Below are 64,949 nucleotides of genomic sequence, written 5' to 3'. Positions count from 1 at the left end.
AATTCTCACCTTATTTAGTCGTGCTCTCACTTTATTTTATCATAATTGTCTTTGAATAAATTTCTCTATCTTCTCGGCCTTTCATTATCCTTCTTGAGGTCCCGGGCTTGCTCCTAGTAGCCCACGAGATCCCTCACCTTGTGCTCAAGCTAGCTCCGTTTTACCCGAAGACTGATGCCTTCATCAATCCACCTATGCCTATCATCCTTGGCTTAAGAGACGTCGGGTTGTGCATTCGTAGTGGCCATAACCTTCCTTTGTACACTTTTCATAGAAAGTCACAATCGATGTTAAACCTCAACCTCAAGCATTACTTTAATTGAAACAGTGAAGCTAAGAAGTACCTACCTCAACCAAATGTTTTCAGCAACATCCAGGCCTTCCGATGTGCTCTTTATGAACTCCCATTCATCACGTGGGAGGATGTTAGCATAGATCAAACGCACTCCCACACCCAGCTCTGTCACCAAGTCCATGCTAAGTACCATCGGGCACACTTGAATCTCGTGCCCTTTCAACTACCAATGCAGGAGAGGAATCTTTCCTTCGTGAATAAGGCCTAAGGCTAGAAACAAAGGCGGGCGGGCGCTAAACTCTTTCTCTATCTCCTTTCGAGGCAAACATTACATTCGTTGAGGAAGCGACAATCAACAAACAGCCTAGCGCTAGCTGTGGTATCTATCCAGCTGAGCCTACTCGAGTCGAGTCCTTGCCTCCTCAGCTTCCACTTCTGCTTCTGTCGTCGCCTTAGCCTTTGCTACCTCTAGAGTCACTTACATGCCTAGACTGAGAGGGAAGGGTAGTTCGGGCAAGTCTCCTTGATCGTAGACTCCGCCGAAAGCCTGCGGATATGATGGCATCGATGGCAAGATGATGGGCAGGCAGGTCGAGCGAACCGACCACTATTGGCTTCATCAAGACCCCTACATCACTTACACGCTCTCCTTCCACCCTATCTCTCTTACTCCTCCAAATCAAGGGTGTCTCTCCTTCTTCAGTCTCCTTGGAGTGAGGCATGTGTTGGTTGTTGTTGTTTCTCCATTTCTTGTCGCCTCTCCTCTTGCTCTCGGGCCTTTCGGGCCCGCTTTACAGCCTTGGCCATCTCAATTTGCTAAAATTGCTCCATCTCTACAAACATAACAAAACATTAATGTATTCCAAAAACAAGGAGGTAAAGCAATTAAGTGAAAAAAAAAAGATAAGACAGCATAAGCACCCTCAGAGTCCATCTCCCCCTCACACCCTTCTTTTTCTTCCTCTCTCGCCTCATCATCGTTTAACTACTACATCTACTTCTTCATCTTCCTCTTCCTTCCTCCTCCTCTTCTTCTTATTCTGTACGAGGTCCTTAGGGAGCAACCCTCTTAGGTCTTTTATACTCCAAAGGCCCAGCATCTTGGGCTAAGAGTTTCAACAGGCCAACACCCTCATCTCCCTCTATCTCCACCATCATCCATCCTGCCACAATCAGGCATTCATCGACAAGTAAATTAGCCAAAACTACTGGTCCTCCTTGGGCAAGTTTATTAATGTCTACTTGGTGCTCCCACACCATTGTCCTCACGTCTAACCACTTGTGCACAGTTTTCCTCATAGTTGCAATGCACCAGAATCACGACGCGTTCCTGTTGGTGTTAGTACCCTAATTCTAGATTTAGATGACATCTAGTATGAGTATTGAACCTAATGATATAATCTTTCTTGTTATTTAAATGGTTATATCTCCATTCATAGCTCTCCATTTATATATAAATGAGTCCCTAGATATCTTGATGATCTTTATTCTTAAGTTGTTAAGAATATGTGACAAATATCTATAACACAGGATTTCTTAAAGGTATTCTTAGTCCTAAGATTTCTCTAAAAGAGACTAAGATTAATCGATTATGGACTAGGACATGGACTACTACCTTTGATTAGTATGAGAAACTAATGATAAAGAATGGTGAGTCACATTCCATATTGAATGAGATGCAAATAGTAGACATATGGGTGGTATTAGTTGAACATCTATTGAATGTGACGCATGTAACAGATCACATGGCTAAGAGGATTAATGATCTATTACTGGTTTTGATTGTGTATCTGGTCCTTTGATTGGAAGCGACAGATTTGTCTTATACACTGGTGTTGAGGATTTATCGTTAAGCGAAACCATCTGAAATGAGGTAGGGATGCTCTATGTGTGGTCTCTTACAGTGGTGTATGGAGGTAGATACTCCCTGATAAGATCCATTGTCCTCCATCAAATGGGGGTGAACATCCTATGCGATCTCGGTCAGTCAGTGATTGTAGGATTCCTTGGCCAAGACACACATGATTGGAAAGAGTTTTCAATGTCGGAAGGAGTTATGATGTGTCATCTCAATCATCCCAGATTGGATCTTACATAGTTACCTAGTTTTGTGAGTTTAGTTGGTCCATGGCTCTCACTCAGTCGGAATTTTAGTCAGTGGAGGGACTATGTGCATGGTAATCCAGAGCCCAAATAGGTTTACAGGAAGCTCTAACTTCATTGCCATTATGATCGTCTTGAGTCTTAGTGAGAGGATACTCAGGATCTTTCAAGATGCTTTGAGGAAATGGAGAGATCATCTTAGTAGATCGAAGTGTTCGATTGGCATCAAGAGTTGATGTGTCCTAATTGCTACATGATTGCAAACCTAAAAGGTCACACCGTAAGTAAGTAATGTGCTAGATTAGTGAATCTAAGCTGGTAGACTGTTATTCCACCATTAAGAGTTAATGGTTGATAAAAACATCATTAAGAGTTAATGAGGTTTTTAGCGAGATATTTATTATTAGAGATGTTCTCAGTGTGTAATTAATTCTTATATAATATTTATGTGTATAATTGTTATACATGTATTATAAAGAATGAATTGAAATTGGTAGGGGCAATGGGCTGCTGCACGTGCATGATTGCACCTACAAGAAGAAATTGAAAAGGGGGGAGAAAAGTCCCCCCCCCCTGATTTTCAAGGGCTTTCCCTTCTATCTTCTTCATTCTTCTTCCCTCAATTCATTCAGCTACACCGTTCTCCATCTCTTGGCCGATTGTAATTTAATATATATATGATATATATTTATTTGTAAAGGGCATAAGCAGTGCAGCGTTGGGCAACAAGCATCATTTGATTTTTTGTTCATGGTGAAAAAATATATGTATATGAGATATATATATATATATATATTAGTAACAGAGACAAAGCAGATTGGAGAAGAAGACAGATTGCAAGAAGTTGCAGTCATCGACTGCTCAAGGGACGGACAGAAGCTTGTGGCCGAAAAATGGAGGCCCAAAGAACGGATAGTGCTGCGACTCTCACCCTGCAATTAGAAATTTAATTAATTATTAATGTGGGTGAGGCGTTTATACTCTCCAATGTACAAGTGAATGTGTAGTGCAAATTTAATTACTGGATGAGTCCAAGTCGATTCACTAGGAGATTATCTGTGGAAGAAAATAAATGCACCAAAACATTTTGGTTAAACAAAATATGGTGGAGTAAGTTGAATGCGAGAATCATACTAAATTGATACTGAATATAAAAATAAACTTAACTGGTGCTAAATAAAGGTAATCTTGGGCAAAAACAATTTCTGCACCAGCCCACTGATTTCCCAAAGAGCTATAATAACATCATTCTAATTAAAATTGAGGGTATGTTATTAACTATATTCCAAGATAATGATAGTTCTAGGTAAAGCACTTTCCATACATGGCATGAGAGAGTATAATTCAAGCAACTACCATAACTTGAAATGCAATTAACACACATTTGAGATTCTGCAAGTGACCGCAATTCCAAGATGATGATAGTTCTAGGTTAAGCACTATCCATACATGGCATAAGAGAGTCTAAATTAAGTAATTACCATAACTTGGACTGTAATTGCCAAACAAAAATTGAAGATTCAAATTAATCATTTGAGCTTGGGTATGAAAACATTTCAAATTCTAGTAACCTCCATACATGGCATGGAGACTCTAAGTTAGGCTTATGCTCCAATTCAAACCCAAAGATTCAATTTACACATACTGCTCAAATGAAATCAAAATACTGTTAATTCATTAGGAGTTCAGCTCTCTTGGGCAAATAGCAGCATTGAACACAGTCCTTGCCTTGGCCCAAGTTCAAACTTAGCCACACTTCTCCAACAACTAATCAAATAGAAATGAACTTACATAAGCAATAAATGACTTAACCAAATGAAACAAAGTAAACAAAAACTGTAAATGACTAACTATTGAATAAATTAAACAGAGAACGGAGAGTAAAGTGAATGTTGAAGCAATAAAGTGGTTGCATTAAAGGAATAGTAAAGAAAATACATAAATTTAAATGCTAACTTAGTTTAATAGAACAGCAGGATATGGAACGCGAACAGAACAGAGCTACGTATTGAAAATTTAACTCTAAGCTAATACAGAAGCTAAAGAAAGCAAGAATAGAATGGAAATGAAATACATAAAGTAAAAAAAAAAAACCTAATTAGAATTTTGTTATGAATTCTTCGTGATTCCCCCCCCCCCCCCCCCCCCGATGATTGATGCGCATGGGAATTTATAGAATCTTCCTCCAGAATTGGCCCATGGTTGGATGAGAATTTACAGCTCATGCCACCGCGTTCATTTGCACAAGAATCTCTGAAATGGTCTTGACACATCTGGATGTGTTGCCTAATATTCAGATGTGTTATGAGAGTCTTGTCTCTAATATTTGAATACATCATGTGACATCCGATGGCTTGGGTGAATCTTTGTGTCTTGTATCCAAATGTTACAGTGATGCATTCGAATGGGTGCCTTGGCTTCTCTTCTTGATTCTGCAGTTATCTCCCTTTGGCTTTCGAATATGCCTAATAGCATTCGAATGAGAGCTTGCACATCTAAATGAGTGCTACCACATTTGAATGCTTGACTTGGGTTCTTCCTTATATTCGGATGCTACAGTCCTATTATCTGAATGCAAATTGGATGCCTTTTTCTTGTTATGCTCTTATCACCGAATGTAATCCTTAGCATCCGAATGGGCTTCTTGAATCTCTCTTGTATTCGAATATGTAGCCTTCCATCTGAATACATCTTCATTTCATCTCTTGAATCCAAATGTGCTTTCCCATGTATCCGAATAAACTGCATGTTGCTTCATATCCGAATATCCTTAAGATGTATCCAAATATGGCTCGAGGTATCCAAATGCTTGATCCTCATATTCGAATACCTTCCTTAGAATTCTCCAAAAAAGCTCCAAATATAGCCCAAGTTGTTGTTTACTTATCTTTTGCTCGTATAAGCCTGTAAGTAACATAAAAGTATATAAAAATATTCAATTTAGGCCCTAAAATACAATCACAATTGGGGTAGATAGATATTAGAATTTAACAAAATCAACCACTAATCGAACAACAATAGTTTTCTAGTGAAGTTGTTTGTCGTCTCCGTTGCAATGGTGACCAACGTGGCAGCCAGTGGCCGACAGTGTATTATAGTAGGAAGCCCATGGCGGTCGTGGTTCATTCTTCGGTAATTCCACCAACTATGATGGCAAGAGTTGCTAGTGGTGATAGCGATTGTGGTTTTCGAAGAGCTTCCAGTAGCTGTCTAGCAAGAGTTGTCAATGGTGGATTTACAGCCGCAACCCCTTTTATTATATCCCGTTACAAGTCCATGACATGAATAACCCATTAGAAGAACGATCCCAGCTCCTTTCACCTTCGTTTTAAATGGTCCTAGCATAGGTCTAGTGAAAGGTTCTAGGGAAGCCTATGGTTGGATTGACCTGGTCCCCTACGCTTGTGGGGGTGGCTTTGTCAGCCAAGAACAAGTACCAAAGTTGATTCGGAAGCTAGTTCATGAGTTGGTACGTGATGAGATCGCGGGAGCTCAATCGAGAGACCGAAGTGTTCAGGTTCGATGTGCAATAAAAGAAACCGACATGCTCTTTGAGCCTGAAGTAAAAGTTATCGTTTTTTGCATTTCCATAATATATGGTTTTGTTATATCATATGGCTGTTATCATTGTGTCTTGCAAGAAACGATCCATTTTCGCTACTTATTTATTTGGTTTTTCAAAAAGTTTTAAAAATCGATTTTGTATTCTTGCATCTACAACTAAGCGTTAGTGCGTGCAATCATTATGTCCTTTCACTTCCAACTCAAAGGTGTCCAGACCATTAACCATTTAGTTTCAAAGTTGTCCAACTTTTGTGGTGCAACTCTGAATAATTTCACCTTATTAACTGTATTTTGTAGCACCGTGAACTCATTTTCCCTCCTCATGGTTCGAACACAGTAAAAGCATATAAATAGAGTGGTCGTAAGCTCTACCCTGCACTTTTTAACTAATGAGTAAGGAAAATCCCACTAACACAGCCCAGCCATTTGGGTGCAGTTGGGTTGGTGTTAGTATCTCTTCTTTCAAAAATTGCATCCCAAATAGGTGCAGCAAAAGTCTGAGTCCTGCCCTCAAACTATCAATATGGATCGCCACCTCAACGCATTTGACAATGGTCGTGAATTCATTCTTATGAAGTTTTCTTGGCAACCATGAGATCGAGATACTAAATGCTTGCTCAAATCCTCGAACATCCTTACTCATCAGCACTGACAATTGCAATCTCGGAGATATAATTATTATGGTTGCATCCAATGTACCCTCTCGTGACCTAGGAATTGGTTGAAAGGATGCCATGTGTATTACCTTGTAAATTGAAAATTCTTTGAGAGGAAAGTCTTCGAAAAAGTCAATAGTCTTCATAAGGGTCCATGTGTTTGCAGTAGTCTTCGGGTGAGTTAGAAGAGTTTTTGGGTGCTCCGAATGACAGCAAAGTCTTTAGGTAACTTAAGGCGAAAGGTGTGACCCGCATAGGACGACCACTATTTATAGTCATGTCTTCAAAAGACGAATCGTCAGTCATCATTACGCGCGTGTGAGCCTAGTTATCTGAAGATGTCTTTCGATGACTCAAGTTAATGCAAATGTTCTTTAAAACTAGCCAATCTACATCTTGTCTTCAGGAAACTTAGCACCCAGGGACATTATACTCTTCCCTTTTCCTTGTAGCGAAAGGCAAGAGTGGGGAGCCATTGTTGTGGGATAACCTAGCAAAACCTAACCAAAACCCAACAAAGTATCAAAGAAGGCTAAAGACCTGAAAGACCTCGAAGAGTCTTTTGGGCATAAGTCACCCGATAACTCCAAAAAGTCTTTAGGGAAAAGTCCCTTGAAATGCCCTTAAGCCAAAAGACTCATCCAAAAAAGTATTTGGGGTCAACCCCTGAATCTCGAAGACCTGAAGAGTCTTCAAGGGAGTCTCATTCGAGGGATACTCTTCAGGCATCCTTTCCCTGAAGGTACCTTCAGGCCCTTCGGCCTCATCCGTAGACTTTTCACCCGAAGATTCGATCCACCTGAGCATGCCACGTGTCCTACCTTTCCATGTGACCCAGCCATCAAAGCATATAAATACCCCCTGGATTTGTGCCTTGGGGACACAAATCTACATACCTATCTTCGAGAAACTTTGCACCAAGAGACACTGTACTCTTTCCTTTGCCTTCCAGCCAAAGGTAATAGTAGGGAGCCATTGTTGTGGGATAACTTAGCAAAACCTAACCAAAACCCAACAAAGTATCAAAGAAGGCTAAAAACCTGAAAGACCCTAAAGAGTCTTTCGAGCATAAGTCACCCGATAACTCTGAAAAGTCTTCGAGGTAAAGTCCTTTGAAATGCCCTTAAGCCCTTAATCTCGAAGAGTCTTTAAGGTCATCCCCTGAATCTTGAATACCCGAAGAGTCTTCGGGAGAGTCTAATCTGAGGGATACTATTCGGGCATCCTTTTCTCGAAGGTGCCTTCAGGCCCTCCGACCTTATCCGTAGACTTTTCACATAAAGAGTTGATCCACCCGAGCATGCCACGTGTCCTACCTTACCATGTGGCCCAGCCATCGAAGCCTATAAATACCCCATGGATTTGTGCCTTAGGGATCCAAATCTAGCACCTGAAAACCCAAACCTAACTGTTCAGATCCAAACCCATCCAAAGACACACATCCAAAGATTCACACACATAACCCACACTCATTCTATCTTTTGCATCATGACATTGTCTGACTTTGGCATCGGAGGGCCCACACAAGAGAGTTCCTCACATACCTTCTAACTAATCTTGTGTCGTAGACACCCTGAAGACTTATCCGAGACAACAAGGCATAGCACCTCCCAAAGATTCCTCAATTCTCTCGGAGCCTATCTATCTAAAGACCGAGCCAGTCAAAGAGTCATAGCCTTCGAGGACCCACTTTCCCTAAGACTCTTCGAACCCTCAACCATCTGAAGACCCAGGACATTCATCCCACTCTCCCAAACAACAAATCAAGTCTAGTCCTGTATACTCTGCTATCCCAGACAGCGAATTGAGCAATTCTCTAGCAAGACGCTTGCTAGCTCCACTTACTGGGACAAACCGTACTCTTGACTTTCTTGTCAAACTCTGCTGAGTTGTTTCCTAAGACAAACAAATTTAATTATTGTATTCATGCAACAATAAAATGAATGCTCAGCTTTTTATAGCTAAACTGAGGAGTTAGTTACGGAAGTTTTCATATTTTGTGGGATTGAGATTAATCTTCAGTTACATGGCCATATGAGGGAATCGCTCAAGATGATTTTCTAGAGCCCATTGCGCAAGGCCTCCTTTCCTTCTGGGTTTCATATTCTCTTGTTGGTGGCCCAGCCTTCTGGGCTTTATTGCTAATGGGCCTGAATATATCAAATACCATAAAATTTTATTATAAAAAGTATAATGTGGGCAAATAAAATGATATTGCTACATAGCATTAATATAGAGAAAAACTATTAAAATGGTGCATTAATAATATTTTTATATTGTCAAATACATATATAGATATGCTAAAATTCATTGTAATCATTAATCAATCACCCAAGGAGATGGATAATATTCTCATAATTCTTCCGCATCCATCAGACAACAAAGTTTTGGGTAAATTGACTGTCCAACCTCTAAATGTTAATCAATTAGTTGGTGTATTTTTTAAAAAATTTAAATTTTATTTCATGCATCTCTAAATTTTTCAACATTAATTACAATGCTCTCTTTGTTATTAATAACATTAAATAAATTAATTTTACACTTTTAAACATTTAAAATGAAGTTAAATGGTAAAACCTTTGTGAAAAATGAAGTTAAATAAACTATTTTAAATTAAATTATTCTATTAAATTAAGTTAAATTTAATACAAAACAAATTAAAACAAACTATCAGCCATTGATGGAATAAGCTCCAGTGAACCTAAGGAGAAAATGGAGGAGCAAGGAGACCAATCATCAGTTATAGATTTCATCTAACCATAATTGATATTTTTAAATTTTATTTTTTATTTTACATTAAATTTAACTGAATTAAACATATATTAAGAAATTTATCTTAATTTAGTTTATTAATATCATTACTTTCGTAGAGGATGTCCTTACTATTTCAACTTGAGAGATTGATTAGACAAGTAAAAATTTATGAGACTAATCAAGTCAAAAACACAAAATTCAATAAATGCACGACGTTAATATCAAGTGTCATGAATAAAATTTAAAAATTAAATGAATAAATTTTAAAATTAAAAATGTGTAAAAAACGAATTACTATATACTGTCAATGTAGCCCAGAGTTTATAAACACTAGTTGGAGTAACTTAAATATGTCAAATCGTTTTGAGTCCCTCTGCTTTATCAATTGCAGTTAAAAAGTGGAGAGAGAGAGAGAGAGAGAGATTCACAATATATATATATATATATATATTAAATTAAGCAAACAATCATAATTACTACAAACAAACCTGAATATACCAGAGAAGCTGCATTATTAGTTTTATTTTCCCGCAATAGCAATTATGCTACAACTGGAAAAATGCAACGCATATTCCACCACCCTTTAATGTACTAAAGCTGCTACTGAGACAAATTACAGCATGCCTTTTTGTTTATTTCCCACATTTATTCCTTCTTTCAAATCAACCCATGACACCAAGCAACTAACTCCCAAATATCCTCTTCCTTTCATCAAACTAAAATGACAACAGAAAAATAAAATTAAATTACTTAAAAAAAAAAAAAAAAACAAGAAAACAAAAAACCAAAGCTAACACAATATGCAATAATGCATGCAAATGGCGATGTCTCTGTCTGTCTGGATCAAAAGGGCCTTTTATTCTTGCAACTTTTATCACACCAAAGCCCCTCCAAACCCCCACCAGTGTTCGCGCATTATTATCACCTTTGAGGATGCTCCACTGTCCTAACATTTGCGCTCCCCATTCCTTCAATTCGATCTTTGGTGATGTCTACGAAGTGACCCACCATTTCGTGGAACTGTTTCAGCCCCGACAGCGGCAGAATTATGGACGACCGGTCAGACCCTGCCACCTGCATGCACTTCCAGAGACACCCGCGGTTAATGATAACTAACCGAGAAACAGCTTTTATAAGGAGAATTCATCTCATCTCTATCTCTATCTCTATCCCTATCTCTATCTCAGAAAGCACCGTAAGTCGAACCTCGGAAATTCTGAGGAAATGGCCCCTGTTATTGCTCCCAAGATCAAAGAAGAACCTCTTTTGATCAGCCCTGATCACCTTCGAAACTGCCAAGTTACCAATTTCATCCAACGCCGGCAAATCAACTGACCTCTCCACATTCAGTTCAGCTGCTGGGACAGGTTGGGAGCTGTGCCCGGATATGAATCCAGCCCCCACATCATCTGATAGTCCAACAAGCCGCTCTGAGGTTTCGGAATTTTGCTGTTAAAGAGTAAACAGATAGCCAAAAAAGGAATGATTAACGAGGTGAAACTTCGAATAAGATTTAAGGCATGAGGCTTGAATCGGTGCTTGTGATGAAAAGCACCTGATTAGGCAGGAGAAAAACCCTCGATGCTTCATTTATCTCGGCCAAGATGTTCCTGAATGCTGCCCACCCTTCTTCCCGGGCACTTCCTGCAGGAACAATGATAGTGCTGCGGTTTCTGCTAACAGAAGCTTCAGATACCTGCCCGAATCACTCTTATCAGAATAATGGCATTCAGGGTATGGTTGACCGTTTGGAAATTGTCAGAGATAAATACCAGGTCCCTCTGGATCAAAGCAGAAATTGACAATGATATAGCACAGAAAATAATTTGCCCTATTGCTATCCTCCTCATATGCTGTACGTGATTCTAGAGCATGTGATGAATACTGATCTCTCCAAATATAGATTTTATATAAAGGATATGAATTTCAGCACATGCACAGACCCGCACGCACACACAAACACACGCCAGCTGAGTGCAATGTGTTAGAACTAATGTTGTGCATATATATTATATATGTTAGATAGTGTTGTACATATATATTAGGAAGATTTGTTGTCCTATGGTTGTACCTTGTAAAATTGGTACACACACACGCACACCTTCTTGTTAATAAAATATTAGATAACTTTCTCCTCTCAAAATACAACATGGTGTCAGATCCACTAGAAAAAAATCCTAACCCAACCCCAGTTCTAGCCGCCGCCATCGTCCTACCAGCATCATCCTTTCATCTTCTCATCGGCGACCAGCAAGCCATACAGGCCTCATCTGCGAGCTTTTCGACTGGAAACCACAACATCTCCCGTGGACCGGCAACATCTTGTCATTTCTTCCCCGATTTGTCAATTCTCAATCTGGGACTCTCAGATCTCATGCCTATTTCTCCTTCCAGCGCAGTTCTCAGATCTCGCGCTGGGCTCTATAGTTTCAGATCTGGTCGCAGTAGCTTCAGATCTTTTTTTTTTTTTTTTTTTTTTTTGGGGGGGGGGGGGGGGGTTGTACTATTGCTGATTGGGCTTGGGTTTTGCACTATGGCCTCTTTAGATCTAGAGTGGTGAGTTCCTCTTCAACAATGATTGTACCTATGACCGTTCATGTACCTATATCGTCTTTTTCTGGTATTATAGTAATTACCACTAAAAAATTGAATGGTAAGAATTATGTCATAGTCAGTGTCAATTCAAATGTGGTTTCGCAAGCATAGTGTTAGTGACCATTTGACTACGAAGCTTTTTGACATCACTAAAGCATATAGGATTGTATGGGATCGCCTTATTTCGTGTTTATGAGAATTGTTTCGATATTTGGTCTCATGCTCAACAGCTATATACTAATGATATTGTACGTTTATACACACTATCATTAGTAATTTGTTTTGTATTCATAAGGAGGCTCAAATGTGCCTACTTACTTGGGTCATATTCAGTCTATTGTGACAGATTTTAACACTATGCTCCCAGTTACAGTCAATCTCAATGAAAAGAAGAAATAAAGAGACAAGTTGTTTATGGTGCTTACCCTTGCAGGCCTTGGGCTCGATATGGAGGGTATTCGCACTCAAATCCTAAGTAGTCCCACCATACCACCATGAAAAAGGTGTTTGCCCAAATCCTTCTTTTTTTAGGCTTCAATTGGAAAGCGATCTATACTTGCCTCTCAGACTCCTAAATCTTCCTCTAAGATTGGACCTGGAGGTGGTCATGGTAGAGATGTTGGGCGTGGTCGCAGTGGTAAGCACTCTTAGGGTACGTTTGATTGCAAGCATGGAAAAAAAATATTTTCTAAACAATTGAATTATCTAGAATTAAATTCCAGAGAAAATATCAATTGAAGGTGTTTAATTGGCTTAATTTTTTACCTAGAAATTGTTATATTTTTTCAACTTTTGGCATTTGATTGTTATTATTTTCCATGAAAATAATTACATACACACATGCAAATAATCAATAAATACACAAATCAATAATCAATACATAAAATAAATCAAATATACATACACACCCAGCAAAGAGGATGAAGGAGCCGTCACTGCTGTGACTGGCCGCCGCTGCCATCGTTAGGAGCTGCAGCCACAGCCGGTGTCACTGGCCATCGCTGCCGCCATCATCGTTCACCTCTCGGCCGCCCACCATCGCTCTGGCTCACTCACTTGCCCTCTCTCTCGCTCATTCCGTCGCTAGTTGTCGTTCATTGGCCCTCTCTCTCAGCCATTTCTATCAAATATCGATGGTTTCCCTTGAGCTTTCATCGCTACCTCTCCCCCTTTCTCACTGCAGATCAATGGTTTCCCTTGCCTAGAACCCCCCCCCAAATGAGAATTTCCTTTCCAACAAAAGTAGGAAAAGAGGGTCACATGATCACAAGTGGAAAAATTTGGCCAATCAAACACCCCAAAAGTTGAAATTTGGGTGAAAAATGGTCATTTTCTATGAAAAATACGGCCAGAGGGTCACGTGACCACAAGTGAAAAAATTTGGCAAATCAAACACCCCAAAAGTTGGAATTTGGGTGAAAAATGGTAATTTTCCATGAAAAATATGGCCAATCAAACAGACCCTTATTATAATTATTGTCATCGCCCTAGTTATTATAAGGATACATGTTATGCACTCCAAGGTCGACCTCCCAAGGCCAATGTTGCAATTCCTAAGGGTGCAGACACACAGTTCGTGGTACCCGATGCCTCTCATACTGAGTGACTAGTTTCTAGATATACGATCTCTACTGAGGAGTTGGCTAAGTATCGTTAATTTCAAACAGCATGGCAAGCCTCATCCCCCATAGCCTTTATTGCCCAGGGATCTCTCTCTTTTGCTCGGTCACCCACTAGCACTCCTCATATACATCTTACTCATGCTCAGCTTTGTCCTTAGATTTTTTATTATGCTACTTCTGAGCATATTTTTGGTAATAAATCTTTATTCTCTTGTTTTGATTCCTTTACATCCCTTCCTCCTACCATTGTGGCTGATGGGTCTAAAACCCTTTCCACTAGTGTCGGTAGAGCTGATCCTCTTCCATATATTTCTCTTACCTCTGTTTTACATGTTCCTAGTTGCCCATATAGTCTCATTTCTATTAGTCGTCTCACTCATACTTTGAATTGTCATGTTATCTTTGATTCTGATTCTATTCTTGTGCAAGATTGGGGTACGAAACGAATAATTGGCACCGGACATGAGTTTGAGGGACTTTACCATTTAGATCCTTCGCAGTGATAATGCCAAGAAATATTGTTCTCGTGCATTTCAAGCTTTTCTCTCATCTCTAGGTATTATTCATTAGTTCTCTTGTCCTTATACTCGGCAACAAAATGGGGTGGCAGAACTTAAAAACCGTCATCTCATTAAGACTATTCGGATGCTTCTCCTTCACATGCATGTTCTAGTTATTTTTTGGGATGTCGGTCTTCTCACTTCTAGTTATCTAATCAACCGGATGCCATCCACTGTTTTAAATGGGGCCATTCCACACACTTTACTTTTTTCTCGTGATCCCATCTAACCTATCCCACCTTGTGTCTTTGGATCACAACCTGTTTTGTCCATCTTCTTTCCCTTGGTCGTGATAAATTGTCTCCTCGATCGATCGTGTGTGTTTCTAGGCTACTCTCTCATCATCAGAAGGGATACAAATTCAACTCCCCTGAACTTGGTAAACACTTTCTCTCTTCTGATGTCACATTCTTTAAGTCTACACCTTTTTTTTTTCTCTTCTTCGTCTGATGGGTCTTCTTCCTCCCTTCATGAGGTTTTTCCTGACCCTTCGTTTCCTCCTCAAGTCCCAGTTCCTGTTCATGTTCCTCTTCAAACCTATCAGCGTTGTTCAAAGCTTCCATCAGTGCCTCCACCTCCAGCTCTACCTCCTCCTATTGTCGATGACGGTATTCCTTCATATTCATGTCTTCCTCCAGCTAGTGCCATTATTCGTCTCCCTCTGACTCTGCCCAAGCTCTTGTTCGCCATGGTACACGTTTCACTCGAAATCCTCATCCCATTTATACTTTTGTAAGCTATTACCATTTGTCACCTATTTATTATGTTTTTGTATATGCTCTCTTTTGTTTTTATTCCTAAGACAGATGTTGAAGTTCTTTCCCACCCTAGGTCACATGCTATGGATGAGATGTCTGTCTTGTGGGCTAATGAGACATGGGATCTCGTTCCTCTCCCTTCGAGGAAGTCTACTGTTAGTTGTTGGAGGGTGTTTACCGTTAAAAGTTGGTTTGAATGGCTATGTTGGTTGCTAAAGGCTATACTTAAATTTTTGGCCTGGATTATGGTGATACATTTTCTCCCGTGGCTAAGATTGCTTATGTTCGTGTTTTTCTTGCTATGGCCACTATTCACCAATGGTCTCTTTATTAGTTGGATATTAAAAATATTTTTCTTCATGGCGACCTTCACGATGAAGTGTATATAGAGCAACCTCCTAGTTTTGTTGCTCAGGGGGAGTCTCGATTGGTATGTCGCCTGAAGAAGTCCTTACATGACCTGAAGCAATCTCCTCGGTGCTGGTTTGGTCGCTTCAGTTTTGTCCTCTAATCTTTTGGTATGAGTAGAAGTGAAGTTGATCATTATGTTTTCCATCGGCATTTTCCAAGTGGAGTCATATTATTGTTGGTGTATGTAGATGACAACATTATTACAGGAGATGATGTGGTTGGCATTGGGCAGTTGAAGACTCATTTGCATTTTCATTTTCAGACCAAGGATTTGGGCAAGTTAAAGTATTTTCTTGGCATTGAGGTAGTTCAATCTACCCATGGTGTGTGCATCTCTCAAAGGAAGTATGCCTTAGATATTTTGGAAGAGACTAGTATGCTTGATTCCTGGCCTATAGATACTCCTATGGATCCTAATGTTAAACTTGTACCAGAATAGGAGGAGCCATTGGAGGATCCTTGGCGATATAGGAGCAGGGGCAGATCCACCGTGGGGGCAGGGGGGTCGGCAGTGGATAACTCCGCCTGGGGATGTTATCCACTGCCAATCCCAAACCCGAATAAAGGAGGAGGGTTGTGTTAGGTAATCAACAGCCAACTTAAAACCTAGTCGAATCCAAAACATGAACTCTAGACAAACTATGAAAAATCGTTAAAGCGTAACCTTTCATAGCGACGCGCTACACTGCCCGCATGTAGTGTCAAGTGAACTAGGGTCGCTGCATCGACGCCCAGATGTAGTGACTTATGAGCAAGGGTCTTCACATTTGCTTGGACGAATGCAGATAAAGAAGCTAGTCCAAAATCAAAAACAAAATCAAATTCAAAGTCAAAGCCAAAATCAAAATCACAAATTAAGGATTGGATCATGGAACATAGAAACATTAACAGGCAAAGCTACAAAAGTTGTAGATGTGATGATTAGGAGAAAGATTAATATTATGTGCCTTCAAGAGACGAGATGGTAGGGAAAAAAACAAAAAATTTATCAAAAACTGCATATAAAATATGATACACAAAAAATGATCGAGCGAAAAATGGAGTGGGGATTATTATGGATAAAAGCTTAGTAGATGAGGTTGTGGATGTAAAGAGAATAGATGATAAGATAATTATGGTGAAGGTTGGTTTAGGAAGAATGACTATGAATATCTTTAGTACATATGCACTACAAGCGGGGTTAAGGGAGGAGATAAAAGCAAAATTCTATGAGGACCTAGAACGACTCATACAAATGATACCAAGATGAGAGAGAGTGATTATAGGAGGTGACTTAAATGGTCATGTAGGTAGAGACGAAAATGGTTATAGAGAGGTACATGGAGGGTATGGATTCAAGAAAATTAATAATAAGGGTAAATCTATTCTAAATTTTGCTATGACATATGGGCTCATCATAACCAATACAAGGTTCAAAAAAGGGACAAACACTTAATTACATATAAAAATGTCACATCAAGCACCCAAATATATTACTTTCTCATGAGACAAGAGAATCGGTTATGTTGTAGGGATTGTAAGGTGATACTAAGGGAGTGTTTGACTACTCAACATAGACTTTTGGTACTTGACGTCCAAGTAAGAAATTGGAAAAGAAAAAATCACATAAAACAAAATCCAAAAATTAGATAGTGGGATTTAAAAGGGGAGAAACAATTAATCTTCAAAGAAAAATTAAGGGTAAAAGGAAATGGAATGGAGAAAGACGGACAAACCAAATATAGAGAGAAATGGCTACTACCCTAAGAAGCACGGCAAATGTAGTCCTTAGAAAAACAAATGGTAGAGCCCCAAACCTTAAAGAGTCTTGGTGGTGGTGGTGGAATGAAGAGGTACAATTCAAAATTAGAAATGAGAAAACTTGCTATAAGGTTGTATATCAGTGCAGCAATGAAGAAAACTTAAAAAATTATAAAGAAACGAAAAATGCAGCAAAAAGAGCTATTAGTGAAGTAAGGTCAAAAGTATATGAAAATCTATATAAACGACTTGATACAAAAAATGGAGAAAGAGATATATAAATTAGCTAAAGCAAAAGAAAGAAAAACAAGGGATCTAAACCAAATGAAATGCATAAAAGATGAAAACCAAAATGTATTAGTGAATGAGGGAGCGATTAAGAAGAGATGGAAGGAGTATTTCACAAAATTATTCAATGATGGTGAGGACACAAGAGTTAGGTTGGGACATCTTAGTAACTGGGACATCTTAGTAATTCCGAAGGAAACATGAGAGACCCAAGAAGACTTTGGGAGAGACATTAAAGTTCGATATGAAGTGTATGGGCCTAAATGAACATATGACAAAAGACAAAAATACATAAAAGGCTAGAATTCATGTAGCCGACCTCACACAGTGGGATAAAGGCTGGATATGTTGTTGTTGTTGTTGTTGTTGTTGTATTATATTTATTTTGAGTTTACATTTTTGTCCCACAACTAATCTTTTGGTTCAAAAAATTTTGAAAGCTTAGGTTATTATGGTAATTTTACTTATAATTGTAATTCATCATAAATATCATCTCTCTTTCTTCTCACATTATCTAACTCTTCCTCCATTTTTATTTTTTGGGTTTGCATTTTTCAGTGAAAAATTGTGTGAAGCCAGAAGAAAGTGGTGGCTTAGCAAGGCATCTTGGCAAGGACAAGACTATTGAAGCTATTATGAGAAGGTATTATTGGCCAAGAGTAAGGAGAGATGTTTCTATTATTGTGGCCAAATGTTATGTATGTCAAACAGTTAAGGGGCAATATTCTAATGCCGGTGTCTACATGCCATTACCTGTTCCCAATGCTATTTGGGAAGATTTGTCTATGGATTTTGTGTTGGGTCTACTGCGAACCCAACGAGGTATGGATTATGTTTTTGTAGTAGTTAACAGGTTTTCCAAGATGACACACTTTCTTCCATGCAAGAAGACGACAAATGCAGTAACTACAGCCAAATAATTTTTCAGGGAAGTTATTAGACTACATGGAGTCCCTAAAACTATTACTTCGGATCATGATACAAGATTCTTGAGTCATTTTTAGATTACCTTATGGAGGATGTTCGATTCATCTTTGAATTTTAGCAGTATAGCGCATCCCCAGTCTGATGGACAAACAGAGGTGGTGAATCATATCTTCGGAAATCTAATTCGCAATGTTTACAAAGACAAACCAAGACAATAAGACCTAGTCATAGCTCAAGCGGAATTTGCCTACAACAACTCTATGCATAACTCAACAGGAATATCACCATTTTCCATCGTATACATGAAAGTTCCTAATCATGCATTGAATTTGGTAAAGTTGTCAAAGGTACTAGGTTTTGATATTGTAGCTAGTGACTTAGCCAAGCAAGTTCAAGCAGTTTAGGAAGATGTCAAGCAAAAATTGCACAAGGCGAATACAAAGTACAAGATGGCAACTGACAAGCATGTCACAAAACAAAGGCCGACCCAGGCCAATTTTGCTGCGGAATTATTTACTCACTATTTCTCTTTATTGTTTAATTGTAATTCTCTTTTTCAGCTGTTAGTTAGTTAGAAGAAATATCCAGGTGCAAAGGTAGCTAGAATAGGACAAAATAATTTGTTATGAGAGTTATGATCTACTGTGGTAACACCCTAGAGCAAGCTATATAAGCTCAAACTACCCCTGTAAGAGATTATTGATTATCAAACAAGAATTCAATCCATACTCTCTCAACTTCTCTCACACTCTCCTTCTCTCGTTCTCTTCCAATCTCTCCCTTTCTTTTCACAGTTCTTCACTATTTCTTCTAATTCACATTGAATTAGAAGGGTTGTTATTGTCACATTCTGTTACGTGCCATCACCTAAGGAAATTCAGCATATTTAATTTGCTCCTTTTATTCTTTTAAATTCAGTTACTCATGGGCCATGTCTTTTCTGTTGTGGCCATATTTTGAGGCCACGTTTGTGTTTTCGGTTGTGACCTTGTTGGGAGGCCACGTTTCCCATTTGTCAGCTTCAGTTCTGCATTTTCTTAGGAAGTAGATGATTGTTTCAATTATTAAAATGTATAAAAAGGGGAAGAGTAATGAGAACCGGGACGGATTTTTTCCACCGAAAATTATTCTTCGATTGTTGAATTTACTCTCTTCTTGAGAGCTTCTTCACGTCAGGAACCATTCCTCGACGTGGCAGAGGCCGAGCTAGAGCCCGCCAGTATCGGGCACGTAACAACATGGTATCAGAGCAGGGATCCGAAAATGGAGCCACCCATCACAACCCAACAAAGCAACCAATGGAGGAGTCCTTTCAAGCAACCAAACAACAAATGCTACAGATACAGCGAGAGATGCATGAGATGTTCATTCAATTACAAGCGCAAATGGATGAGCTGAGTGCGAGAAGAACAGGAATTGGGACATCTCAGCAACAATCAAATTCCCAGCACACACATGGGACAATTGTACCTCGGGTGGTTCGATTGGATTTCCCACGCTATGATGGCACGGACGATCCTATCACTTGGATCGACTGGGCAGAGCAATTCTTTGCATTCCACCAGACTCCTGTAACAGAGAAGGTGCCTTTAGCAGCGTACCACCTAGAAGGGGGAGTGCATCTCTGGTTCCAAACCTTCAGGAGAACTCGAGTTCGAGTTACCTAGGAAGAATTCAAACAAGCGCTGAATGAGCGCTATGGTCCAACGCTCCTAGATGACTACTATGGAGAGCTCACCAAGCTCGCACAGGTGGGGTCTGTTCGAGAGTATCACACTCAATTCAATCGGCTGCTCGCAAGGGCCGGTGCATTAACTGAACAGCAACAAATTACTTGTTTCGTCAGCGGGCTTCGGGAGACCATTCGGGCAGATGTTCGTGCAGCAAATCCACAGACCCTCCCACATGCTGCTGGCTTGGCACGCCTCTACGAAACCAAACATCAACTTCAGAAACCCAAATACCCTACACCCAACGCTAACCCAGCCACCCAAAACTTTCATAAACCAAAACAAAACCCAATTCAGACACGCCCAACCACCAATCCACCCGTTAAACGCCTCACCGCTGAAGAAATCCAGGAGCGCCGACACCGCAACTTGTGCTACAACTGTGACGAAATCTACACTCCGGGCCATCGCTGCAAGAGATTGTTCCTCATTGACTGTAAGCCCATGGACCAAGGAGAAATAGATGGTGAAGAGGAAGCTGAACCTGAATCAGAAGTGGCAGAAATCTCCCTTCATGCTATCACAGGAACCGCGGCGCCTCAAATCATGCGGGTTCCAGCTAAGATCAATGGGCGTTCCTTGATGGCTTTGCTGGATACAGGAAGCTCCCCACAACTTCCTCAATCGAGCATGGGTCTCACGAAACGGGATGAAGGCAGAGGAAGGAGCACGACTGAGCGTGATGGTGGCCAACGGTGAGAAGCTACCATGTATGGGGCGCCTTCCCAACACCCCAATCGAGATCCAGGGGAACCCATTCCAGGTGGATTTTTTTGTGATCAGTTTGGAGGGGTGCGACGCAGTCCTTGGCGCGCAGTGGCTGACTATTCTTGGGCCGATCCTGTGGGACTTCGCACGCTTAACGATGACGTTCCAGTGGCAAGGGCGATCGATAACTCTTGGCGGCATGCAACCTCCAGCTTCCCAAGTCGTCAACCAGCGCCGAATGGAGAAGGAACTCCGGTTAAATGGAGGACGTGGAACCTTGATGTGTGTAATGGCAGAAACCACACCTAATGGGGTTGAAGACTTCACCAAGGTCAAGGCTCGACACCCACGCTTGGCCCAGCTTATTGAGCATTATGCCTAGATATTTCAGGATCCCAAAGGAGTTCCACCTGACCGATCCCACAGCCACAAAATCAACCTAAAACCAGGCACTGGTCCTATCTCAGTAAGACCTTACCGTTACCCATACTACCAAAAGAAGGAAATAGAAAAGTTGGTGGAAGAAATGTTGGAGAGTGGAGTAATCCGGTCCAGTACCAGCCCATATTCATCCCCCGTGCTGCTAGTCAAGAAAAAAGATGGGTCCTGGCAATTTTGTGTGGACTACCGAGCACTGAATATGGCCACTATCAAGGACAAGTTTCCCATACCGGTGATAGATGAGCTATTGGATGAGTTGCATGGAGCCAAATATTTTTCAAAACTAGATCTGCGGGCTGGATATCACCAAATACCGATGTATCCTACAGATGTAGAAAAGACAGCCTTCCGCACCCATGATGGGCACTATGAATTCCTGGTAATGCCTTTTGACTTACTAATGCACCCTCTACCTTCCAAGCATTAATGAATGACATTTTTCGGCCTCATTTACGAAAATTCATCTTAGTATTTTTTGATGATATCTTGATATATAGTTCTACTTGGGAATCACATTTGCAACATCTGCAAATAGCGTTCTCAATATTATCTGACCACCAATTGTATGTCAAAAAAGAGAAGTGCTGTTTTGGAGCTACAGAAATTCAATATTTGGGGCACATTATCAGGGAAGGAGAAGTAAAGATGGAACCTAGTAAAATTTCTGCCATAGAAGACTGGCCCAAGCCAACGTCGGTAACTGCTCTTCGTGGTTTCTTGGGGCTGACAGGTTACTATCGGAAATTCATAAAGGACTATGGAAAAATAGCTGCTCCATTAACAGAAATGCTGAAAAAGAACAACTTCAAGTGGACTCCCCAAGCCGAAGGTGCATTTTAGGAGCTCAAGCAGGGTGATGGTGCAAGGATCGATATTGGAATTACCTAACTTCACAAAACCTTTCATTATTGAATGTGATGCCTCTAATTCTGGTGTTGGTGCAGTACTCACTCAAGGGAGGAAACCCATAGCCTTCTTCAGTCAAGCTTTAAATGGGAAGAATGCAGCATTATCCACCTATGACAAGGAGATGTTGGCTTTGGTGTTAGCAGTTCAGAAATGGCGCCCCTACTTGCTGGGAAGAACATTTGTGGTTCGCACTGACCACAAAAGCCTCAAATATTTGTGGAGGCAGAAAATCACTACCCCAGCTCAACAAAGGTGGCTTAGCAAGCTGATGGGATATGACTTCTCCATAGAATACAAGCAAGGGAAAGATAATTTAGCAGCAGACGCCCTATCCCGGCGAGATGAACCAGCACAAGTGATGGCAATATCTGAGTTAGTTCCAACCTGGTTGGAGATCATTCAGGATGAAAACAAAAGCCACGTGGAGATGCAAAGGCTGCATAAGCTGTATCAAGAAGGGGAGCTGCTAGGTCCTTGGACATGCAAGGAGGGATTACTCTTCTACAAAAATCGAATTTATCTGCTTCCCTCTTCCCCGTTGACGACGGAAGTCATCCTAGGTTTCCATTCTGCCACCCATGAAGGGCTCCACAAAACTCTCCACCGAATACGGACACAATTCTACTGGCAGGGAATGAAGCGGCAAGTATTGGAGACCATCAAGGCATGTGATGTTTGCCAGAGAAATAAAAGAGAACAAGGGGCACCATCTGGGTTCCTCCAACCTTTGCTGACACCCACTACTGTATGGACTGAGGTCTCCATAGATTTCATTATCGGACTTCCAAATTCCAGAGGCAAGACGACCATTATGGTGGTGGTGGACCGTTTGTCCAAAATGGCACACTTCATTGCAGTGGCGTCACCAATCACTGCAACTAATGCTGCCCAAGCTTATTATGAGAATGTCCTCAAATTATATGGAGTACCATAGTCCATAGTGAGCGACAGAGACCCTTTGTTCACTAGTTCATTTTAGAAGGAGCTATTTCGACTACAAGGGACTAAGTTCCGTTTTTCTTCATCCTACCATCCGCAGACAGATGGACAAACGGAGGTAACCAACCGCACTCTAGAAATGTATTTGCGTTGTTTCATAGGAGGACACCCAAAACAATGGACCCGCTGGCTGCCATGGGCAGAGTTTTGCTACAATACTAGTTGGCACTCTTCTACTGGATTCACACCATTTGAGGTGGTATATGGACGACAACCACCGGTCCTAACATACTACGAACCCGGATCTGCTCGGGAGGCCGAAGTGGACCAGGAGCTGCGGCAGAGGGATCAGGTTCTCCGCCAACTACAACAGCAACTCTCCAAAACCAAAGAAAGGATGAAGGCCACATATGACAAAGGAAGGAAGGATCGGCAATTTGAAGTAGGCGACTGGGTCTACCTCAAACTGCAACCTTATCGACAGCAATCGTTGGCAGGTGATCGTAGGCACAAACTATCTGCCAAATACTATGGACCCTACCAGATTACTGAGCGCATTGACCTGTGGCATACAAGCTGCTCTTACCTGAAGGAAGCAAAGTCCATCCAGTGGTGCATGTTTCACTAATCAAGAAGCAACTCAAAAATCACACAATGGTGGCAGAGATTTTGCCAGAGGAAAGGGATGAAGTTGACGCTGCTCCTTAACGGCCTTGTGGACAAGGCCATTTCCAAGGGGGGTGGACTGTTATGTGCCATCACCTAAGGAAATTCAGCATATTTAATTTGCTCCTTTTATTCTTTTAAATTCAGTTACTCATGGGCCATGTCTTTTCTGTTGTGGCCATATTTTGAGGCCACATTTGTGTTTTCGATTGTGACCTTGTTGGGAGGCCACGTTTCCCATTTGTCAGCTTCAGTTCTGCATTTTCTTAGGAAGTAGACGATTGTTTCAATTATTAAAATGTATAAAAAGGGGAAGAGTAATGAGAACCGGGACGGATTTTTTCCACCGAAAATTATTCTTCGATTGTTGAATTTACTCTCTTCTTGAGAGCTTCTTCACGTCAGGAACCATTCCTCGACGTGGCAGAGGCCGAGCTAGAGCCCACCAGTATCGGGCACGTAACACATTCCATAACTATGACATTTGGTATCTGAGCCTTGATCCCGACAGTTGGAGTAACAACGGCGAGAGAGATGGCTAAAGAGACTCGCATGAAGAATATGGAGTCACAACTCTAGCAAGTCACTTCGACCATGGGAGAGTTCTAGCATCACGTGGATCGTTTAGAATAGGGATCTGAGAAGAATTACAAGGCGATTGAGGGACTAGAGTGTAGGCTCGAAGGTGGTTTGAATCAAATGAGGGAAGATATCAACCAAATGAGAAAGGAGATGGGGAATCAACTTCAACGGTTTATGCTAATGTTCACCCAACAAAACTAGGTAAGAATGGCCCCTGACTTCCCTCCTAGAACTAGAACAGAACCTATTTTACATAATGAAAGGATGAACCGAGGAAATGGTGCATCGGAGATTGAGGTTGAGCAAGACAATGAGGTCGAAACGGTAACAAGGAGGGGTTGGGAGGACAGGTTTACTCCACCTCAACCAAGATTTCCCATGCCACGAATGAAGATTCCTGTATTCGAGGGAGCTAATCCCAAGTGATGGATTAGGAAGTGTGAGCGGTTGTTCGAATGGTATAATGTGCTAGCAAAGAGAAGGGTGACCTTAGTTGTTGCCTACTTTGATGATATGGTAGATGTGTGGTTCCAAGGGTGGACCCGAACTAGGGAGAATTATACTTGGGGAGAATTCTCTAAAAAGCTATGCGAAAGGTTCAAAGAGAGGACCATGTCGGATACTATAGAGGAATTCAATAAGTTAAGGCAAGCTGGAACGTGGGGTCTTACTTGAGACGGTTTGAGGAGTTGAGGTCGTTGATGAGTAACCATGACCCTCACCTATCGAAAGCCTACTTTGTTTCTAACTTCCTTAGCGGCCTCAATGAGGATTTGTGGTCGATGGTAAAAATAATAAGACCTCGGACAGTGGAACAAGCAGCGGAGAGTGCCAAGCTCTTGTGAAAAAACAGAGACAACAACAGAAAGTGACGTCTGGGGGAATTGGCAGCAAGGGGTTTTATAGAGACCCAAGGGAAATGTAGGGGGGAGAAATGTTGGTGGTCCATATCAAGTGGGACGACTTGAGGAGCCTAAGAGGAAACCCGGTGCATGTTACAAGTGTGGTGATAGGTACTATCATGGGCACCAATGCCATAGTTGTTAAAGGCGCACGCCTAGGCGTAAGGCACCAGTTCGGCGCCTCGCCTGGGCTGAGGCGAGGCGATTGCAGAGAGGCCCTCGCCTTGCACGGTGAGGCGACGAGGCGAGAGACGCGCCTCATGAAACTTAGGTTTTAATTAAAACCTGGGCAGCCCAATTCCTACCCCTTTTCTCTGTTCCGGCATGTATACATTACAACATATTTATATTTTTCAGCATGTCCACATTTTCTTTTATTTATATTTTACCTTCCATTTACTTTAATACATAAATGTAAATAAGAAAGTACCCCCCATTTGGATTCAATAAAAATATCTAAAAAATCAAAATCCATAACAATAACAAAATAGAATTTTGGTTTTAGTACAAACTCAGGATTTAACGATTTTACCACCTCCAAAATACATACCTACTATTTCTTGAAAAATTCATTAAAAATCATTTTAACAACAATGAATATTAGCTATCAAAATACCGGGAGATAATTTTTCAAAATGAAAACATTTTCTTATATGTCTCCTTATAATGAGCCAATCTTCCAAACTTAAAAATAGCATTTTTCAAAATGAAAACATTTTCTTGATTGTGGACTTGTAGTGTTTATGTGTTTGTTTAAAACTTTGCATGATGATTGGTACTTGTTTGAATTTAAGACTTTAAGTTTGAACTTTGATAATGTTTCTAGTTTAGAATTTGCATGATGAATGAATCAACTTTGATGTTGTTAGTTTAGAATTTGAAGATAATGAATCATTAATGATATGCATGTGTTGTTATTGATAATTTGATAGTTTTTTATGATTTTACAAGATTTTGAGTTTTTTTTCTAAATGGTGCGCCTCGCTTCACAAAGGCGCGCCTCGCCTCATGCGCCTCGCGCCTTTCAGAACTATGACCAATGCAAACGCCAAATGTTGTTGTTGGAAGGAGATAAGAGATGGTGGACTAAAAGAGGAAGAAGGATAAGAAGTAGAAGATCTCAGGGAAATTAGAGGGGAGGATGATGGAGAAATATCCCTCCATGCCCTCAAGGGACTCACCAACAACAAGATAATCAAGGTTGAAGGAAAGGTGAAAGAGGGCAATTTGTCAATTGCAATTGATAGTGGAAGCACACACAGCTTCCTTGATGATAGAACTGCCAGGAAGCTAAAGTGTCAACTCACTGAAACGCCGCCCCTGAGTGTGACTACGTTGCTAATGGAAATCGGGTGCTGAGCAACTCGACTTGCCTGGGGTTCGTATGGGAAATGCAGGAAGAAAAATTTGAGGCAGACCTCAGGTTGTTGCAGCTAGGAAGGTGTGATGTCATGCAGTGTTCTAAAAGGCGCTAGGCGCTAGTCGGGCGCCAGGCTGGGGCCTAGCGCCTAGAGCACCTAGGCGGGGCCTAGGCGGCGCTTAAGAAAACTGCTATTTTTTTATTTTTTAAACTTTGTGATATAATTTGATGTTATTTTTAACTAAATCAAAGTTGAAAAATATTAATAATGCAACATAAACCAATAATATATAGAATTAAGCATGAGAAATAAATTATTGTAATTAATAAATAACATTTTAATTAGTCATACAATCAATACTATAAGCTAAGTGGATTTTTTGGAAATATTATAGAATATATATAATTAATAATAAAACTAAATATAAATCTATAATTATATATAAATATTAAATAGAAAAGAAAAATAAAATAAAATAAAAACAAAAAACAAAAACGGAGCAAATGCCCCAATAACCACACAGAGAGACGGGGAGACGGGAGAGAGAGAGAGGTTACGACAGATGGAGCTTGCCGCAGCGGAGATGGAGCTCGACGATGAGGACGGGGGCGGCGACGATGACGCTGAGGACGACGAGGACGCGACAGATAAGAGGCGGTGACGATGAAGCTTGGCGGCGAGGATCGAGCTGGACGCAGCGACAGCGGTGAGCTACTGGCGGGCCGATGAAGCTTGGCGGTGTTGAGGCGACAGCGTTGAGGCGGCGACAGCGTTCAGGTGAGAAGAGAGAAATAGGGAGATGTTGAGAGGTTCGATTTAATGATTTAGCAAAAAAAACCCTAAAAATGGCTGAGCCAACGAGTTGGGCGCCAAGGCGGGCAGGCCGACTAGGCGTCGCCTGGGCCGGCACCTAGGAGGCCCGACTAGGGCAATTTCGGGGCGGCCAACGGCCGCCTAGGGCCTAGGCGGTAGCCTAGGCCGATTTTTAGAACACTGATGTCATGTTAGGAGTGGAATGGATGAAAGGGGTTAGCCCCATAAGCTTTGATTTCAACCGTATGGAAGTCTCCTTTGAAAAAAAAGGGGAGAAGAATGACTCTTACAAGTGGGCGAGAGGCTCCTACCTGCAAGATGATTACTGGTAAGAGGCTGCAAAGGGTCCTCAAGAGCAAATGGAGCCAATTCACACAACTATTTTCCATTGTGGAAGTGGAAAAGAGTCCTAAGGGAGAAGGGCTTGGGGAGCTACAACTCACTGTCAACCACCAGCAAAAAGGTACCGACCGGGTATGCACACTACCCTTTATTGATGAATTGTTGGCAAAATTTAAGGACCTCCTTGTGGAACCAAAGACCCTTCCTCCTAATCGAACTTTGGACCATGCCATTAACCTAAAACCAAATGTGGAGCCAGTCAATGTTAGGTCATACCGCTATGCCCCCATTCAAAAAATTGAAATTGAAATGATGGTAAAAGAAATGATGAACCAATCCTTCATTAGACCCAGCCAAAGCCCATTTGCTTCCCCCGTCCTGTTGGTAAAGAAAAAACATGGTTCTTAGCGCTTTTGTGTAGACTATCGCCAACTTAACTCTCTAACCATCAAAGATAAATTTCTCATACCCCTTGTTGAAGACCTTATGGATGAGCTCCACCAAGCCAAATTCTTTTCCAAGCTAGATTTGCACTCAAGCTATTGCCAAATAAGGATGAAGCCCGAGGATTTCCACAAAACGGCCTTCCGAACTCACCATGGCCATTTTGAGTTCTTAGTAATGTCGTTTGAGCTCACCAATGCCCCAGCCACTTTCCAATCTCTAATGAACCGGATATTTGAACCCTACCTAATAAAATCCATCCTTGTATTCTTTGATGACATCCTTGTATATAGCCCCCACCTTGGACCAACATGTTAGCCACCTAAGAACCACCCTTGAGGTCCTTAGAAGAAACCAACTATTCATCAAAAAATCTAAGTATGCATTCGACTAGGACTAAGTGGAATACTTGGGACACTTAATTTCGGAGAAAGGGATCCGGAGAAAGGGATCAGTACCAACCCAAGAAAGGTGGAAGCTACGCTTAGTTGGCCAAAACCCACTACAATAAGGGCTCTTAGGGGATTTTTAGGGCTCATTGGTTACTACCGCAGGTTTGTTAAGGGATATGGGGTCATGAGCAAACCACTTACAAACTTATTGAGAAAGGGAAACTTCCAATAGAGGCAGGAGGCAGACTCTACTTATGAGAAACTGAAGATGGCAATGAGCAAGGTACACACATTAGGGTTGTTGGACTTCAACAAGCCTTTTGTGCTTGAGACGGATGCTTGTGGGGTTGGTATTGGGGCAGTGTTGATGCAAGATGGTAGACCATTGGCTTTTTTAAGCCAAGCCCTCAATCCTAAACACCTCGGACTGAGTATATATGAGAAGAAATTCTTAGTTGTGCCAAATGGTTGTGGAAAAGTGGAGTCATTATTTGGAGGCGGGAAGGTTTATAATCAAAACTGATCATGAGTCATTGAAGTTCTTGCTCCAACAAAAGCTTCAAACTCAACTACAAAAGAAAGGAATGGCCAAGCTGATGGGGTTGGATTACTCCATCCAATATAAGAAAGGAAAGGAGAACTTAGCAGTGGATGCCTTATCGAGATGCCAAGAGGAAGCAAGTGTAGCCGCTTTGACTGTTGTAATTCTCGAATGGTGTAAGGAGGCAGTGAACAGCTATAAGGGAGATGATCGCATTAAAAGCCTACTGGAAAAACTGGCTCTGGGAAACAGGGAGGCAGAAGGGTACACAATGGTGGATGGTCTGTTGAGCTATAAAGGTAGGATAGTAATAAGCCACAAGGAGGAGCTCAAGAGGAAAATTCTACAGTCCTTTCATAAGTCCCCTTTAGGAGGACATTCGGGCATCCAAAATACCTACTTGAGGGTACGGCAGCTATTCCACTGGCCTGGGCTTAGGGTGGCAATCAAGGATTTTGTTTTGCGGTGTGATACATGTAAGAGGTGCAAACATGAGAATGTGGCATACCCAGGGCTACTGCAACCCCTACCCATCCCAGAACAGTCATGGACAAGTGTGTCTATGGATTTCATTAAAGGGCTGCCAAGATCTGAAGGCAAAGATTGTGTAATGGTGGTTGTCGATAGGCTAACTAAGTTTGCATACTTTGTGGGATTAGCGCACCCCTACACAACCCAAGAAGTGGCTAGGGCATTCACTGACCGGGTAGTAGCTATGCATGGGGTTCCTAAGTCCATCATATCGGACCGAGATAAGATCTTTGCTAGTCACTTTTGGAGGGAGTTGATGAAGAACATGGGCACAAAACTCAACCTTTCAACTGCCTATCATCCCCAATCAGATGGGCAGACAAAAAGGGTGAATCAAAGCCTCAAAATATGACAAGTCGGAGGATGCAGAAGTTAATTCAACAAGGAGGGGCTTCAATAGCTCAACTACACTCCATATATGCAGTGGAGGCGGAGACTGGGGAAGGAGAGGAAAGTAGTGAGGTAGTAGCAGAAGTGAAAGACCATTCATGGCCTTCAGTGACTTCCACTCTACATTCACTCATTGAGGTACACTCTTGTGATCCCTTACACTTACTGTTGACTGAGTTTGAGGACTTATTTGCTGAACAAGTGAGTCCTGCATTACCCTCTCTCCCTAAGGAAGTGAACCAAGGCAATGAACCAAAGGCCATATTGGATAGAAGGGTGGTTTACAACCAAAGCACCCCTCTTATACAAGTTTTGGTGAAATGGAAAAATGGAGCTATGGGAAGCAGCACTTGGGAATACCTACCTAGTCTTCTTCAACAATTTCCGAGAGTTGCCAGTCTCCTTAGCATCTCTTGAGGACAAGAGGCTACAAAGGAAGGGGGAATTGTCACGTATCGGGTCTTATTACAACAGTTTTGTTTTTCTTAGTGGTTGTGACTCCTTTTTATTTTCTTTGTATTTCCTTTACTATTGTAGTTTCTGTAATTTCTTTTCTTTTCTTTTACTGCTATATTTGGGAATATTTCTATTAGAGAATCAATAAGAGAGAGAGAGAGAGAGAGAGCACATGTTGGGGTTAGAATAGGACAAAGGAGACGGTTGTAACCGTTTTGGGGAAGTGATCTGCTATGGCAGCATCACCATAAGGTCCTATATATACTCCCCAAGGCCTCGAAGAAGCATTATTGAAAATCAAGAAGAATATCTTACTTCTCTCTTCTCTCTGTTCTACTTCTTTCTCCCTATTCTTCTTCCTAATTTCCTACCATGGACTACCGATTCACATTGAACCAGGAAGTCCGCCATTGTCTCTGTTTGGCAATGACATTGACCTAAGAACCAGATACTATCAAATCCAAATGAGTCCTACAGACATTCACAAAAACAGCCTTCAGGACTCATCAAAGACTATGAATTCCTAATTATGTCATTCGGCTTAACTAATGCCCCTGCCACATTTCAAGTCTTGATGAACCACATCTTTAGCCCCTACTTGAGGAAATTCATCCTTGTGTTTTTCGATGATATCCTCATATACAGCCCATCTTTGGACCAACACTTAACCCACTTGAGGGTAGCATTTGAAATTCTTAAGTCCAATCAATTGTTTGTGAAGGGGTCCAAATGTACCTTTGTTGAGGAAAAGGTGGAATATCTAGGCCGCATAATTAATCACTAGAGAAGGGATAAGTAATTGAGGGGTTTCGTAGGCTTAAACGAGTATTATAGGAGATTCATCAAGAACTATGGGATTATAAGCAAGCCACAAGCTGATCTACTTAAGATTGTTGGAGCAACAATGCGGAGGAAGCATTTCAGGCTTTAAAAGGGGCCATGACCCAGGCTCCAATATTGGCCTTACCCGATTTTTCAAAGCCTTTCATCCTGGAGACAAATGCTTGTGGCTCGGGAGTAGGTGCTATTTTGGTGAAAGAAGGTAAGCTGCCTTCCTAAGTCAAGCCTTAGCCCCAAAACACTTGGGCCTAAGCATATATGACAAAGAATTGCTAGCGAGCTTAATAGCAATAGAAAAATGGAGGTATTATCTAGAGGGCAATCAATTTGTAATCAGAACCGATCGTGAAGGCTTCAAGTTCTTGCTACAGCAGAGGCTACACACGCAACTACAAAAGAAAAGGGTGACTAAGTTGTTGGGACTAGATTACACAATACAATACATGAAAGGTAAGGAACACACGATGGCAAATGCATTGTCCAAGACAAAAGGAGGAGTTTGCCAAGCTATATCAGCAGTGATACCTAATGGGGTTAAGGAGATTACAGCAAACTACAAGCAGTCTACATGGGCAAAAGACATCATCACTCGATTAACTGTTCACCTTTCGTATCAGTTTGGTTACACCTTATCAGTAAGGTAACTCATATATAAAGGGAGGCTGGTGATAGGGGATGGCAACCAATTTAAGGATAGAATCCTATAGTCCCTGCACAACTCACCAATAAGGGGACATTTGGGCTTGAATGTTACATACAACAAGGCAAGACAATCATTCTATTGGTCGAGGCTCAAATGAGATGTGAACACCTATGTTTTGGAATACCCTATTTGTCAATGTTGCAAGCACAAGCAGGCTCCTTGCCCCGGTCTGCTACAGCCACTAGACATACCACAATAGGCATGGGAGCAAATTTCCATGGATTTCGTGGAAGGATTACCTAAGTCAAAAGGGGAGGATGTAATTCTTGTGGTGGTAGATAAGTTGACAAAGTTTGGCCACTTCTTGAGTTTGGCACATCCATTCACAGCCCCTGAGGTAGCTAAATGGCTGTTAGATTCAGTTGTTAAACTGCATGGACTGCCACTATCCATTGTCTCAGACAGAGACATGATATTCACTAGTAACTTCTACCAAGAATTATTCAAGTGTCTAGGAGTGAAGTTACATATGTCGACAGCTTACCACCCGAGGACAAATGGGCAAACAGAGGGAGTAAACCAGTGCTTGGAAACCTACCTCCAATGTATTTGTTTTTCTAAACCCAAGAGTTGGAAAAAATGGCTACCCCTAGCCCAATGTTGGTACAACACCAGCTTCTATAGTTCATTAAAGAGGACCCCATTTGAAGCTCTATTTGGTTATAAACCCCTTATACTACCCGTTGTTATGTAGTACTTGAATGTGCAAATGGTAGTAGACCACCCATTGTTATGTAGTACTTGAATGTGCAAATGGTAGTAGACCATTACTTACAGCAGAGGCAAGAGCCTCTACAAGTGATAAAAAGGGAACTAACTATAGCACAAAACAAGATAAAGCATATGGCAGACAAAAGGAGGAGTGAGAGGTCACTTGAGTTGGGAGATAAGGTGTACTTAAGGGTTAAAAGGTTCCAACAGCATTTTTTCTCTAATAACCCTACCACAAAGCTAAACCCAAAGCACCATGGTCCATTTCCCATAGTATCAAAGGTGTGGAAAGTGGCATGCAGATTACAATTGCCTGATAGAGTACTAATGCATCCGATTTTTCATGTCTCCCTACTAAAGAAATCCATTGTGCAGACTAACAGCACCAGTTTGGATATTCCTTCCCCATCAGAAGGTGTGATAGTTGAGGTGGAGCCCCTAGTAGTGGGAAAAATGGGTGATTTACCGAAACTCCCTGCCTTTAACTCAAGTCTTGGTGCAATGGAGTCACCTACATCCCGATCATACAACATGGGAGCATTTGCCAGACCTCCTCAAGCAGTTTCCCTAAGTGGCCCAACTGTTATAATTTCTTGAAAACAAGAAATGTTTCATTGGGGAGGGGGGGTATTTGTCACATTCCAAGGGTAGCAATTGTAATTTTCTTTTCCTTTCTGTTATAGTTGTTTGTCCTTAGCTATAGAGGCAATAATGCTTACTGATTGTACCGCACATGGGTGTATGGTTGAGGTTGTGAGGCTATAAATAAGCCACAGCTAGAGGATGGGGATTCATGAATGATATGATCTGATGAATCTTTTCCCTTTAATTTCCTCTCTTGAACCTTCTCCTCCCTTCTTCTCTTACTATTTTCTCTCTCTCAATCTCTTTCCCTCCCAATTCCCGCTAATTCCCGAAATTCATCTAAATACCCTCTGTCAAATCCAGAGATCTGAAAAAGTTCCCCACCAACTCTAAGTCCATCTACTCCGATGAATTCTCCTCTAGCTCAAGATAATCGAGCATAGGAGTATCAAAGATAACTCCAAATATCCTGATTCACTTCATCTCTAGAAAATTCAAGCCCAACGTTATCTCTATTCGATCCAATGGATTCACCTCCAATTCAAGGAAACTAAGTCCGAGAATCTTAGAGATTACTCTAAATATCTCGACTCACTTGGCCTATATAAAGAATGAAACACTCACTAAATAAACCAAGAGACTCATCATGTTCATACACATTTATTGCTCATTTATTATACTAACTTGAGCATTAAGCGTTATACCGGGGAACCAGCCCCACCCTTTCTTACAAGTGCTTGCATCAAGGTAGAGTTATGGTGATTTGTCCCGAATACCACCATTACATAGATGAATGATAGAAAAACTTCATCACCACAAAACCTATTGGGGATTCTGAACAAAGCAGATAAGCAAGAATGGTATCTAACAGGACCAAAAATTAAGAACCACCATAACGGCCTAGGATAAGGAACGTGTAAACCAACGATTTCACGTGCTTCTCTCACAAAGTAATAAACAAGTGTTCAATGGTCACATAAACCAGATCATATGCAACTAGATACCTGGCCAATGTCTTAATACATTTATTGGTCAAACAACTTGGCTAGGGATTATAAGCCTATAGGCGGGATAAGCACAACCAAAGCAGTGATAGAGCCTAACTAAACTAAATTGGGAATTCTAGGTTATGTGGCTTAGAGGATTGAGACAAAAGTTCACCATAGCACATCACTTGAATGGTCAGTTTGTTGCTAGAGATAGAAATGGTTATCAGGGTTAAAGCATATCAACTAATAGTTCAAACTGTTTTCAGGTGGGGGCAGAAACCATCTACTAGGGGATAGGATTACTGTGCTCTATATATTTGACATTGGACTGTACTTCACCTCTGCCTTTCTTAGTCTTATTGCTCTGTTATTCATCCCACTATTCCATACTCCAAAAATGTACATAAATATTAAACTTCGAGAAGAGATAAATCAAAATTTTGTTTCTTTTTCCATCTTTTCACATAAAAGTTCTATAAACTGATTAAGATCATCTGCATTTGGTGTACTCAAGAGCATCCAAATCTTTGTTGTTAGGAACAAAGGCCCAGAAGTCAAACCTAAGGGGTCCTTCCAAGCCAAACTAGTGGATATAGAAAGAGCAAGAATGGAGACACAAGCAGAAAGGGAGAATGAAGAATTTAATCCAAGAGTTCTGATGCCCACTTCAGCAGATCTTTGATTTATGGGTAGTCATTAAATGTTTCCATCAGCAAGATCACAACAAAAAGAGAGAAAAATAACTTTTCCTATAATCATTTCCTCTTATCATAGTAGTCTCTTCAACCATCAATTCTAATCCCACGTGATTCTCAGGCTCTTGCCTCTTGCTCCCACTGGTTTGACCCAGGTAGGATAACCAACCTTAGCCAGTTCAGATCCCATAGTGCCAGTTCTCCCACTATGATCACAAATTCTCTCTATCACATACCATCCTTTGGAATTGGCAATCCCTGCATTTGCATACATATATGGGTCTCAACAAACACACATAGATATATATTGGTCTAGCTTTTGTTCCTCAAACTACTGTTGACACTTCTCTAATACTCATCACTGCAAATACTTAAGAAGTTCCATCCTCTGTTTGGGAAAAGATACTAGTGATAGATAGAGTTGATTGCAGTTATGCACAAGTATTTCTAGTCTATATGCTCTATATCCTTCTTACCATGCGGACATAACATGCCATTGTAGATACGTTTTACACAATGAACCTAAATGTTTGTGTTGCAATGCAAAAAGTGCAAGATATAAGTATCTATGCAGTTGTTATCAGATCAAATGAATTGGTTCCTAACAATGTAAATAACAAGTTGACCAATGCTCTTCTTAAAAAGGAAACTAAACAACATAGGCCTAGTTGGCTTGAAGATAGTTATGCAAGGAGTGGGAATGTGTATATTCTATCATCATCATATAGGCTTTTTGTTCTCACCTGGATATCCAATACAAGTCTCTATAAATTGGAAGGCTTATGCAACTTGTTACAGACATAAAACCCACTGCGATTCTGGACAGGCGGAGGTTGCTTTTAGCTTTGAATTCAAAAATATGATAACAAAAATTTAAAACTGATAGCATTGTCAAATGAAAACATGAAAATGACAACATTGTCAAATGGCCTTAACAGGTCCTATTTTCCATCTTGCTTTTGTATAAACCATCTTTGCATGAAGAGGCTGGCGGCTCCACCACCAAAGCAACCCCAGGTACCTTCTTTTCTTTGTATTGACTATGTGCCCCCTATGAACTTCCACTTCTCAATTTATATGTACAACAAAAGCCTAAAAAGTGCAAAATGCACCATCATACGTGCACAAGACAAGATTAATCCTATATTAATGATATTGCTAATATTATAATTTCTATAACAATAATTTATAAGCATATCATTGTTATTTTAAAGTTTTGAATATATTAGATTGATAATGACAAAAGATTAATACTACCACTGCAATATTCATGATATTGTTAATATTATAATGTTTGTGATAATTGTTAATGATATTAATTATCAACTTAAGGAATTTTATAATTCTAATATTGTTTTGTCAATATTTTTACTATTTATCATACAAAGAGCGTTGACATTAATATTTTAACATTATTTATTATTAATCAATTTTTCTATTTACAATACTAATATTGCTGACATTTTTAATATCATAATCTTATTAATAGTAAGTTTATTTTGAAATTCACATTTTTAGTATTTAAGTTGATCTTTCTATAAATACAAAAATATTGATTTTGGTTAGGAAAGATGCTCATGTTTTGGTTTGAAAGATATGATAAAAAATCACATTTCCGCATAGTTGTTAAATCGAAATTCGAATCAAGAATCGAAATACTTATTTTATGAATTGTGAATCGAGAATCGAGAATCGAATCGAATCGTAAGATTCGGTACACATTCTCAATTTCAACTATAAATAATATATATCCATAAAAAATTAATAATGTGCCCACCATGATCAATTCTTTTAAATATAAATAGATAAATAAACTTCTAAATATATTTGCTAAGTTTAAAATTATACCAAAAGGCAAAAGTATATTCATGTTGCCTTTAAGTTCAAATTGCACCAAACCAAACCACTTTCAAAATAACAAACTAGAAAAAAAAAAAAAAAAACCTACAACTATAAGGTTACTAATAAACTTCATTGTCCATAATCTTCGCTAGTTATCAATCATCTTCATCTTCAAGTTCAAGAGCATCATCATTTTCATCATCTGTTACTGTTTTGCCTAAAGTAAAGCTGGATTTATTGAAGAAACCAGAAAGAATTGAAGATGATGTGGCAGCAGTTAGTTAATAGGACTTAAGTGTATCTAAGTGCTTTAGTAAGGGTAGTTTAGACTTTATGTAAAGTTAGTTATCTCCCTTAGATATTTCCGCCTCCCTTAGTCTATATATAGAAGGGTGTGGAGGCCAGTTTTCATCATCAATCAGTCATATTCTTTATTCCTTGGGTTCGGGTACAGTGAGAGGCGTGAGAGAGAGCTAGTTGTTTCAAGTTCTTGTTAGCTTTGGTTGAGTATTGTATCCGAGAGTAAAGGAAGAGGGAAGAGGGGAATTCTTGTACTAGTTTCAGACTTGCTTCTAGTGGATTGTTTGCTTTTTGGATTGCTGGATGTAGTGCCATGTAAATGGCATGAACCAGGGTAAATTGTGTGTGCTGCAATCTGGTTTGATTTCTCTTTTTTACATTCTGTTTTTATGTTCTACTTTCAGTATTCATTGTTGTTATTGAATCGATGAGTTTCTTGAGTGATTATAGTCTCGGTTTTTACATCATCTTCTTTGTTTTCAAAGATAGCCAAATTGAACAAATATTTGATTAAAGCGCACATGCAGATGAAGTCGCACGAATTGGATGAATCAGACAAATCGTGTTATTCATGCGATTCACGGTCGATTCGTCCGATTCATGGTTGATTCTAAGGGATTTTCGATTCACCCTATAAATTCAACTCGATTTCTATATGAATCGAGTCGAATTGTACGATTCGAATCGTGAATCGTCCAATTCTAAGGGATTTTAGATTCACCCTATAGATTTGACTCGATTTCTATATGAATCGAGTCGAATCATACGATTCGAATCGTGAATCGTAAAATTCTAACAACAGTGCATTTCCGTGAAGAAAACATTTAAAAACATCCTAAAGATGTTTTCTAAAAATCAATGTAAATTTAAAAATTAGAAAAAAAAAATCAGAATTTTCTATTTTTTGATTTCCAATTTTCCTTTTTTGTGAAAAAAAAAATCAGAAAACAGTACTTATTTTCCACTAGTGCATATCCCCTTAACTTTTCATGTAGAACATTCAAGTTGGATGTCAAGATGAAAGCTCACAGGTTTCATTGAAACTGGGGCCATTTTTCCGGGTTGGCAGGGTCCAGAACAGCACAACCCAACCCAGATCGACCCAGATTGGCCTTGAATATTAAGTCCCACAATTAAGTATCAAGTTTCACATAGCAATTATTCAGCACTTACTTGAATATTAAGTCCCCACAAAACTCTGGGATCCCAGCTAATTAAATTATGAACATCAACTTTCAATTGACTAAGTTGTCAGGAGCGAGGTTTTGGAGTCTTGAAACTTTAGGATGTTCAGTGATGGAAAAAAAGTACTGTTTTTGGAAAATCCATATAAAACCAAAAGAGAAAAACTTTTCAAATAAAAAACAAAAAACTTAGTTTTTCAAATTTATATTGACTGTAAGGAGATTTCAGCTCAACTAAAATAAATATTAGTTAGGTCTACATCTAATAGCAATATAAATAGTCAAAATATGAATTAGAAATTAATAGAATATTATTATAATATAGAACTATCAATAATATTAAAGAACAGAAAACTAATTTATGGCAAATAATCTAATATATTAAAATATAGTCATTTAAAATTGGTTAATAATTACTAATATTATAATATCAGTAATACAAAAATATTAGAATTATAAATGCTAAACATATCAACAAATAGTAAAACTGACTAAAAATATAAAGTAAAAATATTAATAACAACAGTGTCAATATGAAAGACTTTCTAATTTTTAATAAAATCATAATTATTATAATCAACGTCAATAATTAATACTGCAATGTAAATAATATTATGACTATAGTATAGGTAATATTAAATTTATAATATTATCAATCTAATTTATTCATAATTTTAATAAAAGAAATATTACTAATAACTATTATTATTATTATTATTATTATTATTAAAAATATGAAATTAGCAATTTCATAAATATTGCATTGATAGTATTAACGTATAACAATTATTAACATTCTAATATCATAAAAATATTATTATTATTATTATTATTAATATAGTGCATTATATAACAATTGAAAACATGTTTTATATATATAACCATTTGGAAGACTTCTTTAGTTTCCATAATAAGAAAATAGTTTTTCATACTTAAAAATTGAGCGTCATTTTTTAAATTTTTTGTGGAAAAGAAAAATTAGAGATGAAGTAGAAGCTTGGAGATGGCAAACTGCAAATTGTGTTATTTTCCAGCTACGCAACCCCTAAAGCTCCCAATACATCTCTCTAAATGTTATTTCCTAGGTGTGTAAAACCCCAAAACATGAACGCATCATATCACAGAGCTTTTTCCCAACAAAATTTTGGAGCACAGTGAACGCACAATAAGGTCTTTGCACATCCTCCTTCAGATAGAGATACCATCCAAGGCCCTATAGGCCTAGTAGTTCACAGTGAGTGCATAATAAGGTCTTTGCACATCCTCCCTTAGATAGAGATACCATCCAAGGCCCTATAGGCCTAGTGGTTCAGTCAAAATTAATTCTAAACTCTCGTGCGAATTTACAAATTAGAGACATTATTTAAACATTCTTCAGATGCAGCATACTGCAACTTCATGTTTGAAGGCAAACTTGACCATGAGAATGGTACAATGCCGGTTGAACAGGGGGAGCTAGTTTGAACAGGTAGTTATTATGAACTTCCAGCCTGTTCAAACAAGTTAGCCATATTGTTGCAGTTTGATTATTTTGCTCAGATTTCCTCCCCTTCAATGCTCCAGACTTCTTGCCAATTGATACTAGTACATGTTTCTATGAGCATATAAGGCCTATCCGTCATTTTGGTTCTTTTTGTCATGACTTGCCTCTTGGATTCATGTCTATAGGAGTTATATGAATGGCATGTGAATCGGTGGGTTATGGAGGGGAGGATTTTTCCTCTCAGTTGCGATCAGAAACAAGCATCAAATGGATTTTGCCATCAACTAGAGTAGTAGCAGCACAAAAGATTTCAACTTGACCTACAGTCTTAAGGATTCACCCATAGAACTAAAATAGTACGGACTAAAGGAAATAGAGTACAAGTGCATCAGCCCCAATTCACTCCCATCAGATTTTTTTTTTTTTTTTTGGTAGAACTCGGGAGGTAAATGTAGAAAAACTTAGTCTGGTAGCAATTGGTAGTACAAGGTAACGGGAGCAAAAGAAGAGAGACAAAAGCAGATTTAGGCAGGGCAGAAAAGTTTACCTTCAAAAAGCGGCCCCTCCGGTTTTCACCAATATCAAAGTAAAACACCTGCAAACAGAGCAATGCCGACGGGATCACCGCCACCAACCAAAACAGTACTCAGCGACCGAAAGAGCAGTTCAAAGAAACAGAGAGACCAAAAAGGGAGAAAGACGGGCGTGCCTTGGTGTCGAGCTGGAGTTCCTTACTGAAGACGTCGTGCTCGTCAGAATTGACATAGTAATTGAAGAGATCCAAGAACCAGGAGATACCATTGAAGGGGACTATGATGGTGGACCTGGTCGCTGACGTCTTCTCCGAGATCTTGAGGTACCGGCCCCGAGGATTCTCCTTGAGATCGAAGTAGAACAGCTTGTGCTCCACCTGCAACGTCTTGCACAGAAGCTCCACGTCGTTTCCCCCTCCTCCGCCACCGCTGGAATTCCCCTCCATCTAAACAAATCCTCCAATCAAATCACCAAAACAACTTCCTCCTCCAACTAACCGCGACGACAGTAGCTCCTCACCGGAGCGAGCGGAACCGTTTCCTCCGAGATGCTGATGCCGATGCCGTTGCTGCAGCTGCAGTCTGCAGCTGGTGGTGGGAGCTTGGGGCTCTGCAAAACTAGGGCTGGTTGGTTGGTCGGGGAGAAGGCGTTTGGGATTTTATTATTTGACGGAGTCTCGGCTCCTTCATTGCACTTTTTAATGCGCGCTCTCTCTCTCTCTCTCTCTCTCTCTCTCTAATACCTAATTTTTCCCAAGCCAAACAAACGCGCCCACCGGCCATATCCCCTCCCCTTTGCTTGCTTGCCGCTTTGCGCTCTTTACGCCCGAATCTCGCTGTGGGTTTGTTTGGCTCGTGCCTCGTTTCAGCGCAGTAATTACTAGTACTTGCGGATATATGACCTTTTTGATCCCTTCCCCCTTTGGGCTCTGTTTGGTTTCACGACTCTGTCTGGCTACTCTGATTACCTCCCAATAACTATTTTGATATATTATTTTTTGCAGAAAAGTTAAATTATTTTCTTTTTACTTACATATAATCGAAGGTGGATGGATTGTTTGGCTACGAATTCAAAAGTCATAAAAATGTTTTTCTTGATAGCTTTTGACATCATTTTTAAAGTTTTATTTTAAAATATATCAGTCTTTAAGAATAATATAGAAATTATTATTATTATAAACTTTACTATAAAACTATTTGTTTAGTCAAAATTAAGCATTCAAATAACATTTTCAATACCCAAATAGTATGTTGATAATTATTAGCTAGAGCTATTATATAATGAAAAATGTCATTGGTATATCATGACTTACGCCTTATACCTTGGGCTACAAAAAAAAAAAAAATTATAACTAAAATACCTCTCGCTCAAAACGATGAAGTGAGACAATAAAACGGCATAAGGTGATAAAACACATTATTAAAATACCCCTCACTCAAGACAATGAGGTGCGAAAAATATTTTTATCATTTATAATACATTATATAGTTCAAAAAGTACCAATAACATGGTCCATTACACAATACACTTGAGAGTGGTAATAGTTGCGGATTGCAGATTTAGCGAGAGAGAGAGAGGGGGGGGGTTGACAACAGTTACCTCAAATTTATTGAAAATGCGATATATCACTGAATTATAGAAATTAAAAAAAAAAAAAAAGCGCTTGCATAAAAGGCAATCATATGTAATTAAAATACTGCATGTTTAAGGTTGTTCCTAATAAAGGAAAAGAAAAAGATGAGTTGTGGTTCATCGACTTATGGAAGGCACCAACACAAAAATGAATACAATAACAACAAAGTTAACAAGAAGTCGGGTCGATGAAAATAACCTTTGGCAATAATAATACAAGGTTGCGTTTGGCCACTGAAACTATGTGACAAGCGACTGATCTCTCATCAGCACCACAATAAGAAAGTTACTTTTGTGCAAACAATCACAAATCAAGACTCTTGGGGGGCTTCAAACCTAGTAGGAGTGTCAATACCCATCATACAACAGAGGCCTGATATAAGGATCAGAAGCAAAACAATCCCCTGAAGCATCACAAGAAGAGGTGATATCAGAATTCAATACCATGTCAAGACTGCTGTTCGATAAAAACCCACAAACAAAGATGAGAAGGGGTGGGTCCGAGAATCAATAAAACATAACACAATACCGTAAATTAATGTTCACAATGAAGCCTTCTCTTTTTTTTATTTTAAATAAATAAATCTGATGTTAACAGTAAATTTCCTGCATTTGACATGAGGACAACCAATCCATGAAGCCAGTTACAAATCGTTCAAGCAGTCTCAACTCAAGTGGCACACGATCTTTCAATATTTGTGTAGAGCATAACCCCGCAAAAAATCATAGAACTAAACACTTCCAAGGTGCTTTGGAAAAATGGCACGTCAATAAATTGAAATAAATGGCAATAGGGCTAGTACAACATCATATCAAGCTTTAATCCCATTAGGTGGGATCAGCCTGCATGAATTCTAGCTCACCAAACAATTTTATAAGGCCCTTAAAACAGAAATAGGGCTAGTATACAAAAATAGTTGATTCCAATAATAAGATGCTACAAAGACTTACTCAAGCCAAAAATAAGAGTTTCACAAACTTCTCTTCCTTTTCTTGTTTTCGGTAGGCAAGTGTTTCTTTAACCAAGGAAAACTTTTTACTCAACCATCACTGTGTCTAGAAAACTGTAGAAACACCAAAGAACTTCCTAAAAATTGCTCCATCAAAAAGAGAAACCACAATAGACTGGAAATCCAACAAAAGATTTGGAGCCAACTTGTAAAAGAACTCAAAAGTATGAAACTCAGTTAATGGGAACGATAGGACATAAAAATGCCTAATATTGAGAATTTCTTGCAGATTTTGTTTTCTAAATCCAGTGACAACTAGGTAATCCAGAAGAAGAAATAAAACAAAGAATGGTAACTACTTATCACCAAATAAAAGGATGAAGTCTCATAACCAAGTAAACTTGGCATTAATTCAGCATCAGGGATTCCCCACTATCACAGACCAATCTTGAGTGTAAAAGAAGCATGATGAGGATTCATCTGCAATGATTGAAACTGCAGCCATGGTCTAAAAGCATAATGCATCAATTATCTTTCTAGAACATTTTTTTTTTTTTTTTTTTTATGAATAAAAATGTTTGAAACGCAAAAAATGTCTCAAAAGGGGTGAACTCTGTAGAAAGCAAGATAGAGAACTAGACATGCGCACTATCAACTATCAGGAATTAGACCACCATCAATCAACTGCAAAATGGAAGATGTAAAAAATGAAGAGTACACATTCCACCAAGAGAAAACAGAACCCACTATACCTTCAAAGCTCTACTGTTTCTTTCACTCCACAAAAACCATAAAATAGCAAAAGCAACGGATGTCCAAACTATGCAGTGGCTGACCTGCAGGCAACACTGCCTCCAAACATGCAAGAAATCCAAACCAAGCCTAGCATCACCCACCATACACCCAAAATCATGTATCAAAAATACCACCCCTCTCAAGCCAACAAGCAAATGGAGGAGGAGATAATCCACTAATCCACAGACTCACCACTCTCCTACTGTCAATAACTAATCAATTTACACTTCCTAAGAATTTTAGAAATAAGAATATCATCTAGGTCAACAATATAGACAAAGAAGGCAATACTGGGAAGAACAACCATATCAAAGGAAGTCAACTATTCCCTTATGTCACAACCCAAGGATATATTAGGAATTATCTACTACATGTATTTTTTCCTTTGTTGTACTTTGCTGCTTTGCTGATTTGTACCTTTACCTAGAAAGCCTATAAATAGGCTGTAACCTAGAGATTTAGACATTGTGAAATGATAATTGAATTTTTGTTTCTCTCTCATTCCCTTCTGATTTATCTTCTCTCTCTCTATTCTTGCTGTTCTCCGTCTCTATCTGTCTAATTCTCCCTCAATTCTCTCTGTTTCCGTTATGTCTCTCCCTCCATTTCTGTTCTCTCTTCCCCGTACTCTTCTCAATTTCCAATCTAAACCCTAGGAAAACCCTAGGATCATGACACCATAAAACAGAGAGCATCATAAAAGGCATGAACTCTGAAGTTTCCCCATATAATGGGGACCACGCCCATTAGTCCTCCAATTGATGGTCAAATTTCCTGTTGCAGGCAACATCTAAAATGCAGGCACCACACAAAGTCCTCAGTAGTCAAGGGAGAGAGGCACTCACTAATATGCAAATATGAACTGGATAAAAGCAACTTGAGAAAGAGCAAACAAGCCAAGATGAGTCAAGAAATACATCCTTGTAGTATCCATGTCCACACCACTTGTCCTCCCAGCACCAACTTGGAAGCAAATAAAGTTAGAGAACTCTCCCCAAACTTTCAGAATAGCCTTCCAAGTCCAACCTCATGAGGAGAAGTAACCTTAACTGTATACAAATTCCACCTAGCACAACCATACCTACTTTCCACCATTACTCTCCACAAACACCTGTTTTCCTTGGAAAACTGCCAGGCCCAATTACCTAGAAGGGCTTTATTGATGGTACTCTAGTGTCTAATACCAACCCTTGCCCTTATTAGAAAGACAAATTTTATCCAAACAAACAAGAAAATAAACCCATCGCCCAAGCCATGAAGGAAAAGGTGCACAAAGGGAGACTCATCATAGAACTTCTAAAGGAGAGTAACTAACCATACCTCTATTGGATAGGTATTGGCACTTCCAAGATGCCATTCTTTATTCGCAATGCTCAAGAATCACATTTCAAACCACCTTAGATTTGAAAAGAGCCCCTAAAGGAAGGCCAAGATAAGGAGAAGGACTAGATTCCACCTTACTACATAAAGAAGCTACCAACTCCCCAACATCTAAAACCTCCTCATGGCTAGGATCTCATTTTTGGCTAAATTAACTATTAAGCCAGAAACAACATCAAACAAAGAAAGGCATCCCTTAAAAACTTCAACTCCCTCTTTAATGACCCATATTATTTTCCCCAAATTAAATTATTAATGCCAAAAGACATGAATAATGGAGGATAATTGGTTTGGTATTGTATGATTGAACATTGAATGATCAATTCAGTAAATTAGGGCTTAGAGAATGAATAGTCAAGCTGGGAGTCACCTAAAGCTTCAAGGACCACTAGTCGAACAAGTAGTTGACTAAGCCATCGACTATAGGAAACAGAATGCCTCGGAGATCACTTATCAATGGGATAGTTAGAAAATTATGATCCCATAGAATAAATGCCTAAAAGAAAATCTACTATATAGCTAAAATTTTTATGTGGCTTTGAAGAGTTTGGACATGGAAGTCATAAACAAGCTTATTCAAATAGCAAGACTATATCTAACCTAAAACCATTGTCTCAAGCCACATATAGTGTGGCTGAGGAAGGATTCAGATATATATTATTGCTAATCTGCATTCTAATCGACACAGAGGTAATGCTTAGGCAATCAACATCCGTAACAAACAAAAATACCATCACTAATTGCTGCAAATATGACTTAAGGAAAGAAGTGATTCAAGTGAGACTTACAACTAAGGTTCCCTCCAGGAGGGATGATTTTATCTGACAAACTCCATCACAAGTGCCATTGCCTGATTCACTTCCAGCAGTACTGTCTGCAAGAAACCTTTGTACCTCCCTATAAGAAGGATATTCAATCGACCTAAACGGATCTGAAACATAGAGAACGGAATATCTAGCCCCAGACTGCTCCACAGAACTGATAAGTTCAGAGAAAGTTTGACCTGTATTTTTGATCAAATTTTTTGCACAAAGACTTCAGTTCAAATACCTATGCCTCTCATAGGATTTAAACCAATATATCTGCCTACAGTTCTAAGTTAACATACCTTCAGAATGTGAGTTCCCTTGGCAGAATATGACAAGATCTGCTTGCCCATCCTGTCTCTGCTCTTTCATGGAAACCAGATAGTCCTGCTCATTTTTTCATTGTTGAAAAACAGCATTAGATCTCTCCTCTAGACCTACTAGATTTACATAAATGAAGTTAACACCAAGTATATTACATGGGCTGTGCGAAAATCTGCAAGTTTTTCATAATTGCCACTGTCTAAAGAACAAGACTCCATGACAGCAACTTTGCTGGATTTAAAATTATGCCCACAGGTTTCTCTAAATTCTGAAATCATCAAATTTTCCATTGCCTCCTCCGATGAAGCAACATAGGGGAACGCCAAAGAAAAGTTAGCCTTTGTGTAAGAGACCTGTGCATGAAGATGAAGTGCAAACCATGAGGCACAAATTGGAAGCATTTGTATACCAATTTTTTAAATCTGGCTCATCCCCATCAATGGAGGAAATCGCTTAATGCAGCTAAGATAATTACCTTGAGTAAGTCAACAAGTGCTGAGTCCGTATCTTTTGCTCCAGAAATATCCGAGGATTGTAACTATAGATTAGAAAGGGTATAAAATTAACAGCCATTAACAAAAACATGGCAATCTCGATGTCTCCTCTAAAAAAGGCACTCATCTAATGTACTTTTGAAGATCGTAGAATGCATACATATGGGATCCTAATGTATCAATTCCATGAAGCCACTAAATATACATTATACTCAACGATGGTTCCTTCATCATATGTTTATGCTTTATTAGAGAATCCAAACAAACAAAAGGAAGGCAGACATTCCAGGTTTACATAAATAACATCTACAGTATTCATATATGAAGAGAACACAAATGTATTTTACCCAAAATCTCAATGTTTTTTATTTGCCAAAGATCATTCAATAAAATGAAGTAAAAACATAATTTATCATATAATGGCAGGAAGAAAGTACAAAACTATATAGCAAGTTCCGTGGTTTTTTACTTATTTCACTTGTAAATAAAAGGTTCTTACCTCTCTCCCAACAAAAAGAATTGCAAGATCCATAGGCAGTTGAGATTCCTTCTCCCCACACTGCCAAAAAAGAAATAAGCATAAGAGATCAAGGCACCTTGTGTAAACAAGAAATCCTTAATTGACTATTAGCTAGTCAGGAGTTCATTTTATCCCTTCTTGTCCATTTGTTGACAATCTGGCACAGGAAGTGTTAGCAAGTAGCAAGTAAGAAACTACGGTCTCTATTTTTGCCGAGATAAACTACAGTCAATTTTGAACTCAAGGAACTCGTGAATGATACCAGTAAGTCTGACCAGCCCCCTTCAGAAAGTACAGACTTGGCTAGATCTTTCGAAGAGAGTATTTGATAATTAACTGCTTCCTTCACTCCATTGCTCAAAGATCTGCAGATTATTATATTTAGCAAATATCAATACAACAAAAGAAGGGTGAGGAAAACATCCAGTTTAGAATAACATTACAAACAGAGACTAAGGCCTGTACCCCCACAATCAATTTCATACTTTACAATGGTATAAAACACATCATAATACTTATGAACATGCCATACTCAAGCAGAATGATATGAATCCCTGACAATATCGCAAACTAAAAGTGACATGGAAGACATGTTATATTCTGTGACATGCTTCAGATGTAGTAGCATGACAGATAACACATATGGCATGATTTAATATCAATATAGTCATTGCAAATACATGATCAGGCCTTTTTTACTTTTTTAAATATTATAATTTCAGGCTAATCTTTCTACCTTTTAAGCCCTTTAAGCACCCAGGCATTTGTCGCTCACATTAATTTTACTCGTAACATAAAAAGAAAAGGGAATAATTTTACACAAACAATAAATTCAAGGGAGGTTTTAAACAATTAATGTCAATTTAGCCATTTTATTAAAGTCACTTTCCAAACCATATGTTAGGACCGGGGGGTATAAATGTAATAAAGTAATGTGGGTAACTGTATAACTAACAAGGCAGGGAGGTTGAATTGGCGGGAATGATGGTTAGCTAGCCAACATATTGGATGTATGCCTAATAAGTAGGCTATTGTAGAAGACAGTTTTGGATTGAATAACAGATTCTCTCTCTCTCTCTCTCTCTCTCTCTCTCTCTCTCTCTCCTCCTAATTTCTGTACTTAATTCCACCCTATTGTCAAACCCTAATCTAAGGGCTCGACAATTTGGTATCAGAGCCACTAATCTTCGGCGGCTCCCAGGCACGGATACCAACAGACGAGCGACGTTATGAGAGGTAGTTGGGAACAAATAATTCGAGTCATGGCGGAAGGTACGTGTTTGAAGCAACTCAAGGCGCATATGGAGGCTTTGGAGTCAGGAGTGGCACGCACGCAAGAGGACATCACGGCCATAAAGAACCAAAGCCAGGAAGATATGGCGGCCCATCGGGAGGATATGGCGACCTTGAGGGACTGCATAAGGGAGCTGAAGAGGGGCCAAGAAAGGGCAGACTTTTATGGCCAGAAGGTCAATAGCATGTTTAACATGTTGTCCGCCTTGCCACAATTTCAATTGCCGAAAGAATTTCCTCCACGATCAGGGCCAAAATCAATCTTCGATAGAGATGGAATCTTGCCCAGGCCGGAGGGGCTGAGGAAGGTGGAAGATCAGGTTGCATGGGAATGAGAAACCCATGGCAAGGGACTGACTTATTCAAGCAGTGCCCATACTCCCACACCCCGATTGGAAATTCCAATCTTCGAAGGGGAGAAGCCGAGGTGGTGGGTTCGCTGTTGTGAGCGGTTCTTCAAATTGTACCGCATCAGAAAGGAATAGAAGGTGACAATGGCAGTAGCGTATCTCAAAGAAACCGTCGATGCCTGGTACCAAAGTAGGAAGTAATTGGAGGGGAACATCGTGTCGCGGGTGTCATTCGCAGAAGAATTATGTGGCCAATTTGAAGAAAGGAGCATGGCAGACAAGATGGAGGAATTCAATAAACTGCAGCAACATGGGTCAATAGAGGAGTACTTAAGGAAGTTCAAAGAATTAAGGGCGGTGATAGGAATGGCCCATCCAAGTTTGCCCGAGCCCTACTTCGTATCAAGTTTTATCAACAGGTTAAAGGATGATCTGCGATCAGTGGTTAAAATGCTAAGGCCATTGACGATTAAACAAGCGGCAAAGAAGGCCCGCTTGCAAGAATTGACATGGAAGGCAGTATTCAAGAAAAACAAGGCATGGAACTAGCCTTGGTCGCGACATAGTAAGGGTACAAACGCATACTCTAGGGGTAATTTCAAGTCGGCAAAATTGGGTGGCCAGTCAAGAAGGGGACAAATAATGGTACTGACTTAGGGACAAACAAGAACCCAACTATGGAGCAGAGGAGACAGTTGGGCCTATGCTTCAAGTGTGGTGAGAAGTATGGTCCAGGGCATCAATGCCGAAGGTTAATGCTGAAAATGGAAGGGTCTAATAACGAAGGGGAGGAAGAAAAGGAACAGCTGGAAGAAGAAGTGAGTGAAAAGGAAATTTTAGAGGAGGAACAAGGGGATGAAGGAGGCCAGATTTCCTTTCACGCCTTGAAAGGTGGCCCCACTGGAAAAATCATCCAAGTTAAGGGTCAGGTGGGAAAGAGAAGGCTAGCGGTGCTGATTGATAGCAGCAGTGCCCATAGCTTTTTAAATAAAGCTACTGCCGTAGAACTCAAGTGTGAATTAACTAAGACAAACCCACTATCGATGACAGTAGCCAACGGAAATAGAATGTACAGCTACCACAAGTGTCTTAATTTCTAGTGGGTGATGCAAGGTCGCATTTGTGGCTGATTTGAGGGTTTTGGAGCTCGAGGGGTGTGATATTGTCTTGGGGGTCGATTGGATGAAGACTGTCAATCTATTGACTTTGACTTCAACAAGTTGGAGGTGACGATCGAGATTGAGGGAAGGAAATTGACTTTGGTGGGAAGCTTGGAGCAAGGTGAGTGCAAGTTAATTTTAGGAAGGCAATTACAAAAAGCTGATACAAAAGAACAAAGAGCAAATCACATAGTTATACTCTATACGTGCAGTGGAATATGAGGAAGGAGGAGTGGATACAAAGGATCAACCAACAGAAGCAGGGCCGACAATAGTCCAACTCCTAAATGAGGTAACCACTTGTGACAACTTACACTTATTATTAACTGAATTTAAGGACTTATTCGTGGAACCTACATCCCTAACACCTCAAAGACTTCTTGATCATTCCATCTACCTTAAGCCCAATGTGAAACCTATAAACATTTGGTCTTATCGCTATGCACCTGACCAAAAAACCGAAATTGAGAAACAACTCAAATATATGTTAGCCCATTCCATCATACAACCTAGCCAAAGTCCCTATACTTCACCAGTGCTCCTTGTCAAAAAAAAAGGATGGCACTTGGTGATTCTGTGTAGACTATAGACAACTCAATTCTATCGCTATAAAAAACAAATTTCCTATCCCTATCATTGAGGATTTGCTTGATGAACTCAATAATGCTACCATTTTTTTCTAAATTCGACCTTAAGGCCAAATATCATCAAATAAGAATGAAACCATCTGACACACCAAAAATAGCATTCCGCGCACATCAAGGACTTTATGAGTTTACTGTTATGCCCTTCGGCTTTACAAATGCTCCAGCCACTTTTCAAGCCTTAATGAACCAAATATGCAACCCCTATTTGCAGAAATTTATACTTGTTCTCTTTGACGACATACTTATATACAGCCCAAACCTGAAGCAACATTTAGCCCACCTTCGGAAAGCCTTTGAAGTCCTTACGTTTAATCAATTATATGTCAAGTTGTCTAAGTGTACTTTTTCCAAAGAGGAGGCAGAATACTCAAGCCATTTTATTTCAAAAAATGGGGAGTAAGTACTGATCCGAAGAAGATAGAAGCAATGGTGAGTTAGCCTAGGCCTGCAACAATTAAGGAGCTGAGGGGGTTTTTAGGACTGACCGGATACTACGAATGTTAAAACCAAACACAAATATGGCCCAAGAATCACTCAATACTCTCATCAAAACCAATCACAACACATTCACAATATCAAAAAATAAAAATTGACAGAATTTAAAAAGAGAACATAAATGCAAACCACAATGCAAAACACCCAATTTACCCTGGTCCATACCATAGAAATGGCACTACATCCAACACTCCAACGAAGAGAACAATCCACTAAAAACTTTCAGAAATCAGTACAAGAATCCCTCACTCTCCTTCTCTTGTCTCTCGAATACAATACTCACATGAAAAGACTCCATGAACTATTCTATATCACAGCTCTCTCTCTCTCTCTTCTCACTACACTAGAAATAAGAGAATGGAATGACAAATGGTTGATGATCCCTTCTGGCCTCCTCGCCCTTCTATTTATAAACTAAAGAGGCGGACCTTCCTAGGGGAAATAACCGACCAATACAACGTCTAAAATACCCCTACTAATTACAGTTAATTACAACGAAATCCTGTAATCTAACTACCATCCAATCACCCCCATTCTTCCTGTAGATTTCTTCTAGACTTCCAGTACAATAACTCGGGTAAAACATCAACAACAGAAAATTTGTCCAGAACTATAGGGTAATCAGTAGGCCTTTGACTGAGCCACTTCGGAATGATAACTTCCATTGGAATCCTAAAGCAGAGGTAGCTTTTGGAGCCCTTAAGAAGACCATGACCCAAGCCCCAGTTTTGGCACTGCCCGATTTTTCAAAGCCTTTTGTTGTGGAGACCGATGCTAGTGACAATGGAATGGGGGCGGTACTGATGTAAGAGGGGAGACCGTTGGGTTACATTAGCCAAGGGTTGGCTCCTAGGCATTTAGGTTTGAGTGTATACGATAAGGAGCTAATTGTTGTGTTGGTGGCCGTGGATAAGTGGCGGCATTATTTGGAGAGCAATCCTTTTGTAATTAAGACTGGCCATGAAAATCTGCAGTTCTTGCTCCAGCAAAGGCTGCACACTCATTTGCAGCAGAAAGGGGTTTCTAAGCTCTTGGGATTGGACTACACAATCCAATACAGGAAGGGAAAGGAGAACTTGGTGACGGATGCCTATCTAGTAGGGAGGAGAAGAGGTCTTCTAAAGCTGTCACAACAGTAACACCTAATTGGGTCAAGGACATTGTAGGAAGTTATGCAGATACCGAGTAGCTGCAAAGGTTGTTGCCTCAATTGGCCGTCCACCCTAATGATCAGCAGGGCTATACACTTTCTAATGGAGTGGTCTGGTTTAAAGGCAGATTTGTTGTGGGAAATGATGAGCAGTTGAAGACTCAAATCATGCAAGCACTACATGATTCACCATTAGGAGGGCATTTGGGGGTAAGGGCAACCTACCACAAGAGTAAGACATTTTTTTTATTGGCCTGGCTTGAAGAGAGAAAAGGTGCAATATGTGCTAGAATCTGAGAGATGTCAGCGTTGTAAACATGAGCAGGTTGCTTCTCCAAGGTTGTTGTAGCCATTACCCATACCGAAGCAAGCATGGGAGGATATCTCTATGGATTTCATAGAAGGTTTACCTAAATTAGAGGGCAAAGATACAATCCTAGTGGTAGTAGACAGGTTAACTAAATTTGCCCACTTTCTCAGCCTTACCCATCCTTTCTTAGCCTCAAAGGTAGCCCAGCTGTTTTTGGATTCAATAAGGAAGATTCATGGAATCCCTAAGACGATTGTGTCAGATAGGGATAAGATTTTTACGAGTTCATTTTGGCAGGAGTTGTTCAAGCATTTGGGGGTTGGGTTGCATTTGTCAACTGCTTATCACCTGAAAACTGACAACCAAACAGAAAGGGTGAATCAATGCTTAGAAGCATACCTACGATGCATGTGTTTTGCTAGGCCTAGGAGCTGGCATAAGTGGATATCCCTAGGCCAATGGTGGTACAATTCGAGTTACCATGCTGCCATCAAGCGAACTCCTTTTGAGGCTCTCTTTGGATACTGTCCACCCTTGTTGTCGGCTATCACAAATTCATCAGCTACCCTGGCTGATGTGGAGCACTATTTTCAGTAACGAAGAGAGATTCTAATAGAATTAAAAAGGGAGCTAGCTACAGCCCACAATAGGATGGTACAAGCTACCAATAAGAAGAGAAGTGCAAGAACCTTTGTTGTGGGGGATAGGATGTTCTTAAAGGTGAAGCGCTTTCTGCAACCTACTTTTTTCAAATATCCCAGTGTCCAAGTTCAGCCCAAAGTATTTCGGGCCTTATACTATACTTGCTAGAGTGGGAGAGGTAGCATATCGGTTGCAGTTACCTGCTAGAGTGAAGATACACCCCGTATTTCATGTTTCCTTATTGAAGAAAGCAGTTGGCCCTCATACTGCCACCAGATCCTCGTTACCACCGAGGGAAGAGGAATTGGAACTTGTGGTCAATCCTGTGCTACCACCTTTGGCAGAGGACTCTGAAGTGGTGATAGAACCCCAGGCCATTGTGGATAGGAGAGTTATATACCAAGGTACAGCTCCTATTACCCAAGTTTTGATCAGATGGTCCCACTTACCTCCGGATCAGCCTACATGGGAATATTTGTCGGATGTGCTGAAGCAATTTCCTCGGGCTATCAATCTTCTCTAAATTCTTGAGGACAAGAATTGGGTTTGGGGGGGGGGGGGGGGGGGAGGGAATTTGTTAGGACCCAGGGGTAACTATATAACTAACAAGGAGGGGAGGTTGAATTGGCGGGAATGATGGTTAGTTAGCCAACAGATTGGATGTACACCTAATAAGTAGGCTATTGTAGAAGGAGAAGACAGTTTTGGATTGAATAACAAATTCTCTCTCTTCCTAATTTCTATTCTTGCCGAAATTCCTCTCGGAATTCTACCCTATTGTTAAACGGCTTGACATCTTATTCATATCTAATCATGAGCAAAATATGAGCATGACTGAGATACGGATGTTACAAATAAATGTGTGGCCATAAAAGAAATGATATAATTAAAAATAAAAGCATCCATCATAAGGTTGAAGTGGCTCAAATTAAGGATGAGATGCTTAAGAGGTAATTAATGTGACTTGATCATGTGAGTTGTGAGAACACCAATAAATACTCCTGTAAGAAGAGTTGCTGGAATAAATATATATATGTATGCATGTATGTATGTATAGCAAAAGAGGGAGAGAAAGACAAATAAAAACTCGTAGGAAATTCTTAGACATACAATGGGATCACAAAATATATGGTCATGGATAGAGATGATCAGCAAGCTCAAACCTAAGTATTTGACTTCACCTAATGAAATTAAGGATTGGTGCGTTGTTGTTGTTCTAGTTTCCAATATATGCCCTCTTTGTTAATCGAATGCAAATATCAAAAATAACACAGCAGCAGGTGCAAGATTAAAGAACTAAATGAACAAACTTGCTTGGTCACTAGGTGTTCTAGTATTAATCGGTAGTGTTAACATACTTGGATGACTGGACTTTAGCCTTAGTACTACTGGAATACTCAATGATTGAGTTTTTAAAGTCAATACAGGAAACATGCAAATACAAAAACAATCAAAAGCCTTAATTCCACTAGGTGGAGTCAACTACGTGAATTCTAAACCTCCAATCATCTATATGTATGATCATACCCACAAAAAAACATACTATTAAAATGAAAATTTGGTAGCATCTTCTAATTAATAGGAGTCAGCATCGAGTGATGAATAAAGTCTCCTGGATTTAAGGATAAAAAAAACTAATACGAAAGTTTTTCTTCCTTCCTTATGTGAAGTTTCAGATTCAAGTGAAATGCAATTCTGTGTTCCTTTTAATACATAACTAAAAACATCAAGGTCGAATTATTTCCAAAACAAAAGCAAGTAGGAGGCGACTTGAAAGACTTTTCCTTTCCAGGGATATCTGTAAAAAATTGGCATGCCGCAATGCAGGTAAAGTAACACCCACGGTTAATGAAAGGAACATAACAAACTGATAAATGTAAAGGGTACTCATCAATATGGTCGTAGTATACAGTAAACAACAAAACTGACTTTGTTCTTTCCAGGAAAAAAATTAAAAAAGAGAAATCGCATACCCATCTTGGTGAGCTGACCAGAGAAACGCAGGTGACGTGGACGGGAGAGCCAGCCCCGGCAGGAACCGAAACGCGACGACCAGAACCGTCCACACGGCGGCTGCAAGTTTTCTCATCTTTCTCCTACGCCGGACGATCCTGTCGACAATAAGCCCACAGTCAAAGCTATATCAATCTGGCATTGGCGTAAAATTAGCATCCGGGACGGATTGAGTAACAGGCGATCAAGGTCAAGCAATCAGAAACCTAACTTCCAGAACAATCTTAGATCACCCGATAAAATACACTAAAACCAAATCAACCAACAAAAAAACAGAATCAATATCCCCAATTCCGAAATTTCTGGACGGGGCCTAAAATTTGAGAACAGATCGAATAAAATTAGACGCCAAATTATGTGGCAACGTATTAGGGTTATGTGCATGACGAACCGAGAAAAATCTGCTCGATTTGAGCCTATAATAGACGAAGAATTCGATCGAATTAACGAGATATAGAATTGGAAGAATACCCTGAGCCACTGATGTATATTGAAACAAAGCCAAACCAGACTGGAAGCCCTTCCTCGACTCGCGATTCTGGCAGTGAATGATTGCTTATTTGTTCCAGGAAACAAAAAGGGCTTACTGCATGTAGATCCCCGAACCATTGTCAATCGACACCGCCTATTTTAATAGGATAAATATATTGCACATTTCAAAATTTATTTGAAACACAGCAAAATTAAAAAGAAAAATATTTTTTGATATAAAACTATTTATTAATACTTTATAACGAAATTGTCCTGATGGGTTATTTGGTCAATAACAAGACATTAAATTAAGATATAACATTTAAAAAATGACAGTAAAATTTGTTATTGAATTAATATAAATATTTAAATAATTTATGACAAATATTTTTGTGTACAGTCTATAGGTGCAATTTTGTGCACCCACTTTAACAAAGGTGCACGTAATTTTCATCGATTTTGTGCACCCACTTTAACAAAGATGCACGTAATTATTGTCAATTTTGTCGACATCTGTCTCTCTTACGTCTTTTCTTCCCTCTTCCCTCCTGTCTCTTTTTCTCCAGCAAACCCTTTCACCACCTCACATCCCATCGTTGTCTCTTTCACACAGACCATCGCGAAATGGAATGATACAGCCACGATCGACGAAAATGCAGTGACAAAGATGCACTAGCAAGGCAAGATGGCGACAAAAGGGTCAACGATTAGAGGAAAGCGGCCAGAGCAAGGGAAGGGAAAAGAGAGAAATGAGATGAATTTATTGGGGAGAGAAACCCCTATCCTCAAATAACTTTTTTACCCTCCAAACTAACGGAGATTAGTTTACCCCCATTAAATAAAGGTGCACAAAATTGCACTTCAAACCTATTGTCGCTTAATAAATTACTCCTAGTGTAATATCCCGGGAGCCCAAATGAGAATAGAATATATCGAGGATAGGTAAGGAATAAAATAGCACCAGCTGAATACATTTTAGGCTGAATGTTGGCAAATAACTCCCAAGTTAAGCGTGCTTGACCTGGGGTAATCTAAGAATGGGTGACCTCCCTGGAAGTTCGCGTAGGTCCATCAAAGTAAGTTGTTCCGGTCATTCCAATCGCTTAATGCGAGATATTACAAGTGGTATCAGAGCCGACTCTTGGAGAAGGCGGTCCGATAAGGGCGGGGAGTGGCGCTAGGGCGTGATGCCTGATCAAAAAGCGGCTCCTGGCAAGCTTCTAGGATGGCAGCCTCCAAATGGGAGAAGGTCTGGGACCAGTTGTAAGGTCGCATGACGAAGACGTCATGTGCTCAAGAGGAAGAGAATATAATACCCCGGGAGCCCAGATAAGAATAGAATATATCGAGGATAGGTAAGGAAAGAAATAACACCAGCTGGATACCTTTTGGGCTGAATGTTGGCAAATAACTCCTAAGTTAAGCGTGCTTGACCTGAGATAATCCAAGAATGGGTGACCCTCATGGGAAGTTCGTGTAGATCCATCAGGATAAGTTGTTTCAGTCCTTCTGATCGCTCGATGCGGTATGTTACACCTGGATTGTCATCAATTTTGTATTGGTTATTAGGTACGTTAACAATTTAAATTGATATGCATACGGATTAAAGTCCAATTAAATAGACTTAGTAAAAAATTTAGAAAAAAATTCTTATAAAAATTAAGAAGAATACTTATAGGATTCATCTAATAATTGCGTATACTAATATTGGCCCAATCACAAACAAATCAAAAAATTAAAATTTTTTGCATTAAGTGATAAAAAAAAAAGGATAGAAGGCCCAAGAGACCTTTTCAAGTGAAGGGTCTTCAGAAAACCCTTTTGGCAAACTCTTGGAAATGAAACTCTGGATAACTTAGCAAGGTTTTTCGAAGATCTTTCCCACGGGATATTCCCAAAACGGAACAATACAAACATTTAGGTTGCGTTCTCTTTACTTTTCAATTTTCAGTTTTGAATTTTGAATTCATTTTTAGTTTTTTATTTTGGTAGTTTGTTTTTAGAAAATTAAAAACACGTTCTCTTTGTCATTTTAAAAAATTATTTCTCAAAACAGAAAATTAGAAAACGCGTTCTCTTTGTTATTTTGAAAATAATTTTTTAATGATATTTTATTCAATAAATTTGATTATTCAATAAATTAAAAATATTTAATGTTTATAAATTATTAAAAAATATCTACATTTTAAAGTTAATGAATTTTGTAATATTTTTTTATTATAATAATAAAATATGAATAAATAAATAAATAAACGTGTTTTGAGTTTTGAATTTGTTTTGGATGAAAACACTCAAAACAACTTTTTGTTGTTTTGAGTTTTCTTTACAATTTTTTTTTTTTTGTTTTCAAAAATGCATTTTTAAAATCAGTAAAGAGAACGCGTTTTTATTATTTTAGAAAATTGAAAACTAAAAATGACTTGAAAACAGTAAAGAGAACACAACCTTAATTTCAAAAATCTATCTAATAAGGAATAAACGTAAGCCAAATATAACTCAATCTAGAAATATCAGGAATAATTATTACAAATCCCTCTGCTCAACTATAAATAAATGAGCCCTTATTCCATAAATATAACTCATTTTTTCTTAGTCAAGAGTTATGCTGTCTCTTTTGACCATAAGCATCTCACTTAAGTATCCAAGCATTTGCGTAAAAAATACTCTATACCCTCTGATAATTTTTTTTTTATAAAATTTGTAAAACTTGAAGACTAATCATCAAGTAATAAATTTATTATTATATTCGAACAACAACACAAGTATTTGCTTATAACTACTATTCAATTAAATTTATTTTGTACTTTAATTTTTGTTTGTATTTTAAAAATAAAAGTAATATCATATGGTCATTAATAAAACCTTATATGTTTTGAAAAATGAATAAATAAGAAAAGTAAAATGTCAATAATAACCTTATAATATTTCTTAATTCCTAGCCTTTGGCACTCAAGCATTACTAGGGTTCAATTAACAATTAAATTGAATTAAAAAAATACAACCATACACAAAAACTGACATCCCCTATCTCATAAAAGAAAAACCCAAATGTCTCATCCAATCTAATTTCAATTAATGTTTATAAATTTCTAATTGATATGTTTGCAAGCAATTAGTATAAAATCAACCGAAGATTTCTCATCAATTCTTTGAATGAAGCATGAAAGTACAACTTGTTGAGCAAGTACATAATTGAGCAAGGCAACGATCGATGGGCCACCACTCAATCCATGAGAAACAAGGGCGAGAAAAGTCGTGATCCAACTTAATCGAGCATTCAAATGCATCAAGCGGCCATCAATTGAAGCAATAACCCAAGAAAATCGAGTGCCCAATCGGTTGTGGCTGAATGGCCCCAAAGAACCGAGTGCCTACTTAGTTATGGCCGAATGTGTAACACCCGTTCGAGCGATAGGAAGATCCGGAACAACTTATCCTGATGGGCCTACACGAACTTCCCAGGGGGGTCACCCATCCCTGGATTACCCAAGTCAAACATGCTTAACTTGAGAGTTCTTTGCCAACATTCAGCCCAAAAGGTATCCAACTAGTGTTATTTCTTTTCTTGCACTATCCTCGATATATACTAACTTCTCTGGGCTCTCGGGGTATTACATTCTCCCCCCTTAAGCACATGACGTCCTCGTCATACGACCTTACAATCGGTCCCAGATCTCCCCCCGTTGCATGGCCGATGTGGGATTCGCCTAAGGTGCCTACACGCACCCCCCATAGGGGCCTACACACACCCCCCCTCGGGACTCAGCCTCCTCGCTGAGGTTTGCCCCACCACTACGCTCAGAGGCTCGGAGGTCTGCTCTGATACCACCTGTAACATCCCGTTCGAGCGATAGGAAGATTCGGAACAACTTATCCTGATGGGCCCGAACTTTTCAGGGGGGTCACCCATCCCTGGATTACCCTAGGTTAAGTACGCTTAACTTGGGAGTTCTTTGCCAACATTCAGCCCAAAAGGTATCCAACTGGTGTTGTTTCCTTTCTTACACTATCTTCGATATATACTAACTTCTTTGGGCTCTCGGGGTATTACAGAATGACCCCGAAGAACTATCATGGGTGCGGGTCAAATACACCTAAAAAGGTAACCTAAAGAGCTAAAATGCAAAAGGTAAGTGAAGAACATCAAGTGGTGGTCGAGAGGCCACCACTCGGTTACAACTAAGAGGCCTCTTGGTTCTAAGTACTCTCAGCCATAAATCTTCTCCAAACCCCCAGAAGCCTCCCTCAAAGCCAACGAACCTTCTCAGGACGTTCCACGATTCAAATATTCTAAGACAATAGTCGATTGTCTATAAAGAATTCTAATTTTAAAAGGACTTTGGAACAATTGAGATAAACACTCTCTATGAGAAAATTCACGATAAGCGTAATCAATAAGAGATTGATGCTATCCATAACAATCCTAGTCCCATACAAATTAGGAATAATCAAGATAAATTATATATACAAAAAATTATAATTCCTGATTAATTAGGATTATTCCATACTCCTCTATAAATAGGAGGCTCACATTCCCCTTCAAGTACTCAAATCTTATTTTTGCACTCAAGCACTCGAAGACTAACTTAAGTATCGAAGAGTTTGTGTGGGAACAGTCTCTCTCGCCTTTCACCGTTTATTCATTTTGGCAATTCTCTCAGTTTTCCAAGACCTCTCGGTTATTTTAAGCCTCCTAATCATTTGCCACAAGGCCTCCAGATTATTTGCCACGAGGCCTCCCGATCATTTGTCTCAAGGTCTCCTAATCATCTTTGCTGAAGAACGTCAAGATTACTTTTTTTCAAACTATAAATCTATTGTTATATCTTGACAATAACACTAATAAAATTAATTTTTTATTATTTTTATTTTTTATTTGTTGTCTTTTCTACAAATCATGACCCTTCCAAAAGTTGTTGTTATGAAGTTAGTAGCCTAAAACTTTTTATTTTCGAACTCTTACAAATTTTTGAACAATTTCATGTTGTAGTTTTAGTTATTGTGAAATGTATCTTAGAATGGACTATATTACTTATTAGAATTTTAGGTTATGAAAAATAAGTTATTCAAATTGGTTTTTAAAACCATCTAATCAAATATCTGAGTTTAAGCCTATCTTAATATTTAATTATTATGTGTGATATAAAAAATATATAGAGTTTGCAAATTAATGGATCCTTTAATAAGAGGTCTCGTTAAAGAAAGATTAGGTCACATGTTCTATTTGGAATTCACTTGTCTATTTAAATAAATAAAAAACTATAATTGTTTGCTAACTAATAACTTCCATACAATTAGGAGGAATATGGAAATATTTAATCTTCCTTGATTATATGTTCTATTATTAATATTAAATAATAAATTACATCCAACAGCATTAACTAAACTAAAAATAAAACAAATCCTCAAAATAAACTAAAACTAAAACATATCCTCAAAATAAACTAAAACTAGAGTAACTAAATAAATATTAAATATAATGAAAGTAGGAAAAGCAAAACCATCCAGATGATATGCCAATGGAAGCATAGAGTGGATGGGTGCTTTGAGTTGGCAGATAAAATATACCAGTTTTCACTAATTTTATTTCCTTTTATATTAATGATTAACTTTACGGTATTTTTAGTCATTTTGCTATTTTAACTTATTTCAACTCAAATATTCATCAAATATTAATTTTTGAAATTACAATCAACTTAATTAACTAATTTACTAAATATTTTTTTACAATCAAATTCGCCTCATCTCATCTCAGTATACTAAATTTAATTCACCTCACCCCACACCTAAATTAACCCTAAATATTAAGAGATAAATGAGGATGTTACATATAGAGTAAAGCAATATTATTAAAATGGTAAAGGTGCACTAGGCATCTTATATTATAGTAATAAAACTGTTAGAATAGAAAGGATTTTTTTGCAAGGTTTATCATACGAAATAAAATCATAGCTGGTAAAATACTAATATTTACAAAAATGTGAGTCTAATTGAATGAGAAGGAAATTAGCTAGGAGACTTAGTCGAGTAAGAATTAAATTAGCTAACTAATTAAAAATATGACTAGAGTAAGAATATATATATATATATATATGAGTAATATAATGAGTTTGTATATTTATAACTTGTGTCTACATTCATTATACAGAAAACAACTAGAATAGCAAACTAACTAATTACTGCTAATTACAATTATACATATTCTATTTTCTGTAATATAAAAGCTAAGTTATATTTAGTAACAAATGAGATAGCTAATGATTCAATGATATTGATAAGCGAATCTTCTTGATTTTCCACACTTTCTTTCAAGCTAGTCTAAAAATATCTTCCATGACCAGCTGTTATATCAGTTTGTCAAATTATCTTTTATGTAACCTTTTTGTAAGTACTTTTGCTATTTGATCACTAGTTAGAATATAGGATATACAAATAAATTTGTTGAAAAACTTTTCTTTGATAAAGTGTTTGTCAACTTCTATATGTTTGGTTTTGTTACCGAGAATCGAGTTGTGGGCAATGCAAATTGTAGCTTTTTTGTCATAATATATTTTCATAGGAATAGAGTCCGATACTTTCAATTATTCCAATAGCCTTTTTATCCACATACCCTCACATATTCCATGAATAACTGCCCTAAACTTGACTTATGCACTATTTCTTGGTCTCACATTCTATTTTTTACTTTTCCAAGTAACAAAATTTCTTCCAACAAAAGCACAATAATTTGAAGTTGTTCTTCTATCAATAATATTGTTAGCCTAATTAGTATCTGTATAGGCTTCAATCTATAGATGTCCATGTTTTCTGAATAATAACTCTCTTCCAAGAGTCCTTTTTGTTGAGAAATTTGTATTTTAATTTATGGAGAAAATAATTTTTGAAAAATATATTTTTAGTACATTTGGTTTATTGATGATTTTCAAAATATTTTATATAAACTCTTTTAAATTGGAAAACTTCCAACTTATATATATATATATATATTTCAAAATAGTTGAGTATGTTTATGTTTTAGTCAAACAAACTGAAAACCTTTATGAAAAATTGGCTAAATATGAAAAAGGTTTTTCATATAATTAAATCAAGTATTTGTTCATATTAGTTGAATATTTATAAAGCTTTTGAAGGCAAATTAATCGAGTAATCATTTTGTGATACTTGAGTAAAGCTTTTGACAATATCCTTTTAATCTAAGTAAATTTTTGATTCAATCGAGTATTATTTTCAAAATAATCGACTATTGAGATGTTTTAATCAACTATCATAAAATCCTACTCAAGTATGTTTTTACAAAAACTATATTTCTTAAATCTAAATTGAGTATGATACTTTGTATAATCAAGTGTTGATTCTTCACCACTCGAGTAAGTTTTTAAGAAAATCAAGTATTTTTATAGCTATAAAATCTAAGCATATTTTCAATTGAGTAAATGCTCTATATGCTTTTCAAAACAATCAATTATGTGTTTTAGCAAAATTGTTTCCAATTGACTATCAAGGTTCTCCTACTCGAGTGCTTTATAAAAATTCTTTGATATTTCAAAAGCAATCAAGTAAGGAATATTTTCAATCAAGAATCTTTTAGTTTCAAAATTCTGAACATCTCCTTAATCAAGTATAACTTTCTTATCAATCGACTAATGTATTTTGATAATCAAGTATCTATATGTGCTCGTCGAGTAAGGGTTGGATTAAATCTAGCTAAGTCTCTGATTCTAAATATAATCGAGTAACCAATGCTGGTATTTGAGTGAGTGCTTCTGTTAGTTAAGTAAGTTTAGCCTAGTAATCAAGTAAGAAATGCAAAGTTTCTATGGTTTCTGAGTTAATTAAGTAATGACTTGGCCATATTCGAGTGAGACTTCTTTAAAATCGATTACTTGATATGTCCAATCGAGTGAAGAGTTTTATTAGTCGAATAAGTCTATGAGTTAGTAGAGTAACTAGTGTCTGATTTTGAAAATTATAACCATTACTCAGAAAAGAAAAAAATGATAGTTTTGACTGTTAGAGCTTTATCTTTTTATTCTATGAAATTTTAATGTGTTATCTTATAAAAAGATAAATATGATTATGCATTGTGTGCAAAACATTTTATCTATCTAATATCCATATGATTTTAACTAATTTGACTATTACCAGTCAAATCAAAGAAGCTGTGAGTATGTGCAGGTATCAAGATAAATTCCAAGTTTCAACCTTCTATAAAAGGCCATGTGTTGCACGAGATCAATGCTGGTTGGCTTGCAAATAAAGCTATCAAGTGAGCTTAGGCTGATGTCTAAGCAATGTCAAGTCCAATCCAAACTTAGACACAATGAAGTCATGCTCTTTCGAGCTAATATTCACTACTTGAGTGATTAGTCTTCGTGGTCATTCTTTCCTTACTCCAAGCAATTATCTAGCAAAGTTTTCATGTAAATCTTCTTAAACCAAATACTAAATTAATAGAATTGAGTGCTTTATTCATTTAAATTCTTATAACTATCTTATTATTCAAGAAAATGTTGAAATCATTGTATTATCTTATATCTTTATCTTGAGAAATCCTTTCACAAAATCTTTTGTGAAACTCTTGTAAAGGTTACACCTGATCCTTTAAAAGATAGTGGTTGTGGCTGAGTCTAACTATGAAAAAGTCACATGTAAAGGGTATAGTTGCTCCTGTAAAAGTTAGGATTCCTACTTAGCCCATTAAAAGTAAAGGTTATATAGTTGAATCTGTAAAAACTATGTATAAGTTATAGTTCAGCCTTAAAAACTAAAATCTCATAGTGGATGATTTCAAAATCCTTAGTGAGAAGCTAAGATAGTGAACTAGACAAGTTGACCAAACCACTCTAAAATCGTTGTATTCATGTCATGTGTTTCTTATATTTTGATAGTACTATATTTCATATGTCATGCAAATGTTTTCATACTTTGAATTTAGCTCATAACTTTAAATGCATATTAGTTTGAGCCTTTATTGCATCCATAAAGAGTCTTTAATATTTCTATTTGCATTCATTCTTTTCAAAATGCATATATTTTCCACGAGACCTAAATGTTAGAGTTTAGAAATACAAACAGAATCTTATTGGTATGAGCATAACAATGTTCTTACTCTTATCTTTAAATGCTGCACTTCATTTTTACATAAATACAATATGTTTGAAACAAAATTAAATTTGATTTTCATAGAACATCTTTTCACATTCTATACAAGGTATTCTCTTTTTATCTCAA

At 38.6% G+C, this 64,949-nt stretch overlaps 2 protein-coding genes across 2 annotated transcripts; both read right to left on the bottom strand.

Moving 5' to 3' along the window:
* Positions 1 to 9,857: 9,857 nt before the first annotated feature.
* On the bottom strand, positions 9,858 to 41,040 carry LOC127796655 (transcription factor Pur-alpha 1). Its single transcript, XM_052328911.1, has 5 exons — positions 40,462 to 41,040; positions 40,300 to 40,347; positions 10,928 to 11,068; positions 10,579 to 10,821; positions 9,858 to 10,446 (listed from the first exon to the last, which is right to left on the bottom strand). Exons 1-5 carry the CDS (start codon positions 40,729 to 40,731, stop codon positions 10,294 to 10,296), a joined length of 855 nt encoding a protein of 284 aa, XP_052184871.1. The 5' UTR covers positions 40,732 to 41,040; the 3' UTR covers positions 9,858 to 10,293.
* Positions 41,041 to 41,949: 909 nt separating this feature from the next.
* On the bottom strand, positions 41,950 to 55,867 carry LOC127796654 (uncharacterized). Its single transcript, XM_052328910.1, has 9 exons — positions 55,719 to 55,867; positions 55,208 to 55,345; positions 47,450 to 47,552; positions 47,167 to 47,226; positions 46,649 to 46,711; positions 46,329 to 46,526; positions 46,152 to 46,236; positions 45,832 to 46,046; positions 41,950 to 42,322 (listed from the first exon to the last, which is right to left on the bottom strand). Exons 2-9 carry the CDS (start codon positions 55,321 to 55,323, stop codon positions 42,230 to 42,232), a joined length of 933 nt encoding a protein of 310 aa, XP_052184870.1. The 5' UTR covers positions 55,324 to 55,345; positions 55,719 to 55,867; the 3' UTR covers positions 41,950 to 42,229.
* Positions 55,868 to 64,949: the final 9,082 nt, after the last annotated feature.

Source organism: Diospyros lotus, chromosome 3 (genome assembly GCF_014633365.1).
Source record: "Diospyros lotus cultivar Yz01 chromosome 3, ASM1463336v1, whole genome shotgun sequence".
NCBI lineage: Eukaryota > Viridiplantae > Streptophyta > Magnoliopsida > Ericales > Ebenaceae > Diospyros > Diospyros lotus.
Note: the sequence above shows the minus strand (reverse complement) of the source record. Positions and strands in the feature narration are given on the sequence as shown.

Bases quoted from the DNA above. Each gene is read 5' to 3' on its own strand.
- LOC127796655 (XM_052328911.1), bottom strand. From the start codon at position 40,731: ATGGAGGGGAATTCCAGCGGTGGCGGAGGAGGGGGAAACGACGTGGAG. The intron at 40,348-40,461 runs GCACGCCCGTCT...CTCTGTTTGCAG, and splicing joins AACTCCAGCTCGACACCAAG to GTGTTTTACTTTGATATTGG. The intron at 10,822-10,927 runs GTGCTTTTCATC...ACTCTTTAACAG, and splicing joins TTTTTCTCCTGCCTAATCAG to CAAAATTCCGAAACCTCAGA.
- LOC127796654 (XM_052328910.1), bottom strand. From the start codon at position 55,323: ATGAGAAAACTTGCAGCCGCCGTGTGGACGGTTCTGGTCGTCGCGTTT. The intron at 46,712-47,166 runs GTAAGAACCTTT...TCTAATCTATAG, and splicing joins TTCTTTTTGTTGGGAGAGAG to TTACAATCCTCGGATATTTC. The intron at 46,047-46,151 runs GTATGTTAACTT...TCAAAAATACAG, and splicing joins AGGGAACTCACATTCTGAAG to GTCAAACTTTCTCTGAACTT.